Here is a 66,435-nt window from a genome sequence, read left to right on the forward strand (position 1 = left end):
TCAAAGTGCAAGGAATCTCTCAGATCAGGTATTAAATGGAAGAAGCAAAACCTCAGCACCAGCCATGCTGTCTGCAGGCAGAACCCCTCAGGTCCCACTTCTTCCTGCTCTTGAAGGAATCTTATGCCTTGAAAGAGCTCCAGTGGAGCACAGCTCCTCTGCCTAGCAGTACACTCACCATGAGCTCAGCAGAGGTGACTCTGCACCATTTCTCTTGTTCAAAATATCTGCTGAGATGTTTATATTTGGCTCTGCCTGTGTGTGAAACCTCTCCTCAGCCAGGACCCCGTAAAGAGCTTTGCTGCAAAGCATCGGTGAAGCTCCAAACTGATGAAATGAGTGGTGAGACAGGAGGCACAACCTCCACAGGAGGGAAATCATGACAACACAGCTTGTAAAGAGTAGTAGACACCACCATGCTCACCCAGAGCTTGCCAAAGAGCTTGTTTGAGTTGCCTCCATTGCCTTTTTCCATGTACGTGACTGCTCATGCACACAAAGCCAATGAGCGACTGCACGGGGATAAACACACACATGCTCAAACCCAACCACACTGTGCTCCTTCTGCCAGCTGAAAAAGGAGGGCTGGAGTGTTTCTTTCTTTCCCTGCTTCTTACCCCCACAGAAAAGTCTGGGATACCAAACAACAACCTGTATGGAGAAGATAGAGCTGTTTAAAATGGACAAAAATACATGAAACAATCTCATCTGCTTTGCCCAGGAGGAACTGCTATTTCACTTCCATGCCTGCTGAAGCTGTGGATGTCTCCCTTAGTCTCAGCAGTGATTTTCGTTCCTTAATTAATCAATTACACATGTAACTGTGGTCCATTAGCAAGGCAGATGACTGTCTTCAGATGCTGATTACTGGTTTCGGAAGAGCCCAAAAATATTTCAGTAAGATGAATAAATTTCCTCTATGAGGTTTTAATGAGACCATTTAGCTTTTTTTCTTTTTTTAAAAAAACAAGAACTGAAATGGGTGTAATAAACCAACTCCACCTACATGATGCACAGGGGAAAAACAACAGGCCCCAGTTTTAGACCCTGTCTGCACTTAATTGTACTTGGAAGAGTATATAATGGAGGGCTAATGGTACCTATGTGTTTAGCTCACTTAGCAGTGCAGAAGGGATGATTTCCTACAGACAGTATAGCACTCTGATTGGCTGTTTTATAAGATAATGATCAGGACACATACATTAGTAATAGACTGCCGTGGCTAGTATGTCCTGAGTTATAAACCCCAGCTGGTCATGATCATAATTATTAATAATAACAGTAATCTGCATTTCTAAATCATATCTGACCCCAAGAGCTACCGGAATCTGTTTACACAGATTATAATGTATTATAGTATACACATTGCAGTAAATCCAAGTTCATCTGTGTATAAATATAGGGGCATTTTTTTCAGTATGGGGACACATTTTCAAAGAAGCAAGAATTCAGTTCTTAAAGCAACTCAGTCTACTGTGCTGCACACAAAAATACAGCCAGGATTTCAGTACTTAGTTTTCTGACATCTTCCCATAGTGTGCACATTGTGTCTGTTCATTAATCCGTCATTGACAAGAAGAGCTCAGGACTTTGATTTTAAATCTCATCTGAGAGTCTGAAAGCCTCTCCTTTCCAGCAGCTGCTTGCCCCTGGGTCACTGCTACTCTTATATGATGATTTATATTTATATATTCTGCTCGGAGGTTGCATTGTATTTGCTTGCTCCGGTTTTTCTTCCTGACACTGAGGATAAAACCAGCAATCAACATGGGACATCGGCAAGGGCTTACAGCTGGCCCCATCCCCATTACCTTCAGCCTTTCTTAATGTTTCACTGATCATTTTCCAAAGCAAGAGGCTTAAGCTGTGAAATTCCTGAAAAATTAGTTCTGAGCTCAAGTGCTAAAAATACACATTTCATGTAATGCTGGAAAGAAGACAGGGTGATCCCTACTCTATGTTTGCCAAAGCATCTCTGAAATCCAAATAAATTAAACTTCTTATTCAATCAGTGTTGCCAAGTGGATGGGTACAAGCAGCTCCAGTGGCGAGCAAGTAATTTGGCCGTATTCTGGGATTTATTCCGGTAGGGTTTTAACCAGTAAGGGAGGCATCACAGTCTTTTATTCCTGCTGGACCAGTGTCCTACATCCCCCTGGACACATCTTCAGAGCTCCTGGTGCTGTCCAAAACTTTGGAGTCAACTGGGCTTTGACTCCTCTTTCCTTTAAGGATATTTAGATTCGACTCAGGAATCAGAAGTCAGGAATACACGGATAAAATATCCCCAAAGCTGGGATAAAGGCAGTAAGAAGCAATTTGCATTGTAAAGAAGTTTTATAAGTATGCAGCCTATTAATAATTGCCTCCACTTGTGACAAATGTCACTGGGCTGATTTGAGCTGCTTTGGAGGTGGAAGAGATAAAATTATCTATCACCCTGGAAGATACTCTCAAGAAATTATTCACATTTGAAGGGTGTTGGGATGGTGTTTTCTTTTCTTTTGTGTACCTGATGAGCAATTTCAACCCAAAGGTCCTGGTTTTTAAAGGCTTCAGACTCAGGGTCACTTCTGCAGGGCATTTGCATCTCCCCAACCCATCGGCTCTGTTGTGCTTTGTGTTGCACAAACTTGAAAGCAGAACATTAGAAGAATTATAAATCAATGGAGAAGATTAGGGCATTTACACAGCTTCAGAGCTGTGATGGCCAATGAAAAGGTTGATGTGGCACCTGGAAAGACAAGAGTCAGTGAGCCTTCTTCAAAGTGTTGCAATTACCTGGCCCTCATCATAGTTTGACACTTCTGAGCTATCTTCTATTGATGAAGTGTTCCTCCTGAACCCAAGGCATTTGGAGGAGAAAACAAACTCTCACACAGGCAGAAAAATCACTGTAATTCACCGGGTGAATTCACTCTCAGCACAAAGCCCATGAAACAGATCCCATTACCCATTATCCCTGAGCTGGGAACAGTGGGAACAGAATTGGTCACATCTCTGGATGTGACTGTACATGGGAACTGTCAGTCCTCAAGACTGCATGAATCATGAAAGTCAGACAGCAAAGTCATCAGTGAACATGTCAGCTCCCTCCATCTGTCCCTGCAGATGCACTGGAGATCCCCATCTCCTGCCAGCTCCCAGGGGCTGACTCTCCACATCCCCAGTCATGTCCTCAGCAAGCTGGGATCTTGTTGAAATCAATGAGCATGGTTGCAGGACTTGGCTTCCAGCAGAAACAGTCACACAAGGTGTTGTGACAAGTGACCTCACACCTATCCCAGTCCAAGCAGGCACTGAGTGCAGCCTTAGGCCACGGGAGTGGTTTTGTGCCCAGTTACAAAGGCACCAGTTCCTCACTGTCACCCAGCCTTCCACACCTTTCAGGCAGTTTAAGAGACAGTAATGGCACAGTTACCAACACCTTCACATTTTCTGTTTTGTTACCTCCAGTACAAATATCAATTACACTGTCTGACAAGGAGAAAATGAAATTGCAAAGTGTTAGGCTGCAGGTATTTAGCCCAATGATTGGGGCTCTCTTTAAAACACTGTAATGACACCATCCTGGATGGATAAGAGAGATCGGCATTATGTGCATTCCTACACTTTGAATTTAAATTAAAATTTGCTGTGATTTAAGATGTTATCTCCTTTGAAGGTCTATACTTTCCTCCGAGAGAATAATTATTCTCAGCTAATAATGTGAGTTGCTAGGCTAGTGATTAGTATATTTGCAACAGGGTAAATTTGCTTCCTATTGACAAAGACTCAGGTATATTATTTACTGTCTGATAATTTCAATCTGGAATTAATCTTTGGCTTCAAAGGACACCTATTCTTTAAAGCTCATCATCCCCTTGCCCTGCTTTTGCTTATGTCTTCAGTTTTGAAGGTACATTTTTCTTCATGATTTGCAGAAGTCATTACCAAATGCTTGGAAGTCCACCAGCCAGGTTACCTTGATAATTTCTTTTATGAATAGTAATAACAACAATGTCAATAAATAAAGGTAAATCATGCCCAGAGGAAAACAAAGTAGTCACTTGTGAGTTGTGCTTGCAAAGATTGGTAGTAAGAAAGTAGCAAGGACATAAAATAAGTAGGCAGCATTATCCCCCATGTCTCATTTTGAAACCAAATTAATCAGGCCACCACCCAAGGACTTTATTCATAAATGTAATGCCAAGCAACACGTTTTTGCTGCAGAGTCAAAGGGGAACACAAGAACTAATAGCTCAGGGCTCTGACCACTGAGCAGACATCAAACTAGACCAGGATCTCTACGTGGCAAACAGAAAGATGGAGATTGTCCTCCACACTGGCTTTAATGCCTTGTGCACTTATTCAAGAGGTTTATTGAGAGCAGGGTCATTGCACTGGGAATCTCTGTGGGACAAACATTTCACCTTGTGCTCATTCCTTGTCATGTACGAGGAAGCCCTGGCTGAGTAATGCCTGGTGGTTAGCTCAGCCCTCACTCCTTCCCTGCCATTATCTCACAGACTGGGGCAACTCATTCTCAATGATTATGTTGCTGATAAGGGAATTTCCAGGACTACAGTGGCTGAACATATTGGATTTACATAATCTTGCTTAAAAATCAGCATTTCATTTGCATCATGTCACCAGATTCCAACTGCATCAAGCAAGGGAGGGTGCCTGGGGAAGTCATACCTGACGAGAAAAAAGAAAACCCAGAGAGAAAAGGAGACAGAAGGCAATTTTCCCAGATTTTGCTGTGCTGTGAGCCACCTCAGAGACCTAGTTCAGAAAGTTTTCTCATAAAGTGAGAAGGAGCTGTCAGCTGTCCACTGAGCCACACCACCACCCTAATTTTCATTCAGAGAACTTGCCACCCACACCTCCACGAGCCTGGGGCTTGCACACACAGAAGAGATGTGGGCTGAAGCCTCTGCCTTTGCACCAGTGTGACCAGTGTGGCACTGGGAGAGGGCTGGATGGGGCTTTAAACAACCTGCTCTAGAGGGAGGTACCCCTGTTTAACATGAGATAGTGGTCAGAAAAGTGTTAGGGTTTGAATTTGGGGCATTTTGTTTGGTTGGATGTTAACATTTCCCTGCTTAATTTTCCCATCTAGATTTCTTCTTCTTTATGAAATCCTGTCTCTAAAGCCTATCAAGGCAATATTTCATTCCCAGTGGACACTGAAAGGTTGCAATAATCATGTGCATGATATAGGGATACACTTAACTTCAGCCTTGAACTCTTCTGTGGTTGATGTGGCATTCACTCAGTGTTAACTCTTTTTTTTTTCTCTTTAATGAGCTTTTCTTCCCACAAGTTTTATACTGAGGAGACAGGGAACTGGTTATTTAGAAGCAAATGTGTAGCATTTACAAGGAAAAGCTGCTTTAACTGACCTGGAGGAAGGGCATTCTGCAATACCAGAGATAAATGTCAGCAAGAATATGGAATAATAACTGTCACTCCAGACCCAAAACCTCAGAAAATCTGTCTGAGAAGGTCTCTTGAGCCCTAAAGTAGGGGTCATCCCACACAGAGCAAGAGATCTGTCCTGGAGACCAACACAAAGGTGACACTATTCCTGTCCTCTTCCAGGGGGAATGCAAAAGGGGACAAAGTAACTTAGCAGGGTCCCACAGCTGTGCCAAGCCAGGGCTGCTCAGAACTCTTGATGGCCTCTTTGGATAGGGTCAAAAGAGGGCTGTAAATAGTTGTTCTGAAATATTTATAGGCCTAAGGGCTCAGTACGGGGCTGGTTTCTTCAGAGCAGTTTGTTGTTCAGGGGTCTAAGGGAAGGAACAGGGCTGCTGGGAAGATTTCAAAGCTCTTATCCTAAATAAGAAAGGATAAAAGAGCTGAGTTTATCATTCAAAGGTGTGTTTTGGAGGGCTGAGTACAATATTCTTTTCCCATTCTGAAGCAGACAATTTCAAGGCTAAGAAAGGGCTCCCTCTGGAGAAATCTCACCAACTTCTTGTGAAACCCCAGGACAGGAGCGGATCCTGCTCCTGTCCTGCCCATGGCTCTCCACTGCTGGACAGGCTGCAGCCCTGGGAAGTCACGTCCTTCCAGGAGTGTCCCTTTACTGCGCCAGGGAAACGAGAGCAAGGAGTGAAGCCACTTGAGATCTGGCTTTGGTTTCCTTGTTATTAGCTCTGTTTGTATTTACTGAGTAGCTCTTTTGTTTGTTTTCTAGAGGGAAGGAAAAGCTTTCCAGGGAATTCTAAACTTGTGGTTCTCAGAGAGAAAACATCAACACAAAATCCATGGTGGACCTCAGCTGTATCCACGTGTGGTGAGAGTGAGCTCCTAAGGCTGGGGTAAAGCCCTACTTAAGAGGCTCACAGGCCTCAGGCTGGGCTCTGTAGGTTCTAGAAGCTGTGGGCAGGACAGCTGCAATGTTGATTTTAGTTGGTTAATTCCCAGCAGGACCAGAATTCTGATCTGAATCATCCATATAGGGAAAGCATCGAGGGTTTGTGGCCTCAGGCTGTTTTGAGGTGATAAGCAAAGCACTTAGAAATACCTGTGTTGTCCCCTGCCTTTACATTCCTCATACAGAGATTTGGGAGGGGCTCAGCAAACCACTCTGTGGTGAGACTTCTCCTTTTAATAGCCCACATTTGAACTGCAGAAGGTTCTTCCTTCTGGAGAAGGAGGAACTTGTGAGACAATGTTGGTGACATCTCGTCATGGTTAGTTGGGCTGGAGACCTTGTCTACAAAGCCCATCCCTACAGCATCTCAGCAGGCTGCTCCAGGAGGCACCACTGGTGCCGCCCCACTCTAAGGCACTGCCCAGCCCACAGCTTTTCTCCTCTAACTGCAGTCTCACCACATTACTACAAGGAATCTACATCTCCCCTGGAAAACACTCAGGTTGTGCAGGCTGAGAAAGCTTAAAAGCCATTGCACTAGCCTACTGAAGCAGAAATCCTTATTTTCTCCCCCATAATTACATTTGCTTTGCTTCAGGTTTGCACAACTTGCATTCCAAAAGCTTTGGCGTTAGTCAGCGCTGTTTGTTCCCTAAACTTTTGAGTCACTGCTTTTGTTGTGACCTCCTCTTCCCTGATTTCGCTGAGGGTTAAAGCCCTGTGAGCTGTATCTGATGGCACTGCTGCAGCACCTTGTCTGTCTGATGGGGGTCCTGGGCACAGCCTCCAGCAGTTACTGGCGAGCAGAGACCAGTCAATGTTGTGGGCAACTGCTGCCATCTCCTGGTCTTTCAAGCCCCCAAAAAGCTTGGGCAGCATCAGTAAGGTCAAGCTCAATAATTTAGTTTTACATATAAGGGCATACATGTGTATATATGTGTACGTAGGTATAGACACACACATATTTTTATAGGTGAAAAAAGAAGTGCTGAACAATAAATTTAAATCCGACTTTTATTGTTTTCAAATAGTACTGTGTGGGTTAGTGCAGTAATAACTCTGTACACTTAAAATGTTAAAAACTGTATATAATCCCATAAACCGTTCGCATTGGCCAGGGGAGCTGAAAGTTCTTCAGCTAATTCTCCTTGCTCACTGAGAATGGTGGAAAAATATTTTGATAGTTTTTTTCTGGTTTATAATCACCTGCTCACAAAACAAAACAAAACAAAACAAAACAAAACAAAAACAAACAACAAACAACAAACAACAAACAAACAAACCTTGTCTGAGAAGGACAGACTTACTTAGTGTCAGCCCCAAAATCATACCATGGTTTGTGCATTGGCAGGGTGCGCAGCCTCCAGCAATTTCTGCCCCAAGCTGGAAAACACAGAGCTCCATTTCCCATCCACAAGGACCTGGCCAAGTCTTGCCCTTCTCTTGTCTTTTCAACGAATGTGAACTCAGATTGCCAAGTTTGGTCTCTACATTTAAAGTCCCCACATTAGGATCTGAGGTACAGGAGCACTGGTGAAATGTTTTGCCATCTTACCGTAACCTGACTCATATCACATTGCTAACATGAAGCCACTTCACAGTTCAGAAGCATCACTCAGACCTATTGCTGGATTTTGTGGCTGCTAAGAATGCCATCATCCCCAGCCTTCTTCCTCCACCAGGTAACCTTCTGTGACAGCTTGGATGAACTTGCACATCCAGGGAATCTGGGTCATTTATTAGTAGTGAGAAGAATCTGTGCCAGAAAATCCACATGATGAAAACGAGATGGTCAAGGCAGGAACATCAATATGGAAAAGCAGGAATACAGATTTGCAAAGGTTTTCTTACCAACCAGTCCATGCTATGTGATCTCAGACAGACGTGTCACATAATCCTGCCTTTAAATTCCCTGTGCCCTACTTTAAAATTAGTCAGGGGTTTTCCTGCACTGTTTTCATCAGCAACCCTGCCTGAACATTCAAATATGTGATTTTTCTGCTTACTGAGACTTCAGCCTCATGCAGAATGTCATCTAGCCTAGAGTAAGAACGACTCAAAAACACCTGCAAGGCTTTCAGTGCAAATCTCTGACCTTTATCTAAAAACTCACTTGGTAGAAAATGCTTTCTGATGGTGTTTGCTGATGCACGTTTTCCTACAGGCCAAACACACAGAAGGGCTCAGGGAAGGTTGACTCCATAGCTCTGTACTCTGCAGCTGGACAGGAGCATGGCAAAATTCACAGCTGGCAATTCTCACCTGAGACCAGTTCTTACGGATTCCCACCTGAGACCAGTTCTTACGGATTCCCACCTGAGACCAGTCCTTACCAACCCCAGACTGCTGCTGGCTCTGATTCACCCAGTGGAACCCCAGCCCAGACAGGTCCTATGGGACCCAGCTGAACCCAAACTGAGGGAAAATGCTGGTTTAGTCCCCCGATGATGGAAATACCTTCACAGTTTCATTATTCAATTTCCTATCTCTCATTTTAATATTACCTTTGGCATGTTGCAGTGGATGTGATGTGTAATCAATGATTTACCCAACAACTTACAGCACTTAAATTTCTTAAAAACAAGCCTGAGCTGACTCAAATCAAAACCCTTTAGTGGGCCTAGGACAAGTGGGATTACTGAACTTTATGTTTCTACTTAAAGAAACTCTTGCAAAAGCCCTATAGTCTGGCATCCAGCCTCTACTGCTTGTGCCATGAGCTCTTTTCCTATACAGTTGGTGCTATCTGTATCATTGCTCTGAAAGCATGGCCTGGACAGTTATGAATAGAAAGAAAGAGCTCACATCCCTAGAAATGCATCCCTAGAGATGGGAGTATACTGTGGTCAAACGGTGTGCCAAGCCTCAAAAGCAATGCCTCTTTGGGGATGCATTCTTGTTACAAAGCAGAGTTTAGCTTTTTGGTCTTGCACAGCATTTGAAGATATTTTGTGCTTCTTCCTACCAGAAAATTTCTCAGGGTAAAGATTTTCTCATGTCCTGTGTTTGGAAGTCCACGGTGTGAAAGGATTGTGATAGAAGGCAGACTAAATTGAGTTGGGATTGTATGAAAGAAGGAGGATGAACAAGTAGCAAACATCAAAGAAAGCCCCTACAGTGTCAGGGTACAAAGTTACCCAGTAGAGCCCTTGTGAAAAGGCTCAAAAAGTTCATTAAACACAAACAGTACAAGAGCCATTCTTTTTCTTCCAGCCTTTTAATGTGACAGAGAGAACAAAAACAAAGTCCATTGGAACAGCTGCAATTTCCAGTGACGACCAGACACAGATCAAATAAAAAAATAAAAGAAGGTTTTAAATGAAGAAAAGGAACCAAGGGACTGGAATTGGCTATTTCACACACAGAATTGACAGAACATCTAAATGAAACTTTCCATTAAAGCACAACACCAGGTGTTATTTACAGTGGGACTTGTAGTGTGCGTACATTTATACAGCACTAGCATCACATACAGCAAAGAAATTAATTTAATTTTGTTTCCTTCACAGTTCCCAGGCTTGATTCTTCCTAAAAGCAGCATTTGCTAATATAAGGGTAAGAAACCAAGGGAGAAACTTAATGCAAAATAAGATACATAGGGCTCAAATCTATATAAACCTAAAAATATCCTCTCAGGTTTTGTGACTCCTTTGGAAAGTCAAAGGACATAAGCAGGGAATATAAAAGGACCTAGGGCCTCCTTAAGAGATCAGAGTATACTCTGCTGTTGGAGGTCTCAAAGCAGGACCTGGAAGGGACCTGGATTCTGCAGAAAGCTCAGCTCCATGCAGTCCTGCTCTGTGCCCTTGTGTGAAGGCAGCCTTGGGGCTGGACCACTCCCAGGCTCGGGAAACATCCCTCAGTGCCTCTCCAGTATCACTGAAGGACATCAGGATGTGCCTGAGCACTTCCCAGTGTGCAGAACCTCTGGCACTGGATATGGGTTTTCCAAGACTGACCCTCTTCATAGTCCAAAAGATCCCATACGCCTCCATTTGTAACTCCCAAAGCATTTCAAGGAATTTCGAAGAGTGATGTTGGTATGGGCAAGGAAGGGATCACCCCACCCAGCATAAGCTGCGGCCACCACCTCTAGGATGTCGCAGAGCCAAAGGCAGTAACAGGAGCTGTCCTGCACAACTGGAGTAAATAAATCGCAATAGCACAACCTGTTAAACCAATGGGGAATACAAGGAGGCAGAACTCTTATGTAATTCCTCTGGTCTTTAATAATAGTATAAACAGTGCTTGGTGTTCCTATAAAAGCCTGTGTCTGCATGCTCAGAAATTCAGCAATGGACTCCTCCCACTAGAGTGCTGTAGAGCTGAAAACACAGAGCCACAGCAGGCCAGTTTGGGATCCCTAGACTCACCTTTCCCATGCCACAATGTCCCTGGCTAAGTGGCTGTCCTGCTTTGCCACACGTGCATGAGGAGATCCAGGTGTCCTCTAGAAGAGATCTTTGGGATTTAAGGCAAGTCCCCTGCCTCGGTCCTCTGTGTTCCTGTTGCAGTGAAGTTCACAAATCCATGGAAATGGTGCTGTGCAGAGACCATCAGGGGACCTGTGGCCAGCAGATTTCTCCATGGATGGTCCAATGTATCCAAGACAGAGACAGTTCCCTGTGGCAGACGCAGGCAGGGGAACTGAGGGAGATGTGCTGGCCCTTGAACAGCAGGGGCAATGCTGATTTTACAGCAGAAGTTGAGCTGAGCCATCAGAGGAGGTGCCTGAGGAGAAATCTTCCCTTGCTTGAGGCTCAAGGATTCGTGACTGAGGCTAAGCCTAGCAGGTGGCCAAGGTTTGAAACTGAGCCTAAAACAAACCCCAGCCAATGAGGAGGAGTCTGCACGCAGCTGCTGTTTTGCTCTGGAGAGCAGCAGTGTGACACCTACACTGATTTACACCATGGAAAGGACAGCAAACAAACACATTGGGAATATTGACTAAGCCTGGCCTCACTGAATTGGGTGGGAGATATCAGCCCAGGTGGCACAAATGCAATGCCTGAGCTGGAGCTGTTGCCCTGGATCTCTCTGTCCCTGAAGAAGCAGGACTGTCCAGGGCAAGTCATCTCCAGCTCAGCACAGGGCCTGGGCAGGGTCCCACACATTCCCTCTGCCTTTCAGCTGGGAATAATGGCAATCCATTCAGTCCAAACCTAGGTGTCTCTGCTAGGTGATGGGAGCTCTCCTCAGCTTTTCCTTTCTTCCTGCTCTGCTCATTGCTGTCCTTTATCTCAGGCTCTCATATGCCAGCTGTGCTGTGTGTTTGCTCTCTCCTGTTAGGTCACAAACTCCCTGGTCAAGCCAGGGGTAGGAGCCTTGTCCCAACATGTGCACTCTCCCTTAGCTCTCAAGTGACTGACCCATGGATTTTAGGGGTGCAAAGAATTTCCAGGTGACATTGACAATGAGATCCCTTTACTCTTTACCTGTTCTCAGCTGGTCTGTGAGGTGAGGTTTAGCCATTTTGTAAGGAAGAAAGGTTTCTAAGATTGGATAATATTTCCTGATATTACCTTGCCATTTCTATCTCCTCATGATTTCAGTTTCTTCCTTCTCTGAAAATTACAGGGAAGTTTTGCAAAATAAATGACATCATTAATGTCACTGCAAAATGTCAATGGAGAACACAAATAGTCAGGTTTGCTGTGAGTGTTGGGTGATATGTAAATAGGAATATTATGCAAAATAAATATTTAGACAAATAGGTTCTAGCTCCTCAGAGCATAACAAGCAAATAGTCCAGAAAATGAAACAAAATTTCTCCCCCTCTGTCCAGTTGAAATGTGGTAACCAGCAAGTACAGCCCAACAAAATTAATGAAACCTAAAGGTCATGGTGACCTTTTGTGTTAAAATACATATTTAAACTGTTTCTCATCATGCAAAAAGACCAGATATTCCTAGAGAAAAAACCCACATTCTGGGCTGTGATTCTGAACAGAAGCTGTGAACTGCTGCCAAAGGACATAATTACATTTACTCCTACCTTAGAGAAGGAACCTTGCTGTTTAGAAAACAAATAAATAAAATAAATAATAATAATAAAAAGCCCTAAGCTACCCATAAAATGAAGAAATGAGGCATAATAAGCTCAGTTATTACAGCAGCTTGTGATTTCATCAATTTCATAAACCTCAGAATAAAGGTCAAAAATCTCAAACAGCCCATTGTAGCCTAGTTGATCCATGAGTGTTTATCCCTGATTGACACAATGATAAAAGTAATGCTCATTAGAGGCTTTTGCCTCATTGGCAAGGATTTGCTGCTTGTGATCCAACCCTGCTGTGTCCTTCAGCTGCCCCTGCAGCAGCACCACGCTGAATCCCTCAGCTGCAGCCTGGGCTGGCCCTGGTGCCAGCCAGCCTAAGTGCAAGGGGCTGTGCCTGTGCAGCCAAAGGCAGGGGTGTGAGACATCACTCCTGCAGGATTTCAGCCTAGCCTTGCTTGGTTTTCTTAAAAAAAAAAAAAAATCACCAAAAAAGCAAAAAACTAACAAAAACCAACAAAGGAGATCCAACAAAAGGTAAATGAGAAGGTCACCAGCAAAAGTACAAAAGAACATTTTTATGTCACAAAATATCCTGGTTTGACAAATTAGCTGCATTATGTGGTGGTTTCAGATCAATTCTGGTCTGTTGCTGAGCTTGTTGAAAGGGTATAATTAGTGTTATCTCATCCACTGTGAGCACTGGTGTGTTATTGAACAGGGTGCTTTTCGTTCTGGTTTCCCAAGAAAACACACCCCAAAATACACAACTCACTTTGCCTCTAGGTGCAACAGGACTTAACTCGTATGATAAAAAGGGCACACAAATTTCAGAAATGTTCTCCACAGGATATCAAACTTAACTATGCCACTTAATGGGGAATTTAATGTTCTGTACAGCGAAAGCTTGCTGTGTGCATTCCCTGTGTAACAAGTTAAATGGCTTTAAGTAACTGTGCTTACAGTGTTTCAATGAGACCCAAGTATATTATAAAATCAAGCATCATATTCTTCAAATAATATGGCTAAAATGCTGGTAAATTCACAGTTACCATTCTCTGGGTATTAGGCAAAAATCCCCTATTTACACTGCATAATATGTACACATTTGGTTTGTGGAATGCTCCAATATCATATCAATTTCTCCTCTGTGAAAGTTGTAGAGAAAAAACCCTCTTAATCATTATAGAAATATATATTCACAGCCACTAATACATTTAAATATTTGGTATCTGGATGTAAAGAACAAAGTGTCACTAAGTTGGTCATGACTCCTGATAAACTTGAACTACTGTGATTTGTTTCTAGTGCCACTCTTAAAATCCTCTTAAGGGTGCAGAAATTAGAAATCCTAAATTTTAATAGCTGATCACTTCAATGGGTGTATGTATGTTTGCAAGTAGGTGTAAATACATATATATATAATTATTTAGATATTTCTCTTCCACAGCAAGAAGGTGTCTAGTGATTCCCTGTGCCCAAGTGAAGACAGTAAAGGGCTTTGAAGCTTTGAGACAGCTGGGCACCCACCCTTACATCCTCAAGAAATCAGGACTCTCACTCTTCCAGGTGGGTGGAGTGGTAATCCCAAAATCAAGACAGCAGAGGCCTCTGGCCACATCTGCTACTCTTCCCGCTGTTGCTGGGGCTCAGCTACAGCAGGTTTGTTACCTGCCTCCCCCGGATGCTCTGCGTGTCTGAGCACAGCTGACGTGGCTGGCCAGGGAGTGCTGGGCAGGCAGGGCAGGGTGTCACAGCTGGGCAGAGGCAGGAGGGTCGGGTCTGTCCTCCCGTGTCACACCCACACGGGCACGGAGCCGCCGTCTGCGGCTGGCGTCCTGGCAGGGGGATGGACAGGGACAGGGGGCTCCCAGCATAGGCAGGGTGGAACCCAAGCTCTGCAAGGGGTGTGTGGGGGCTGCATGCACCAGTCTTGGCTGTAACAAAGTCAGGAACGATGGTTTTGTTTAAATCCCTGCGGGTTCTTCTTTCCCTCTGCCATCTCCCTTTGAGGTACCAACAGATCAGTATAGAATGAACGTTTGGGGTTTTTCCAGACACGGCTCTTTTCTGATCTTCTTCTACCATCTGCCCCCCCACAAGCCCCCACGGCCTCTGTTGCTCACATCAGGACCTGTTCTCGAGTCTCTGGCAGGCGCAGAGCGAGCAGGCCACCTCCAACCAGAGCGGAGGAGGCCAGAAGGATGGGAACCACCTTGGTTATCCCTACAAAGGAGGAGAAGATGGAGTTCCCCAGGATGGCACCAAACTTGCAAAGCCCATTGAGGATGCCAAAGGCTGTTGCCCTGTGGAAAGGAAAAGCAGAAAAGCAATGGTTAGGAGACAGGTTCTGGCACAACTACAGAAGGTTTGGATGGGTAATTTTGTGAATGCTCCTACGCTGCCCAGGCTACGCTTCTAGCAAGTAAAACCAGGTGGAATAAATAAGTAGATAAATAGATGCAGCTGATTTGCATGTCTGTGTGGATGAGGAGAATGTCTGTGTGCACTCATTTCTCCTTTTCATCTCACCTTCTCCTTAGAGTGACCCACTCTAGGGCCCTTGAGTGGCCCATTCTGTCAGCCTTTGCCCTCCCCAAAGACAGCAGGACAAAATCTGATCTAGATCTCCTCAAAGCCCTTCTGAGGGCTGCCTGGAGTGGGTTGTCACCAGAGAAGCAACACAGCTCTCCTCTAAATCCTGTTTAACCCAGCAGCTAAATGCTCACTATGTTCAACGTGCAGTCCCTCTCCTTCATTTCTGGCTTTCCCCAGCAGTCTGAAAAAGGCAAAAAGGGGCTTATAATGATGTAAGGAAAGATTTAATCTGCAGGACATTGTCCCAAAGTCTCCTGCTCTTCCCCATGTCCGAAATCACTCAGTGTACATGGTTTTCTCCTGGTTTTGGAGGGGACGGCTGCCCTAGTCATGAGCCATGACGAGAGGATGGGGATGCAGTGGGAAAGGCCAGACCTCCATGCACATCCATGGAAATTTAGAATTAGTTGATCTTTAAGGTCCCTTCCAACACACACTATTCTATGATATCATGATTCTATGATTCTTTGATTTATCAGCCCATAATTTCCATATGTCCACGTGATCCCTGTGTTCAACCTGCCACGCATGCAGAATTATGCTTGCAAATGTCTGTTCTGACCAAGGATTACACAGCCCTGAAGCACTGGTGAAAGTAAAATAAATAAAAACATACAGCTCCCCCACCTACATGTCTCTAGGGTGGCTTTTTCCATTGGGAACCAAGAGGACTAGGTAGAGGGTGGAGATTAAAGGAGAAATGTTCTGAGCACCTTTTGTCCGTGGGGTAGAGCTCCACGGTGATGACATCTAGGGCGTTCCAGGTGGCGATGCTGGCCCCACAGAAGAGGCACTGCCAGCCGATCATCGCCGACTCGCTGTTCCCGAAGAACAGGAAGAAGCAGCACACGGCTGAGATCAGCATCGAGCCACCTGCAGGGGGAAACCAACAGAGAAACGCTGGCACCAGCTTCCCCTGTCCACAGCTGAGCAAATACATTTGTTAAAGACGGCTTTCAAGTGAGGGCGTTTCATCCCAATAAGAATTAAATCTGTGAGAATCCAAAAACACCTTGATGCTGCCTATCTGTCGTTCTCTGATGCTGGAAGCCAGCCTGGAAATGTTCTTAATGTCCACCTGATCTTGCTGATAGTCCTGCTCTACAAAGACTATGAAGACAGGCTTTTCCAGGCAGCCTTCCAGCATCTCAGACTTCCAGATGGACCCAGGAAGAACAGAGGCAAGTAAACATGAAAGTCAATAAGGAGGAAGCATCACTGTGAAGGTTTTTCAACTCGAGTTTCAAGTGATAAGCTTGTGCATTTCATATTGTATTGAAGTCACTTGACACATTTCTAGTCCCAATTAGTTTAATTTACAGTCACTTGTATGAAGCACTTGAGGTCTCTTTTAATTATAAGAACATCATTAAATTTCATGGCACATTTGCACAGGAGCCATAATTTTATGAACATCACCAAGGGAGAAAGTGAGAGCATTCATGCTCAGTTAGGCACTGTTCAGATTCAGAAATATTAATAGCTACATCACTGCTTTCTACCCCATTGGGAATTTTCAACTGAAAGGTGAAATTTGGGAAAAATCAAACTATTTTTCACGAGAATGTTCTGTTATCAATGAAATATCTCCATTTATTGCCAGAAAAGCAAACAATTTTCTCTGTTCTTTGGTGGTTTTGGAGTCAATTTAGCGCCATCCAAAATAATTTGGATGCTGAAGTGTAACTAAAATGCTTAATTTTGGACATTATGTTGCATCTTGCCACTGCAATGGCCTGCCTATCAAAAGCTGCTGTGCAGGACTCCATGTCCACCACTTCTCCATGGTACAAGGCCACACAGTGTGGTGTGGATATTCCCCCTGCAGCAAAAGCCCAGCCCAGCACTGGTCACTGTGAGGGCACCAGGAGATCTGCTGTTTTGTTCAAGAAAAGGTTTGGCAGGACGTGAAAAAAAGGAATTGAAGCCCCAGCAAGGCACGTAACACAAAGGAGAAATTAAGTTTTCCAGTTAAGCTGACCAGAAATAATATGTTCGACAGAGTGATACAGGTGGGACGCCAGAAGGCTCTTTCAATTGGAAATTCCATAGTGAAACGTTTCAGCATGTCATTACTAATTTTTGTCCTGTTCTCTTCTTTTTGCAGGAGAAATAAGCATTTAGGGCTTCAGCTGTCATCTCAATTCCAGATGAAAATGCTGAAATGCTGACATATTTGCAGGATGCACAATCTGATTCTCATTCAGCTTCCTCTAACTTATTTCTCACAGACCCTCTGGTTTGTTTGGGTCTTTTTCAAATTCACCACATGAATGCTCATTTTCCCTCAGTGTAAATTCATGAGCCAGTCATTTTGTTCTACTTTATCCTGTCTGAAGGTGAGGCTGAGCTAAACCTTCCCTCTGTTCTCAGAGGAGAGAGAAGAGCTCAAGAGAGTTATTCATCCCTTACCCCTGAGCCACATCCCTGATTTTATTACCTTCCTTTGGCTGTCCCTCAGGGCATGATTCCCATATCATGGGATGAGAGCAAGGTCTGAACCTGGAGGCTGCAACATCAGCAATTCCCAAAGTATTCATAAAGCTGATAAGGTGATAACTTGGTAACTTATTCTCATGATGCTAAAGGGTGGCTCCTTTCTTGGCCGTGACATGGTCAGTTAATTTACCATATGGTCTCTGAAGCTGCTTGTGCAATCATTTGAAAATCAGATAAAAACCAAAAGAGGGAACTCCTGGGCTGTCAAGCTGCCACATCAAATAACCTTTGGGAATATTCATTGCTACAAGCAAAATGTTCATTTATTTATACAGAGGCTTTGGACTTCAGCAGCAACTCAACAGGACCAAGAGGTCCTTTTTTAGCTCTGACCCTGATTTGCTGAACACTGCAAAAACGTGCAGGATTTGACACAAATGGCAAAATTAAAAAATAATAAAAAACGATGTTACACAGAAAAGCAGGGTGAGGAGGAGGGGAGTAGGTCAGTTGCTCACTGCCATGGATCACCTGCCTCACCCTCTAGTCTTTATCCTTCTGCTCCTTTTGCTTTGGGTTCCCACCAGAGCCATGCCAGTGAGCAGGGCTCTTTGCAGGTGTGTGCTCCACCCTGTCCTGCCCCATCGCCCACCATCCCCACTCACCAATCATCTTTATCCTCCCAATTTTGTCCATGAGCAGAGCAGAGATGATGTTGCCTGGCAGCACAGACAGGCTGCCCAGGAAGCTGACCAGGTAGATCAGAAAATCATTGTCCTCCTCAAAGTCGATGTGGCAGCCTTCCTTCTCCTTCATGAACGTGCTGTTGATGAGCCTGCAGTTGATGAATTTGTGTTCATAGAGATCTGTAAGGGAAAAAGGCAAAGGCTTGACCCTGCTTGGCTGAGCTCTCCTCATACAACAGCAAGGATGAAACCAAGGACCCAGGAGAAGTTTCTCATCCAATGGAAATGGCCAGGGAGTATTTATTTCAGTGGAAATTTATTAGAGTGGCAAACTCTAGCTGAGTCTTTGGCTCCTGGCAGATGCAAGCTCATACACTCCTTTTATTTGTGGAGCATACTCAGTATACTGAAACACTATCCCCATGCCACAAGTACAGGGCAGTGCAGGCTTTGGTTTTCATAGCATAATAATTTGTTCTTTATTTCAGTAGAAGTTAAGAGCTTTTTTTGATATTAATTAGTGACTATTTTACTGCTGGTCATCTTCAACTGCCGGTGGCTTGAAATTATATTTTAAGCCAGTTTTACTGAGTACAGCTGTAAAGTGCTGAGAATTTTGCCATTACTTTAACCTGTCAAGGCCTGAGCACAGAATTTTGCATTTCCCATGCAGCACCCAGAGACACCAGAAGCCATAGGGTTAAAATCACTGATGGAGCCACCTTAGGTCTCCCTCCAAATGCATCACACTCCTTTCCTCCAGCATCACTCTCATTACCTAGCACACACTCAAACACACAGATCCCTACTATCTTTTCTCCCAGAAAGCAGATTTAATAGTTCTAATAAAATAGTTTTCTGATAAAAAAAAGTTCCTAGTTACAGAGATGACACCGCAGCAGGAATCCCATTACCGGTGTTATAAAAGACAGTAGAGATGATGGTGCAGTTTTCAAAGAAGGTCTCACTGGATCTCACATCTTCAAAGTAGCAATCCTCAAATAATGAATCCTCAAATCTCACTTCCTTGAATTTCATGCCAATAAATCTGTGGGGCAGGAAACAGAACTTCACTCTGTGTTTTAAGATATTTTCTACACTGTATAGTGTGCAGAGGCTGTTTCAAGAGACAGAGCACTAATTCTAATTTCTAATGTCATTTACAGAAAAGGTGTTGCTTGAATGCCTAACTCCCTCCCGGTCCTTCTGTGTTTTGTTAGGAGGGAAGGGTCTGAAGAGTATTTTTTTAGAAGAGACATGGATCTTTTAGAATTTGTGCAGTTTTTCTATTCCTCAAAATAATCGCATCTAAGAAAATGTGCTTCTAAAGCTGTGGAGACACAAATCCTCTCATGTTCAGTCCTAGTCTGTCTGAAGAAGACAGGATTCCACTCAATGCAGGACATTTTCTTCATGAGCTGACCTTGCTGCCTTCCTTAGTCTCTCCCTTCCTCCATCATAAATAAAACCAGACATTATCAGGAGCCTATTGAGCCATTTGGTGAAAGGTTTCTGACAGTTGTTTAAACTCAAAGTGATTTTTTAAGTGAAAAAGCAGTAGGGATTCTGGAGAGAGTGGGGAGATTATCTGAGTCCTGCTTGTAACCATCTCTGTTTGAGGTTTATTATGAATCATGTAATGAAAACAGATTTCACTAAAAATAATAAACTGTGTCAGGTGATTGATTTCTCCCCTGATGGGAAGCGTGGCATGTCTGACCTGGCTGCCTGAAGGATGACACAATATTGATTTACCTGTGAGATTTTGCAGGAACACTGAGAAGACGTATTAGGTAATGCACAGACACGTTTAGAAGATGTAAGGAGCTATTAAGAACAAGCATTATTGCTCCAGTTAAAGAGGCCATGACTGTCACCAGATGAGAAAAAGCCTTCTAACATATACTCTGCAGCTTAATTGAATTGAGCACTTTTAACACAGAATAACATGATGGTTGTTTACACCTTTAAATGAGCACTGCAGGGCTTCTTGACTGAGCCTACTAACTGAAATTATCAATGCACAAAATACCACAATATTATTCAAGTGTTTTGCTCCATGCAGAGCGTCTTACAGGTTACAGCAAAACTTAAGTTGTTCTGTATTTACTCAGTGATGTATTTGCCTGTGATGTATTTACTCCTAAAGACTGTTAAAACCCATTTTCCCCCTGCAGTTTGCTTTCTTAACACCCAGCTTTAGACGAGTCAGATAGCAATGGCATGGTGATCCACGGAGTTTTAGCTCACAGCCAAGGGCTGCAGAGAAAACACAGCTGTAAACCAAACTGAGATAATATCTGGGCATTACTGCAGTTTAGCTTGATGAGGTTTTGAGTATTTGAAATGGAGAGGGCCAAGGTAGGAGAATAGTGATTTACATCAAGTTTTATGTCTTCATCCAGCAAGGTGCTGAGTATCCTTAATTCTCAATGAAGTTAGTGAAAATTCAGCACCTCCTGTAGGCATAAGAAAAATGTCCCCAATCCCTAAATTTGACCAACATCCACTTCTCATCACTTTCTCTTGGGGAACAGGAATTGTGGGGCTAGGTTTGCATCATCAAGCTCAGCTCCTTGCTGCAGGGAAGGTGTATGGAAGGACATAAGGACACATGTTGGGGTCCCTCACCAATTCATATCAAATATATAACAAGGAAATGGCTTCTGAGGGGATTGGAACAACCTGGCTGGGCAATGAGATGTAGTTTCAGCTGTGAAGATTAAAACAATGAGTGTTTTGTGTAACATTGGACATGGGGAGGAGCTCCCTCCAGCAAGGCAGCTGGAGCAGCATCCTGTTAGGGAATGAGATCACAGAAATTACACAGGAATATTTTTCCTTTCTATTGAGATTTTGAAAAGCAGTAATGGAATGACTAGGATTTACATTGCTGTGGAACATAGAATGATTGGGGTCCAGGCTGGACGCAGACAAAAAAAAAGTCCAGCCCAAATGGGAGGAAAAGGGGAAGGAAAGCAATGATGTTCTGCTGGAGCAAATGCACTGACTTCAAAACACTAAAAGAGAAGGTGACTCATTCATCTGTGGGGAGATAGTGACTGCAGTGGGAGAAGCACCCCAGTATGGCCATGGCCCAGCTTGCCATGGGCTGCAGGATGGAAACTGGGGTAATTCATATAGAGGACTTCAAGAAGAAACAGCTTTTTCTTTTGGAAATACAGCACCAATTTCATTACCAGTGGCTGCCCAAGCCCAGTAGATGTCAGTGTTGGCTAAGGAAAAAGAAGCCACCTCTGCATCCGGGGCTGCCCAGCACAGCCAGGTGGGCACTTGCTGCCCTGATCCCAACACAGGGCTGCTGGAAGAAGGACTCCTCACAGGCATCCCCTAGGTTCTGCAGAAGTCAGTGACAGAGGCAAAGTAGGTGGAAAAAAAGGATTAAAATGATATTTTGTCTTTCAAAAACTGCCTCTGGGACTTGAGAGATTTAGATTGAGTGTCCAAAAGAACAACAGAGAAATTCAAGTTGATGGAAAACGGAAAAGAAAGAGTGAGCTTTCTAGAAATTTATTTCAGTTTGAATACATCAAAGCAAATTCTGTTCACTTACTTGTCATTCCTGTATTCCCCATTTCTATGGATCTGGTTTTCCAGGGTGAAATTAAAGGTGAAATGGGACACTTCTTCCTCATCAAAGATCTTCACTCGGGATTCATATGCCTCATCTTGGAAATAGCGGATCATGTCAGGGAACCAGACAATAAGGCCATAGTAACTGCAGCAGGATTGGGAGACACATCAGGGACACAAGATTCTTCCAGAGATCTACTCCACAGCTCGTAAACTTGTTAAACTCCAAATGTGAATGCATGTCTGACACAAATTCTTACTCAGTTCTGACACGGGACTGAGGAAAGTGTCTCTGCACTCTGAGTACCCTGCTGATCTCAGAAGTATGTTGGTCCATTCCCTTTCACTTGAAGCAGGACAATTCATTTCAGTTCCCCTTGGCTGGGGAATAAAGAAATGTGCTAACCTTGCTAGCCATTAAATTAGTAGAGAAGAAACAAATTGGGCAGATTTCTGTAAGTGTTCAGTTCAAGTGAGAATTAGAAAAAATTTACCTGTAGTTTAGATTTAGACTCCCCAGAGTGGTTTTGATCCAGACTAAGGAACAGCTGAGAGTCTGGTAGGGCTGTGTCTTTTTTTGTGTTTGTCTGTGTGTGGACAAGATCAAATGAAAGATCTAAAGGTGAGAAAGTCAATCTATTACTGTGCTACCAGCCACTTCTCAAGTCCTGATTTGTTCAAAGCATCTTGTCCTTCATATAAAGCAATCAGGTTGATCAATATTTGTAGCAGAGCAAGGATTAGTTCACAAAGACTCTTTAAAATAAGACCAGGATTAGTTTATTTACATGTGTAAATAACTATTCAGACTCTGAATAATGCTTTAGTTTCCTGAAAAATATAAAGAAGTATCTTCCTTACCTTAAGGCCATTGTAAACCAAACCACAGCCAGCATCAGTGTGTTCATCCTGTACTGGGCTGTTAAACAATATAGCACGTTGTCCCAGACCTACAAATCCACAAGAAGGAATTAGCTGCCAGGACACCCCAGCAGACACTTGACAGCCTAATTTCTGAGTGCATCATAAGCCTACTGTCAGAAAAATGGGTTCATTAGGGGAAGGTCAGATGCGTGGCTTATATTCAGTGTTTCTTCAAAATTATACTTATCGAGTAAATGGCTTACATAAAATCACTTATTCAGCTCAGTGCCAGGGCACTTGATCTGAGCCCTCTGTAATGAGCTGGAGTGCATGATTAGGGATGGGTATGAGGCAGTGTCCCTCTCAGGCTATATCAGCAAATGTGGATGTGAGATTCTTCTCAGACCTCTGACAACTTTATCTTTTCAAATATATGTATGGTGTCAGGAGTGCTTTCAAACGGATATCGAAAGCTCTCCGAAGAGCAAAAGCCCAAACACAGCTGGCACTTTAGGAGGTATAAGATGAAATCAGGTAGGGATGAAGCCAAGCAGGAGGCAAACCAAGATCTGCTCTTGACTCATTGCAGAAAATGCTGCCAAGAACATGAGGGGATGTAGCTCCTCAAGCTCTTGTCTTGCCACATAAGTATAGTAATAGTATAGCACCTGCATTGCTATTAATTAAGAAGAACTTTATTTTCAGCTCATCCATCAAGACAGAAGTTCTAGCAAGGTTTTCCACAGTCCTACATGGGCATTAGGCGAGCAGCATAGCAGGTGTGAAAGTTTAAATTAATCGAGGAAACATTATAACATTCTTAGAAACTTGGTCTCAGCAGGAACAAAGAGCAAACACCTCCTGCCTCCACTGCAGATGGTAATTTTACTTAGGCTTGGGGAGAGAGAATCAATATTTATCTGCTCAGGAGGAGAGCCAAGTGCTTGGGGCTGTGGCTGCTCCTGGAAGCTCTGCACTGCTGGATGACAGTGATGCTCACTGGGGCATTCTGGGGCCTGGCTGGCAGCTTGGCAGCTTGCAGGTGCACACACCTGCACTGAAAGTGCAGTCAGATTACAGATCTTTGCAAAAATCAGACTTTCTGAGGTGGAGTCAGGATTTTAAGGTACAATGACCTGAAGTAAAGAGGCACTGGAGCACTGCGTGAAGTTTTCCTCTTCTCCTTACCTGTTTTAAAGTAGTTGTGATTCTGACCAGCCACCGCTGGTACCAGGTCCCTGTTGAGCTCTGGATTTCAATAAATTCATCTACTTGCTTTGGAGTTTTGATATAGGAAACCTGGAGGAAAAAAAAAAAAGAAAAAACATTGGACTGCTGTTTTTAGAATTGATCTTGGGTGGATTTAAATTCCACTGTCTTCTGGGCAATGTTTCTACCTAATAGCATCTATTATTTTTTCCTTGAAAGTTAGCATTAGCAACTGAACTCATTGATTTAATTACATCAAGAGACTATTAACAGAAATAAGCCTTGCTTCCTTCTTTTCATCCATCCCTTCATCCTCTCTCTCTCTCTTCTTCCATGAAATATTTTAAGTACATCATGTCCACTTCAATCTTTCATTTGCTGACTAATGTACCTGTATACTACCTTATTTCTCTATCTTCACACTCCTACTACAAATTAGGACTCAGAAAGTACAGTAAAAATTATCTCCAAGATCAGCCACTTGTATCCAAACTGTATCCTCAGGATTTCATTCTTCTAAGACAACTAGCAAGAATATTTCTCATTCAACATCTTTTAAATACCACTGACAGAACTTCTATGACAAATAAATGTGTAGATGCGAATCTTTGCAGCTGAAAATGTATCCTGCCATCAAGTGAGCCCACACAATGCAATCAGTTTGTTTCACCAAAATAATCTGAATTTTCACTGCTGAATACCTGGAAAACTTACTCAGGAAAACTTACTTGAGAAAACTTACAAATGTATACCAATAAATATTTGCTTAGTAAATTTAATTAAAGGACATATTCAAGGAACACAGAACTGTTTGTAAACACATGGAGGAGGTGAAAATCTGCTGAATAAATTTCTGAGTGTGAACAAGTGCCTTGGCTCAGCTGTGGAGTCTCCACATTCCTCTCCCTGGCACCAATTAAATGTCAGATCTGGGAACTGTCCCGTACAGGCTGACTCACCACAAACTGACAACTTCTGCCTGTCAGAAAAGCACAAACGCTGGCAGTTTGTGCACACCAGGAGCACTGGTCACCCTCCTGTGCCAGCGGGTGTCAGTACATCTCGGCTCAGCCGGTGCCTCGACGTGCCATGCCGAGCTCAGCTCCTCCACTGCAGTCATTACTCTGTTGCATGGAGTAACGAGCACTAGTGGAGGCTGTACAGCTGCTCCTTCATTCTTCTACTCAGCTCAGACTCTCACTGTGCCCTACTTTGTGAGATATATATATATATATATATATATTTATATATTTATATTTGAGCTTCATTTTCCAGCTCAGCATTACAGCAAAGCCAGTGATGGATTTGAAGAAAACATCTCTGTCACCTTTGCTATCAGGGCTTGCATTACTCAAATGGTTGGTATCCTAAAAATAACACATGCTCATTAAGATCCTACATGAACCTGCATGCAATTATCATGCTCAGATATGAAATTTTATTTTCCTCAAAGGATCACTCCCAAGGGCCACAGTCTCCTGACAGCCCTTCTGAACACGGAGTGTTGCTCTCCTTCTTGATCAAAAATACATGTTTCACACACAAGTGTATTTCCTTTTTTTCCATCCTTTAAAAGCATTTGTGCTCTCATCTTTAAAAGAATAAATCAAGAGTTCTTCCCTGGCTGGCTCACCAGGATTGTAACACTGAATTATAGTAATTTGCAGCTAACCCCAGCATAAGCCTTTCCTCTGATTTCAATGTTAACGACTCCTCTGGTGTGACCTTTTTCACAACAAGCAGCAGACCAATGAGTAATAGCCACTCACTCATCCCACTTTCCCTTGGAGAGATTAAAGACTGGATATGAGGCAGGTGGACTTTGGAAAGCTCATTAGAAAGTATATGAAGTTTAATTAGACTTTGATTAGAAGCCAGAATGGAGAGTGACTCAGGTCTCCCACACGGCTAATATGTCTCTTATTTTGTTTTAGTCTCTTAGAGCAAGCCAATTAAACACGTGTATAATTGAGAAATCACTGGTCTAAAGGATGTGGAGTAACACCAGGAATGAAGAGTACTCGCTGCAATTGACAGACTTGACTAATTCTTGGAAAAACAGAGTGGCATCTAAGTTTAAACACACAAAATGTTTCTCACAGTCCTTTTCCTGGTTGCTGGGGGAGAGATTACATTGAAAGAGTCCCAAGGAGAAACAAAGTCGTGCTGTGCTGCACTAAGGAGAGTATGTCCAGCTTTTCTTAACCAATGGCTTTGCTCAACTCACCGTAAACACCCTCTCTGGCTCGCCCTTGGCCCGCATGTTGGTGTCATGAACTTGCTTGAGTATCATCCAAGCTTCATCATGTTTACCAATCTGAAAACACCAAAGAGAAGGAAAGCAAGTGTTCAAGCTCCCAGCTCTGTAATTTGTCAAAGCACAGAGAGAAAGCAATTCTAGAGGTCCAGCATAGCAGAGAATCACACAGGCAGCCTGGGCTGAATGAAACCCAAAGAGCTGAAAGCATGGTTGGTATTCACAGAGTGAAGCACCTCTGTGCTGGAGAAAGGAATTGTCCTAAAACTGCCTGAGGCAGAAAAGGGGTCAGGGATAGAGCTTTAAAAACAGATGAAAGAAGAGGAGATAGGAGATGGATGAGGAGAACTGGACTCTCATCCCAACTCTGCTAAAGACTTGCAGGCTTGAACTATGTATTGCTACATTTCCCATCTGTGGAGATACAGAATACTTGCTTAAGATTTCTGAGGTTTAAGTACTTTACTCAGTGAAATGTATTTTACCCTTTGCTCTACCACCAGGATTCAGTAGTTCCATACCCAAACTCTGTGAGATGTATTCAAAGTGCCTTTGTGGGACATATAAAATTCCCATCTCTCACTACCTTCCTTCTGTACCCCATCTGGCAGTGACACACTAATCATCAGTGATTGACCCCACAGTCTGCAGTCTTCGGGGTTCAAGCAGTCTGTGGAGCTGCTGTAGACACATAGGAGTGGCTTTGCCTCTGAGCTTGTGCTCTGTGTGTTTGATGGGACAAAGACAGACAGACAGTGACACATTGGGGACCTGCCATCCTCTGCAGGTATCAGAGATGAATCATCTTACCTCCAGCAAAAACCGTGGGCTTTCAGGCATGAATTTCAGCGCCACCAGGGAGGCGATACAGGGCAGAGCACACACGAGTACAAAGACTCTCCAGCTGTGGAAGTGGTACTTGGTTCCCATACTGAACCCCCAGCCTGGAAACAGCAAGAGCCAACACGTAAAAATACTGACCAGGAATTCCGAGGTTTTCTCAGCTGGTGCAGCTCAGAACTTTGCAGCTCTGTATGACATGAGGACAGGTTGAAAGTTTGCTATTCTTAGTACTGATGGCTCTTGGAGGCTCGGTAGCATGCTCAGTAGATAGCAGCAAGTTCATGTTCATTACAGAAACTGGAGCGTGCTCTGGCTCTGCCTTTTAAAAACCTCCTTTTATCTTTGAGTTTAGAAATCACCTAGTGATAGGAACTGCTCAGAGCAGCTGTAGGCGAGTAAGGCTGGAAAATGGTGCAGGAATAAGGGCCACAATTGATCACTTCTCATTAAATCTCTGATCTGAGAGGCACAGTAGAGACGACTTCTTTCCATCTCCTACATCACATATGTATTTCACATCTCATGGAAGTGAGCAAGAAAAGCAAGTTTATTTTTTCCAGACCTACAAAACCTGAACTGGGGTTCAAACTTAAAAACATCAAAATCCTAATCCTGCATTTGAGATGCCCCCTCTCCTGCTTTTTTCCTGGTATTTAACCAAGTTAGGTATTCCCTTGCTAAGAACTGGAAAGTACAGCCTCATTCTCTTACATTGCTCCATTCACTCTCCCTAGGCTCAAATTTCATAAGGAGTGTTTAAATTTTTTTTTCTTAAAAAAAATGTATTCACATAATAAGGAAATCATCAAGAAATGGGTTTTGCAGAGGTCTCATCTAAGCCAGTCATGGTGTTCTAATGATTTCACAAAGTTCCAAAAGAGTAGGTGGAACACTGGAAATCAAAAAGAAGCTACAAAAACACAATATTAAAAAGTCATCTGAAAAATAATTGTAATGAAAATATCTAAGGGCTTCTAAAAGCAAATATTGTTGCAAGTAATATAATTATTTCTAGCTGAAACCACTGCAGTAAGTTTGCCTATTTCTTCCAACAGTGTCTGTCATGTCAATCAAAAGAATGAATATTTCTTTATACTGAACGTGCTTTCAATGTGCTAAAAATTAAATGATGGATAGGTAAATGTTAGTGGTTTCCTTTGTGGGTTTTGTGAACTGTCCAACTTTCCTCAAACAGGATTTTGCAAACAGCTGGTGTCACTGAACACTGGGGCAATTAATCTTTTCCAGTAGATATTTGCTTCTGGTGTTTTCTTAGGTTATATACAAAAGTTACAAGGAATTCCATGTGACATGCAGACTTTTACTTCTCAGAGCACAAGTAAATTTCAGTTTATAGCCATCTATTCTTTTCATTCCCACTTCCAATTGAGGGCAAGGAACCCATTCCACTCCTGCACCCATTTAGGTGAAGTCAGATGTGACTTCAGCCCATCACATGCTGGGCAGATGTATTACCAGGTACACAGCCCTGACAGTGTGGACACTTGGCTAAGGGAAAGCACATGTGCTATCCTCGCTGCTATCATTCACAGCATCCAGTAATTTCATAATTAAATTTGCTTATTTTTGATAACGGGATCCATTTTTGCAATATAATCTCTCTCTGAAGCTCAGGCTCCAGCAGTGTAATTCAAGGGATGCGTTTGAGGCTCTAGATGGAAAGCAGCCCCATCCAGTCCTGTTTTCAGCCTTAGTATCTATCAGTCAATCGTGCAGTCAGTTTATGAGACCTTCTGTGAGCACTTCAGGTATCTATTATTTTCAGTGATATTTATGCTAGGATGTGTAAGAACTGTCACTACCTGTGCAAGGGTTTGGGGACGTGTAGTGGTGTAGGAGTGTGGTGGTGTAGAAATTCAAAAGTATAAATTACCGTAATGTGGGATGATGCTCCAGGCCATTGCTGAAGCATAAATGCCACCAATCATCCAGAACATGCAAAGCCAGCTCAGGTGTTCCCCCCTCTTCTCACGAGACAGGAATTCAGAGAAATAGGCAAACACGATGGGGAGGGTGCCCCCAATACTGAAGAGAAAAAATAGCACATGGGAAAAATGAGAGTCTGCTTCAATGTCTTTGTGGTTAGGATTGCATGTTTAATGAGGGAAGGTCACACTCACAGATGGGCTGCTCAGAAGTGAGACTTGAAGGAAAAATGCAAATCTCTCTTTGGCTGCATTGGTCTTAGACATCAAAGATGAGCGAGATCCTTCTCATGCTCTAAAAGCTGAATTTTCTGTAGTTTGTACAAACCCAGAGTAATACCCTGCTCTTCGCTTAAACATCTTCTCTTGTTATTTCATAATCATTCATTTTAGGGAGGCAAAATACCTGACAGGCAGCCAGTGGGAACTGCTGAGGTTCTCATTGGAGGCCTTGGAGGTGGGCATTTTTCAGTCTCACCTGCATTTCTGCACAATTTGGGCAGTACCAGAAGAACACCAATGACCAAACTTTCCCACCATCACAGCTCTGAGGGTCAAGAGTGAGGTAACACAGCCGCACGTCCCAAATGGCAATGCCATCCCGGCTGGGTACCAGGGATGCATCTCCTGAGCACCTTTCCTTGCCCCACCCCACACACCCACACTGCCCAGCTGTGATGGGGCTCCTCCAGGCCAGGGGCCAGAGGTATTCACCAGGTACCCACCCGAGGCCTGAGATAAGGCGGCAGAAGAGGAAGAATCCGTATCCCTGGACGAAGGAGGAGAGGAACGCGAAGGCAGCATTGATTGCAAGTGATATGATGAGGCATTGCTTTCTTCCCAGTTTGTCAGCGAGGCCACCCAGCAAGACAGCCCCCACCATCATTCCTAAGTAGACTATCAAGCCTGGAAGTGAGAGAAGACAGTCAGGTGGTTAACAGGCTGGAAATAGTACACAGTAGAAGCAGATTTGAGAGTGCCCCTGTGGCAGCTGATGTCATCCTGGCATACTGTACAATAAAGTAGAGATACTATTAAGCACCCCAAATCTCAGATGCCAGAAACTCTGCCCATTGGCAGTAATTTTCCCATCTCGTGCCTGAGAGCTTGCATCACTTCAGGCAATATGGACATACCCTCATTTGACCAGACCCACATCTTCCCTTCCCAACCTCGCTGCTCACATATTCCCTGCACGTAAGCAATGGCCAGGCATAAGCAGCTTAGGATGCACGTGTCCCCGCTATGTGCCACCAACAATGCAACAGAAGTCTGATGTCTTAACTCCTCTGACCCCCCTGAGTGCAGTGGGATGGAGGATGTATAGGGAGAGGCTCTGTCAGGCTGCTGTTTATGCTCAGAAAGCTGTGAGAGCAGAGAGACTGATGAAGCACGGCTAAATCTCTTTGCAGTGTTTCATCTCTTTCACTCTCTGCTTTTCCCAGCTGTATTTGAAAGGATCAGTCTGTTACCCAGACTTACCTCATGTAGCTCAGCTACTTCCTTTCTTACTGAGCCAAGATCTGGTGTCTAACTAAAGGACAGCTTACTCAAGAGTGCAGTCTTCATCTGAAAATTTCAGGAGAAGGGAGAATCTAAGGCCTGTCTGGACAGTTTGCTCTACAGTTATCTCTCCAACATTCTTAAGAAAGATGGATTCTTCTTTTTAACCTGACTTCACTAGATTGTCTGCTATGGGATCCTCAAAGACAGTCTCAATGACTCATTTAGTGCCAGGCTGAATAGCAGAGAATGAGTTTCCACCCTAGGTAGTCTCCTTGTTCCCTGCTCAGTTTTTGCTTGCCACTCTCCTGGAGAACATGGCAGTTGTCCTTTGCTCTTCTACTGCCACTGCTGCAGAAGGGCCACAGATTTTATTGCCTTTTGCTTTATGCAGGTACCAGTGTAAATAACACTGGTTCATAATGGTCAAAGTTTCAGGAATATATTTTTTTCATTTATGTTATCTCCTTTCCAGATGTAGTTCAGAAGAAAATGGTTGCAACGTCATCTTTTCCTGGGGAGCACAGAGGTACAAGAGGCTGCTCCCAAGAATACCTTGTGCATCATATCAAACCCCATTGACAGGACTGTAGCCTGTGTCTATAGGCTGCACAGTCCTGCTGTGGAGATCCTGACCACAGCTGGATGTGATCCAGATGGGCTGAACTATTTCAGGATGGAGAACATCTGCTTGCTGGAAAGCAGAACTTGCGGTGCAGGGTGCTCTTGAAGGAAAGGGATGATGCTTGAGGATGTCTGGAGAGTGGGGACAAGTCAGGTTCAAGACCCAGTTGAGCAGGGGTTGAAGGAAAGTAGCAGTGCTCCCTGCATCCCTGGCCCCAAGTGAAGGCATTGGATGCTGAGCAAGTAAATGCACTGCCTTAATAGAAAACATTCCTATTCACTGATTGAAGAAATACAGCTAAAAGAAACATTTTTCAGGCATGGTTGACTCTTTGGAAGTTCATTCCTCACCTTGAACCAAGCTTAGCTTCTCTTGAGAGCCAACACCTTCCCCTGCTCCTGTTCTGTCAAATACACTTGAAAAACAAGGTGGCAATGAATGTTTTTGTAATTTATTAATGTTTAAATAAAACAATCAGTCTGGTGGCTGAAGGCAGCTCTGTGCCATCCAGCAAAGCCAGCTAAGGGCTAATGCAGAGTTATCTGGCAGCTGATCCTTTCTTCCTTTTGATTGCAAATGCCTGCACTTGATTTAAAATGCATTACTAAATTAAAAGCTATGCAGCAGAGATCCATTGCAGTGTTTGAAGGTCACTTGCGTCGCATTGATCAGATGTGGAAAAGTTTGGATTTCTAAAATCTCTCTATTCCACAGTGAGGTCACCTATATGTGAGTGATTCTTTTCAATCCACACAATGTTTGACAGGCAGGATTTGTATGTCAAAGGCAAAAAAAATCTGTTCTTGTCTATTGAAAGCCTTTGTACCAGAACTGTGGAGCTTGATTTGGTCAATTGTACCTCCACCACGAGCATGTGGTCCTGTGCAACCAATCTTTGCACTCCCTGCCCTACCCTCCTGATCCAAGCTGTCCTGGTGAGGAGATCTGAAGGTGTGTAAAGTTTTCAGGTACTGATCACAAGAGAAGATACAGACACATCTCAGAGTGTGGGATCTCTATTTCTATTAACTTTGACCTCCAGCTTGTTCACTGAAGTGCAAATTACAAGGGTGAGCCAAAGCAAAAACAGTTTCAGTCAAAAACTTCCAGAAGGAAGGCTCTTAATGCTGTGCTGGATGGCTTAATGCTTTTACCCTGTCTCCTAAGCCACATTTAATGGAGCAACTCTGATGGCAGGCGGCAGAAGGAAGCGATGATGAGCCCTGTATCTACTCACTGGTGCATCACAGCCACCCATCTGACAGTGAGCCCTGCCAGCACTGCCAGACCCTGGTGAGGAAGAAAAAATGATCTGCCAAACTTTTTTTTTTTTTTCTGGAGAAAATCCCTGGATGGCAGATGTTCATCCAAATCCTCTTAGTAACAGAAAATGTCCCAGGTCAGGAGGAGGCGGAGGAGATTGTTACTGTCTTCTAGCTGGTGTTTTACTGCAGTCACTGGTGAGGGTCAGCCTGTTTTCTGGCCAGAAGAGTGGGCTGGGTATGGGATGTGGCAGTGCTTGAAACTTGAAGCTCAAGTGGAGCTGCTTTTGTAAGCAAACCCCTGCAGATTCTGACTAAGGAGCCCAAATCTGGGATAGAAGGGAAGATTGGATCTTTGCAACACAGCATCCATCACACAGTGAGCAGACAAATCACAGCAGAGCTGTTAATGTCACAAACTCATCTAGAGGATGTTGCTTTAATTAGTTATTGTATCTGATAAATCAATTGATGTATGGTCCCCCAGAAATTTAAAACAATAAAAATCTGTAGAAAAAGAAAGGGACAACCAAAAATTTCAGGGTCCCCCAGAAATTTAAAACAATAAAAATCTGTAGAAAAAGAAAGGGACAACCAGAGACTGTCTGCTTAACCAGGTTTTGAGGGAAGTATCCTGGTTATGGATGGTTTTGTTTCAGAGTTGAAACACAAATCAGTAGAACACTTCCTTATCATGGAGAAGTCTTTTTTTGGTGAAGATTGCATGTTCTGGCCAATGTAATTAAAATTTTGGGGTAGCTGCTATAGAACACTCTGTCAGCTGATGGATCTCGGGACCCAGGGTGCAGAACAACGTCTGCTTTGCAGATTGCTGTGTCCTGGATTGACAACAAGGTGGCAGGGACCGAGGGAAGAGTGGAATAGTTACTCAAACAGCCTCTTTGCAGGGAGACAATCTTCTAGAGAACACAGTGATGGCTGCTACCTCTGAAGAAGATCCAGCTCATGTCAAGGAAACTAAAATTTTAAGGAGAGTTGGACCAAGAAAAGTGATCACAAAATGATATTTGTTTTGCTGGGCTAATTCTGTCCATCAGATATTCTGCAGTACAACATTACAATGGTCTGCACCAGAATCTTGCTTCTAAACTTGGCTTCAAACCACACAGACTTAGACTGTGCTAGGAGGGATCACCTTCCCAACTGACACATAAGGTGCTCAGATGAAATGTTAAGGGCAACTCTGAATAAGCCATTATTTGCAGGCTAATATATATACTATACTCCACAAGTCCTGGAGTATAATGAATGCCTGTGGGAAAGTCTGCAACATCCTCTCATAAAAGTGGTGGAAAACCAAAGAGCTGAAATTCTATGAACAAATTTTGGGTTATGACTCATCCATTGCTGAAGTTATAAGGAAAATATGTGACCACTGACTGGGCCTATTCCCACTAGAAAAGGGGTAACATATTTAGCATTTTCACACTAAGAAATTTATTAGCCTTTACTGAAGTTGTGTGCTCTGTATTAGACGGGAATTGGAAGTTAAAAGCTGAAGTTCTAGGAATAAGGAAAGGAATATACTGCAGATACAGTATATGGTTCTTGGTGTGCTAAACTGTATTTTTACTACTTCAATATAGCTAAAAGTAGACTTCTAAGGGTTTCAGAAAAAATCCCCAAAAATTCCAAGGTTTACCTAAATCTGCATCACAAGTGTGAATTTTTCTTATTGTCAGTTAATGGGATTAAAGTCCTTTAAAAAAGAGGCACATCTAAAAATAATCCCTTTAAGGAGAGGACAAAGACTTGTGGAATAAACAGAAAATTTGAGCTATTTGAGCCAAATAGCTCACTGAGAAGAATTAGTCCCAGAGTCCTTGGGGCTGTCATGGAGGTACGGAAGCTGCCTGGGCCCAGGGTTGTCTCTGCTTTGCGTGGAGCCGGTAACCACAGGAAGGTGAAAGCTCCCACCTGCCTTCCAATCCCAGGCCACTACCAGTATGGTAAAAGAAAAAGATGCTTTTGAAGAGGGAAAGCATTTGGAAAACAGAAAATTATTAGGCCCTTATACATCTTGTAGTTCAAATTGTAATAAAAACAAAATTAAAATACTGTTACTGGTGTAGAATCTGTTAGGGATGCACCTTATGGACACAAAGAAAACTTTGTGAGTCAGGTCTGGACAATTTGGGAGATGGATGTGGCAAGGCAGAAGATCCAAGTAAGTAATTGCAAGAGAGGAATAAAGTAATGATAGTGCTGACTCTCTTGTACCATAGTGATGGGGTGGTCTTGACAGAGAATGAGCTAAAGGCTAGTGGCCTTTTTTTCCATTCTTCCTGCAATTTTCAATCTGCTCTTCCTTGTAGGTTTATTAATGCCTTCCCCATGAATCAACTTGACCTTTTAAATGGAACTCAGAGGAAAGGCTTGTCCCATTGCACTCTCCTTGTTGGCTAATACAAGCAGTGAGACTCCTTCCACAGCCAGCGCCTCCGGCACTGAGAAGGGAATCTCCCATGGGAAAGGCAGTGCCGTGTTTTGGGAGATCTGTGTGTGGATATCGGGCAAATCTGGCTGCTGGGATGGAGGGGGTTGTGCAGCTGGAGCCAGGGTGGGTGGGTGAGCCCGTGGGGCTGTGGCACAGCACGGGTGAGGTGAGGCATAGCCGGGCTCGGCGCTGCCAGCGGGGCGTGGGTGGTGTTTACGCTCAGCCGGCTGCGCATCTCCCCACGGGACTTGTCCAGCACCACAATACTCCTGGGACCATCTGGTTCTCCCCACCCAACCCCTCTGCCAAAGCAAAGATTTTAACAGAGCAGGCCAAACAAATCCTTTTCTGTCCAGAAAAAAGGTCCTCACGCTGGAACTCATCAGATGAAATTCCCACAGTGTTTACAGATGGGGCCACAGACATTCATCCTCATATCAGATCTACACAAAATGTGGGGTGTTCTCAAACCACAAAAACATCTTTCTTTTTTCCCTACTGCTCAAGGTGATGATGCTCCTTGGGCCGCATCTTGGGCTGGGCATTTCTAACCTAGAGCAAATTTGCAGCCAGGAATCTGTGCCTGCCATGGGCAGGTCTCATCAGGGTGTAGTGGCTGCTGAGCTGGGAGTCCATGGCCATGGAGGAGCAAAAGAGGCAGCAAATACCCATGGCAGAGCAAGGGAGCCATGGCTGGGCTTGTCTGTGCTCAGCCAGAGAAAAAAAAAAGAAGTAGAGACAAGCCATTGAGCTCTGCAGAGGGGATTAGGATTTACTGTCATATCAGGTGAATTCAGGTCAATGAGAAGCTGCGACCAGATTTTATCTCAGCTGATAATAAAATATCCTCTTCACACAACTAAAAGCAGGCACGTTGCACACATTCTGTTTAACCTGGCTCACACAGCCAAGCTTGAGTTGCTACATAAAAGCATAATTACTTATAGGATCTTTTTTACTAGGTTTTTTAATCTGGCATTGTGAGGTTAAGAGTCTGTAATATGATATTCTCCTTAAAAAATTATTAATAAATCATAAAAAGGAAAAGGGAGCCTGAAAAAGCAATTTTATTCTCAGCCTTGGTGTAGCTGTTTCACAGTTATGGGCAAAGCCCTTAAAAATTTCCTTGTTTCACTTTAGTGAACTGTGAAATGACAATAACACAACTGCAGCTCTGGGATCTGAGAGAGCTGATGCTTTAACTGTGCCTCGAGTTTTTTATATGCAGGATGTGAAGAAGTTTAAAAATTACTATGTCATTATCTTTTATGCTTGTGTACTTACTGCTCTGTGCTTGCAAACATTATATTTAGTCCTCTAAGAAGTGATTTATAGCATGTAAAAATATATATTTATATTTCTCCAAATAATGATACTGTGTGCCTTTCAGCAAATTTAAAAATACAGATTTTATTACTCTTTTGATTATCCTTAGTACATTAAAAAAAATGTTTCCAATAGGCTGTATCATACTGAGAGGGAATATTCTGTTTCAGTAAATTTAAGAACTGAATTATTATTTTGACTACTGCTGATGAAAGCTCAGCAAAGCTGATCTCTCAAATGAATATGTAAAAATGAAGTTGCTACATGTTACCAAACTTATTCTCAACAACTTGTATTATAAGTTGATTAAATCAAACTGCTTAAATATGTATACTGTTTTTTTTTTTTTTTTGTTAGGTTTTATTTTTGTAATACCCCTGAAATCATCTTTAAAATAGCATTTCTCATAACTGAAAAACTCCAAATACGTGTTTTGTCCCACTCGGGATATTTAGGGCTAAAATAGCTGTTAATTTGCATCTGATGGTGAGATGTTTATTTTCAGAATGAAATGTAAACGTTTTCGAAGATGTGTCATATCCATTTCACACATTTCATGAAACACTGTGGGCATCTGTTTATTTGCAATTTTTGCATAATTTGGCCATAGTTTGCTTGATGTTTTCCCATGACTGCTTTCCAAGGGAGAAAAAATATGCAATATGCAGAGTGTTTAATGCAAAATGTCCTTTTAACAGAAGCTGAACTTCACTAAATTGGTCTTTAGGAGGCATCTGCTTTATCGCTCTTATTTGTCCCTTCCTATTTCTGATGGAGCTTGATAATTCACCTGACTTATTTCCTTTTTTTCCCTCCTGGCCTCTCTTCTTATGGCTGAGCCCTTGTGTGTTTAAATGTTAGCAGCTGCCTGGAAGTGACCTTAACTGCTCCTGGGAAAACCTGGTTATGTTTCCTTAGCAAAAACTGGGGAGATAATCATTTCCTTGGGAATAAACACGAGCTTATCTGTAGATGTTTATTGGTACATGGGGATAAGGCAGGGGGCAGTAGCTTATGTGTGGATAATATCCCTGCTTCCCTAAAACCGTGTGATAACTTGAAGGAAAGCTGTGCCTGCTCTAATCACCCCTCTGTTCATCCAGTGCAGACACTCTCGCGCAAGACTGTCACTGCACATTAGAAATTGAGGTGAAGGCTTTTTGATTGCCACCAAATCAATCTCCAAATGTAACTGAACCCTGATTAATGTGCACTGCCATAGACCATTAAGGGAATGGATTCACAGGGGGACATGAGCTTGTCTTGGACACTGAGCTTTGTGGGAGATACATTTTTTTCTAGCTGCAGGTGGATGGGAGCTGAAGATATCCTAAGAAAGATTTTGATGATTTTGTTCTTGTCTCCATCAATAGCACTTCCTCAGCCTTCCCCTTGAGAAGCTGATATCTGCTGTCCTTATGCCCCAGCTGCTGAGAAAAGAGAAGAAAACTTCTTGCAGGGGCACTATTTTGGACATGAGGCTGTGCTGGAGGCAGGGCTGCACCCACACCTCATGTCCCTGCACTGCCCTGCTGCCTGTCAAACCTCCAGCACCATCTTCCCTGCTGCTGCCACCCTTCATTTGGTAGAAGGGTCTCCTTCCCCTCTCCAGACCCAGAGATCTGCACTGTTCCCTTCCTATGCCCTCCAGCAGCCCCCTACCAACCCCAGGCTCATCACACTCTCTTCTTCATGCCTTGGGTACTCATTACTCACGTCAGAGCACTGCTGGGCAATGTAAGGCTTTCCAAGCCATGCTTAATTCATTTTCTTAAAGCTATTCCTCAAATCTCAGATCCAGCAGCAGAGAAATGTCCAGCAGTCAAGAAAGGGGGTTTAACAAATAAGATGGACTGAATCAGAGACCTGCCCCATGCACACCACCAGTCAATGAAAACTGCATGCTACCATAACCACCCACTCTCCTCCCTGCCCCAAATTAAGATGAACCAGCTTTTATTGTTTTAAGAAAAATTACTTTTTTTTCCTCTCATAATGAAGTAATGAAATCATTTGAATACAAGCAGATTGACAGCAGATCCCCCAAACAAACAAGCTAGGGACAGGATAAATTGTCCTGCAAAATCAGGTTCTCACAAGCTATGTTGGAAAGTGGGCAGGAAAGGCAGCAAGAAGAGTTCTCTTCCCCTCATTAGCAGTCCCAGATTAGCTCTGTTAGTGCGCAGGAGCTGGGATTGGATACGGACCCAAATGTCTCCTTGCTAATTCAGAGCTTATCAGAACACCCTGAACTTTCAGCCTTGCAAATACAGAGCTGGAAAAAGCAGAACAAGCTCTCTGGGGAGATTCTGTGTTCATTTTTACCTGTGGTTGGGCCAGAAATACTTCAAAGATAGATCTCCTTGTGACATTTGAAGTTTTCTCATTCAGGAGCCTGCCAGAGCTTGAGCTATACAGAGGTAGATATTTATGGGGTCAGAGTTTCAGAAAATCTCAGCTTTCATAGAGTCACCAAAATAAATTACCTGCTTTTCAAAAAAGGTTTCATCACTAAAAAGACACCAAGCCTTGTGTCCCACAGGGAGCTGAGGAATTCCAAAGTCCCTTTGAAATCAGGATCTAATTGTGAGAGGTTTGCTTTTAGATATCTGACCAGAGATATTTCGAGATAGAAGTTTTAATGGGTTTGTGAAGCAAAAAAAGTTACTAAATTCTTTATGGCACGAAAGTCAGTACAAACCTGGCTAACTATAGAAAGAAATATCCCAATCCTCAAGTTCAAAGAAAAAAGGGAGAACCAGAAAAGTGAGTATGACCTCAGTACACAAAGAGGAGAGGCTTATATAGGGATAATTATCTATTACCTTTGTCACATGAAAATAATGTCAATAGAATGAAGTTAATGGCTGCGGTCTAGTCCCAAATCTGCATTTTCCTTGCATCAGGCAGGGCTTCTGGGCCAGCATGTATGACCTAGAGTCCCTGATGGTTCCCTGCAATCCCAGCACATGTCCATCAAGACACACTGTCTCCCTCCTCAAGTTATTCCAAGAACTATTTTATTTCCCTTCCAGATACTCTGTCCTATTGCGTGGCTGGCTCTCACTATAGACCGTGCTGGATCCTGTCCTGATTCTTGGAGATCTGGGAGGCTTTGCTGTTTTGACTGATGGAATTTGGCTTGCCTATTGTTCAGGGGAAAAAATTGTTCATCCAAACCTTTCCAACAAGTCTCACTTCCAATAAATAATTAAGCCTTGTATTTTGACCTCAGGGAGATGTCGGTAGTGATGCAAAAGGGATGTTGCCAATAGCCTCAGCTTTAATCTTCATGCTGCACTTTAATTGCATTCCACAGACCTAAAAAAAAACCTCTATTGACTACATCTGATCCAAGACATATGAGCACACTGAGAAGTTAGCAGACAGAAGGAACTGACTGGACAGTTGATTTGCCTGTTGGGACTTTGGGCTGAAGTAAAGGGAAACCTGTAGTTTCTAACAGCTTTGAATTTTGAGTCACTAGATTCACCTTTAACTGTTCACTTATTTATCCTTGAACACCGCTTGGAGTTTTGCCCTGTGGACCTGCAGACTGTGAGCTGCCTTGCCCAGATCCAGCGCACACTGACCAGACTGGATATGGGGCCACAGCACATTCTGGTACAATTCTGCTGCTCGTCAGCATTGAACCCCTCCTGAGTCAGATCGACCCAGGCATGACTATGCATGACATACAATACAAGAAGAAAGTCATCAGAAGATCCTGAAATCGGCTGGTGACTAGAAAAACGTGTCCCAGCTGCTTCCTGCTGCATTAGAAGAGCTGTTTGCCAGTGGCACTTACCCAGCATCCCTTTATTGGAACTGGACAAGCACATATCCTTCTCAGCACTGGGAAGAACAAATCCAACCACAAACACCTCCACCCCATCTGCCATCAGTGCCAACCCTAAAACAAAGAAGAGAGTCCACTGGAAGCGTCCGTGGCCACACTCCTCAATGATGTTCTCATACTGGTGGGCAAGTTGCTCCTCATCCTCCATCCTCTCGGCCATAAGGTCAGCACGGTCTCTGTACTCATCATCCATGGCAGGGGCTCGCTTCTTCTGCTTCTCTTTAATGTCATCTGGGTGTGGGATCCCTTGGTACTCCCCCTCATAGACCTCATCATCCTCATCGTGGCCTTCTGTGACATCACTCTGGGCATCCTCGTCCTGCGCGGGCTCATCCCCGCCCCGGTAGTAGCCATCATTGGGTGCGTCGTAGTTGCCATCGTGGTACCTGTAGTCATCTGAGACCTGGTTTGTGTTTCTATATCCATCATCCATTCTGAATGGAGAGTTCTAAATGCTGGAGGTCGCGGTGTAGATATTCTAAAATGGGTATGGATTTACACAATTTCTGGTGTTGGTTACTTGAACATATCTTCTCCCCGTTCTTTGGAACTGATGGGATGCACAGCTTCCCAGGCTCAGAAGGAGAATTATATATAAAGGTTCTCTTTGACAGAGTCTCACGCAGCTTTTGGTAATGCTTCACTTTTCAGCTGTCATTTGTGACTTGCTGGCTTCTGTACTTTGGGTGAGAAAAGCTGCTGTCTGGGGAACAGCGAGGGAACAGCAAATTGCACAGCTGGGGAGCTAGGAGGACTTGACAGGTTTTTCCTGATTCATTGTGGTGCTGAAGGTCATGTCCTGAGAAAGAGAAAACAATAGCAATGAGACAGCAGTAAGCTTGCAAGCACACATACACTGTTTAATGCCCAACATTTTGAATACGTGCTTTTCCTTTGAAAAAATATGGCAACAGAGGAATGTTTTTGCATCATCAAAACCCAAAGCCTCAGAAAAAAACAGAGTATTAAAATGTACCAAGTTCAGTGGGAACCCAAATTAGAATGTAAAGTACCATGTGGTCCCAATTTCTGTCATTCCTGGAAGTCCTGCCTCCTATATGTGGTCCTCCTTTCCACAGAGAGCAGAACAGCACTGGGTTGGATTGCTGGAACAGAGCTCTCAGGTTGCTAAAAATGTTTCCATCTATCTCCTCAGAGTACACTCATCCTTGGTCCCTACAACTGGCTAGCATCATAATGAGACAAAATATGATCTTGGTTTTCTTTTTCATCCAGATCCCCACATTAATTTTATTTATTGGTTTCTTCTTTTCCCTAGTGTCTCTCCATCTGTATCCCAGGTGCACAACTGGCATACAGAGTCTGCCAAGTCACCAAAAGTCACACCAAGCTCTTTTCTCCCCATATCTAAACATCAACAGGGGATGATTTTCACAGAGAGCAAAAAAGCAAAGCTAATACAGAATCACTGCTGTCTGCAGGGAAAACCAAGGGAAGTCAAGACACATCTAAACACATACTCCTTCTGGACACCTGATTTCCATTATTTTCCAGGCGGTTTCCAGCCAGCTGGCTCTGCAGTGTTCCCCTGCCTCACACAGCTGTAGACACAGAGCTTGGAAGGAGAAGCACATGGGAAAGGGAGTGGAGTCACACCAGAGCAGCCAGCACAGCGTAGGCATGCACAGAACGTGGACTTTGCTTTAAGCTTTGAGCTACTTGCCTAAATAAAGTGTAAATGAGGTACGGATTGACATGGGCAGGCACAAGCCTGAGGATGTGTGGGTGTTGTTACCTACACAGTCAGTTGACCTATAGAAGCGCACGCAAACGCACACACTGTAAATAACAGTGCTAAATGCAGCTAAAATGACTTCAGAGGAGAAATTCAGTCGCAATCTCTATAATAAAATGCTCAGAGGGGCATCACTCCTGCTGCTAATGCTGTGATTTTCTGGCAGCCCAAATGCTCAGGGTAAGGAAGGAGCAGAGGCCTGACTTCTCTGCATGGATTAACGGCCATGCCTTGCCTGTGCTGTTCATGGAACTGCTCCAAGGAACTTCATAAAAGCTTCCTCTGCCCTTCTGTTTATCTACCTCTATATTTGTGGCCCATAATTACAACCCAGCCTCTGCAGAACCTGCCAGAACCTCTTCCTTTTCTCTGCTGTTTGTCACTACATTCAACATGTTTCCTCTTCCCTTTCTTTGTGCTGAATCACACCGCACATTTTGCATCAAGTGAAAAAGGCAACATGGCGTTCCTCCAGGGCTCAAGAAGAGTGATCAATAAAGGAACAGGAAAAAAAGTTTTAAAAATGCCAAATGCATTCTGATCAGGTTATAATGATCAGGAGTCTACAGTGCAGGGAGGGGTAAAGAGAAGTATTTGCATAGGCACCAGAGCTGTTAATGTTCAGGGGAGTTAATACATCTGACACCCATTAGAAGCACTTAAGTGAGTTCTACAGCTCTTGTTTCAGTGCTGGAGTGTTATCTTTAATGGTTAAAGAAGTCCAAAATTACTTTTGAGTCTCAGAACTCTCTCCCAGTCCTGAAGTAACTTTCCTGATTACACAAAGATTTGTGTCATGACTGAACATCGTGTTCTCCAAGGCGGTAAAATGTAGTTCCACAGAGACATATTTTCTTTTGAAAAGTAGGGGAAGGAGCCTTTTATTTAAAGAGAAAAAACAAAAGAACAATATGTGCAAAAGAACATTAGGCCTTGCTTTGGAAGTCTTTAAGAATCATCTGCTGGCAGGTCATGCTTCAAAGCAACCTCAAATTTTGGAGCAGGAAGCGCAGTGACCTCACTGTGTTTGTCCCTTTCTGGTTGCCACAGAACTGAATTGAAAACTTGTTTTAGAAAACGAAGTAACAATAACACTAATGATCAATAGCAGAAGTGATCAGACTCTGAGTCTCCACAGACCTTATCTCTCTTTTCAAAAGGTAAAAGTATGTTCTTAAAGACCAAGTGCTGGAAATCTTTTTGTTCTCTATTTAAAAGCTGCTGAGGCTTAAAGCTGGGCTCTTTACCTCCCACAACAACAGGACCAAAGATCACAAACTTAGAAAAGACCTATTGAAGCATCCGTGCTTTTTCACTGACACACAAAGTCTGGCATTTACCAGATGGAATCACATCTTGGGCAGCCTAAGAAATAATGGCATGAGCTGATGAGTCTCACAGATCAGTGAGAGTCACCTGTATGGGGAAGAACAAGGAATTCAGAGAAAAGGTCATGGCAAAAAATAGTGACTGGTTTCCCATTCAGTTTGCAGGATGGATATTTTCTGGGATCACCCCAGTAGAAGGGGCAGTGCAGAGAAGCAGGCTATAACTTCAGAATGCTACACTTTCTATATTTCACACGACTTGTTTTCTTTCTTTGCCACATATGCACAGGCTGATTCACTCCAGACCTGATTCTTTAACACCCTTTCACTCAAGCTGAGCTGCTCTCACTCATTAACAGCCCCATTTAGCATTCAGATGCGAAATCATGATGTGTCATAAAGATGGCAGGCTTGGGTTGCTATAATTACCCTTCACAGTGATGCATGAGGCTTGAGACAAATATACACATCTCACCAAGCCTATTGTAGCAGGGTGGGTGTCAGTCTCTTCTCCCAGATAACAGCACAACAGGAAACGGCCTCAAGTTGTGCCAGGGAAGTTTCAGACAGGATATTAGGAAAATTGCATCATCACAAGGGTTGTCAGGCATTGGAACACTCTGCCCAGGGCAGTGGTGGAGTCACCACCCCTGGAGGTATTTAGCAGACACGTAGATGTGGCACCTGGGGACATGCTTTAGTGGTTGGCTTGGCACTGCTGGGTCAATGGTTGGACTTAATGATCTTAAGTCCAGTTCTTTTCCAATCTAAGTGATTCTAATTACAACCCTTGGCCCTTTTAAACTGCCAGTTCCCTTTCTGAGACATACAAGTGAGGTTTAAAGACACAACAAATGTCAGGCTCCATAAGGCAGAGTCTGCAGGGGCAGGAAGGCAGAGGCAGGAAAGCCTCATTCTGGGTCTCCCCAGAACAGCCCATTAAACTGTGTTGGACACAGAAACCTGGAACAGATCAGAATTCAGATCCTTTCCTCATTTCTTTATATGCACCTTGCAGATTTCTTGTACTCTTTAACTCTTTTGTTAGCTCAGATGTTGCATACTTAGCCAGGAATTCAGTCATTTGAGCTCTGCATATTAAAATAGGAACTTAAAGTCTTGGATATCCTCATAATAGAAACAGTATCTACTCTAGGGGAAGGGATGTTTAAAAAAAGCAGATCAACACCTGCATTTGCCTCCCTGAGAGGGTCTATAGGTAAGTCTGGCATGCTGAGGTGATAAACTGGGGGCTGGAGGGCAGCAGAGCTTGAAGGGGATACAGAGAAGGGTGATTTTCTCGTGCCTGGTACTAAATGAAGAGAGCTCAGGGCTTGTCAGAGAGCTGAGCTCTATCAGAGGACAGAAATCATGTCAAATTAGTGAACAGGGTAGATATGAGAAGGATTTTCTTATGAAATATTGCACCTTGGGGCATAATGGAGTTTCTGGAAAAGCAAAGAGAGTGAGGATGTTGCTTTGTGGGAGCACAAGCCGTGAGTGCACACACATAAACACATAATGCACATCCATGGTGTGGATCCAGCAGGGACAGAGAGCCAAGGCTGGGAGCTGCCACCCAGAGCCTTTCTGCATGCTCAGAAAGGGAGAACACTCAAAATCAACAGCAGGAGGGAGAGGTTATTTGAACACAGAGGAGAAGGAGCATGACAGGGACACCATAGAAATGCTTTCAGGGGATTTTTAGCATTCACCAGAATAATCCCTGTAAAACAGATGGCAGAGCAGTTTAATATTCTGCCTGAAGGACGACTCCTCCTGCAGAACATCCTCACCCCCAGAGCTGCTTTCTGCTGACAGCAATGGGAAGGTGCCCAGATCCTACAGTGACCATAAGGACATTCTGCAGTCACAAAGCTGACTGTAATAAATTCCTGAGAAGGAATTTTCCTCACAGAGAGGAGAAAGATGATTATGTAGATAGGTTTCTGTGAAGTTCCAATCTCAGATTCCAAGTGAGGTTGCAATTAATGGATCTGCTTGTACACATGAAGGGACGGATTTTTGAGGTGCCTAACAAATGCCAGCTCCCAGGAGAGCAGCATCCTGGATTTCAGGCAGTGACACCAATGTTATCAGGCAGGCTGAGCACTGTAGCAATGAGTGATCACTGAGCTGCTGGATGAAGTGCTGCAGGCTGAGCATCCTGGGCTCTGTCCCTTGGCTCCTTGGCATCTCTGTGTCCCCCCAGGCCCCACATCAGGACAGCACAGCTTTCCTCTGGTGGGAATTGCAGATCCCTCACAGCTGTGGTTATATGAATATGTGAGTACACGGGCAACTTGTGTCCCCAGAACCTTAAACCTTAAATAAACCAGAATTTGAGGCAAAGAGGTCTCTGTGCTCCCAGCTTCACAGCTGAGGATCTGTCAGGAAAAGTGCTCCCAGGTCTTTGTCAGGTTTTCAATGAAGTCTTGCAGTCTAGCATTTTAATTTTCTTTTGAAACTAAGAAAAATGCTATTTTACCTCAGGAGAACTTGGAAAATTTCCATATTTCTTAATAATAATAATAATAATAATAATAATAATAATAATAATAATAATATCTAAAAATTAGATTTGAACCCCATAATTCACAACAAAAATGCTTTCAGATCAGGTGCATTATGAATTATTCTTCTTATACTGTAGAAAGTTGCCCTTTTTGTTGGCATAAAATAAGAGAAAAAAGAGGTGCATGGAAATTTGTTTCAAACTGAAAAAAAATTCCTTAAAGAAATGCCATCCTGTCAACTGCTTGATCCATTTTTTATTAGAAACATTCATTGAAACTGATTTTTTTTTCCCTAAATAATTCAGGTTTGGAAAAATGGCATGTTTTTACCAACAAAAATTGTAACAGAAGCTCTGATTATGCTCTCATGGATGTAAAATTATCTCAGGTGCACCTTTAAGAAGACAATATAGAGAAAAATGATATAGGAAAAGTAATCCTGCTATTTATATGCATATGACTAAAAGTGTCTGACCTCTGTGAGGCAGAAAAGTGTTTTTCTTCTACAGGGTTCTGATTATTGGTTTATTGGGTTTTGTTTTGTTTTGGTTTTTTTTTTAGGGGGGTCTTTTTTTAATTTTTTTTTTTTTTTTTTTTGCTAACATTAAAATTGCTGCTGCAGCCACACAATTCAACATCCAGAAGAGAGCTGAGCAATATCATCACCATCATTCTCTTGGACAGATGGCAAGGCTGGGTTCTTGGCAAGGATCCTGCAGAGGGAAAAGCAGCAGGATCTGAAGAGAATTTACATGTGAGAGAAGGTAGAAAAAGGAAACGAGAGGGTTTTGGATACAAAAAGGGAGAAACCAAGTGAAATTGGAAGTCAAGGAGCAAGAACAGGGATTAATGGTGCAAACTATGCTCAGAATAAAGGAGGAAATGCCAGGGAAAGATGGAAGCCCCGACATATCACTGATCCACAAACTGTAGAAAAAAATGTGTTGTAATAACAGCAGCTCTTGCCTTCATATCCAAGGATTATAAATGCATCTGGTGCCATCTCTGTTAGAGATCAGCCCTAAGCCTTATTAATTCTTGCTTGACTTTTGGCATTTCTCTTTCACTGCCAAGACAAAAGGAGAAAAGTCTCAGAGCACAGGACTCTGAAACACTTTGGGAGGAAGTTGGCTGTGGAAGACATCACTCAGTCAAAACAACCCAACCCAAACCTCACCAGTGACTGAGCATTATTTTAGGGGGTGATTGTATCAAAATAGATCACATCTCTTGCAGGTCTTCAGCAGTCATTTTCCTTCCTTTGCCTTTCCATCAAATACCCTAATCAATGGTGGTGAACAGCAGTGTGTCCCTGGGGAATTTCCAGGAGGATGTTCTCAGATCTGAACACTGGCCAGCGAACCAGTGTGATTTAATCAGCTGATGACCTGGTCCCTTTTTTTCAAAATACAGATCAGCCCTTGGGATGCAAGTTTCTACAGGATTTTAGACAGGTAAAGGAGCACTATATGTATCACTAGGAAAAATATTCCATTCTGATTCCTCTCCAGTCCCACAAGATTGCAAGTAAAATTTGTCTGCAATTAATGTCCAAAAGAAACCATGGTCATCAAGCATTCTTGTAGGAGGACTGTATCACAGACCCAGGGTGAAAGCCCATTGCAATGGGAGCAATATAAGATCCAATATAATTTCTGAGGTCTCTTTTCTGCTCTTGTTCCAGAGGGACAAGATAATCAAGGAAGGTATATGGGTTTAGACATAATCAAGGAGAGTATCTGAAGTTAGTTTTCTTACTCAGTGACATGGTAGCTGCAAGCAAAAAGGAGGTGCTTTGCCATCAAAGAACAAAATTACATGGAAAGGCATGTCAATATATGTTTTTCAGGTGTAAAATTATGTGTTAATGGCTACAACAATCAACTGTGGCTGCAAGCACAGGAGGCTAACTGGGTCTGGGCAGCAAGAGATTAAAAAATCAAAGTCTGTAGCAGAGCCTACCTTTTAAAAGAATTTGCTTTGAACTGTGGAAAAAGAGGTGTCTTTTGTTGTAGCTTCAGAGGAGGGCACTGTATTAAGTGAAAACTAAGGAGAAAACTAGTTTCTCCTGAAACTTTTTTTATTATTAAGAAATTGTTTGATAGATATGTAACACAGGTTCAAAAACTCTCCACGGAGCTTGTTAAGCAAGCTATCTGTGCCACAGATTCTGTAAAGAAGAGCAAAATATTTGAAAGTCATTGACTTGAAATCATCTGGTTCAAAGAACTGGCTTTCAGTAGCACAGATGGCACCTGCTGATTGCTCCCCTTACAGCACAGGTAGGACAGGTAGGGTAAAAGTCCTCTGTGTAAAATGCATTGATTTGCTCAAAGATGCTGCCAGAGTCTCTGGGACAGGACTCATTTATTTGCTGCTCCCACACTGTAGGTTGGAAAAGATTGGTGCAGATGCAGTCCTGGTATATCAAGAAATGCAGGGAAACCAGAGCTGGAGTATTTAGTGTGTTACCAGCAGCCCTGATTAATTATTTAGAAAAAGCATTTTAGTTCAAAATTCTCTGCTACTGAGTTTATTGAAGTTCTCCTACAGTTTCTGGATAATCTCTATTGATCTGTGGTGGGTTTTACACATTCCTGAGCAGGTGCATACTGTGTATGTTTGTTCCACCAGGAGAAAATACTTATTGCATTATTTGATCCTACAGTCCTGCGTTACACAATGTTATGTGAGGAGAAACTATTATCTTTGAAGCTGAAGCATTTACAGTAGTAGCCCTTGGATTTGGAAGCAGAGAGGGATGGGGTATGAACACAAATAGTTCAGTAGTTTGATTGAACTGACCTGATTTATGCTGAGTAAGAATCTGGCTGCACTGCTCCAATGCCTTAACATTTTTTCCTTCTCACCCATCCCACTGGAGGAGATTTCTGGTTTCCAGCACATTGCACACTAAAATGCCATTGCCTTATGTGGTGGTGGTGGTGGTGACTCACAGCAAAGTGGCTGTGGGCTGAATTCAGCTTGTAATCCACTATGTTATGTTATGAACTAAGGGACAGAAAGTCCCCCAGACTGTTAGAAGGAGATTATACCCTAAAGTCTGATACTGTGTTGGTGCAGATGCTTTAAAGGTCATATCTAAGACAGTATGTGCTACAGCAAGCTGGCACAGCAAACATGCAGCAGATGAAAAAAGGAACAAGCATCAGTCAAGCAGAATAAACAGCTTTTCTGAAGTTAGGGGCACAGACTAGCAAGTTGGGTATTCATGAGATAGATACAGAGAGGAGTGTTTAACAGTTGGAGTTGGAAAGCAATGGCTTAGCAACACATATCTATATAAGGAGGGACAGACTACACATTAGGATTCCAGAGAAAGGCCATAAAAGGTCAATTTGACAAGCTGAATATGGATAATGAGTTGAGACAGATGGTGTAAGAGTATGGGAGCTAATAAATAATGAACAGACTTGCTTCAAGGAGCAAACAAGGGAGAAGTCACAGCCGAGAGCTTAGTCAGAAGGGAGGTGGTGAAGGGGAAAGGAACAAAACCATGGAGGATGGAGGAGAATCACAGCAGGAGGGCTGGTGGGAGAGGAGTGCCTGCTTTTATGTGCCAGAATCTTGTAGAAATGACAATTTACCCAAAGAAAACAGAAATGCATATGCCTGAGGTGGAATTTGGCCATTTTACTGAGTTTAACAATTTTTTAGCTGAGAAATTACTCATGATCTCTAAACTTCTTCTAGATATCTATTTCCTCTTCTCCTCCTCTCCCATTACCACAGCACCTAAGCAGCCTACAGTGCTCCCAGGTCCTATCAAAGGCTGGGAAAAATTCTCAGGTTTGTTTTGCACATCATGACTTGAGGCAGAGAGAGACTAAAACAGTGTCTGAGCATGGAAGTGGAAATGCTGTGTGCTGTCCCCCATATTCCAGGGAACCTGTGGACAAGCAATGTAAGGATTTATTCTCATCTTCAAACCCAGCTATCCTCCACATGATGAACAAGACAAAGGCGAGCTTTGCTGCCCCACAAACATTTTCCTTCATGTGGAGCTGAGGCACAAACCCCAACCTGGACATCAAGTAATACTTAGAGGTGTCCCAATGTAGATGCAAATAAAGGAGCTTCCCCAGTATCACCTGGGGGAGCCATATCAGAGCCAAACAAACAGCACATGCTTCTATTTCCTTGTCTTTCTAAATATCATAACAAGCTAGAATCTTTGAGGTTTTACTGCTTATTAATAAACCAGCCTCTCTATCAGCATTGCACCTGGCAGAGTAAACCAATAGCAAATTGGATGTTTATTCAGAAACAACAGTGCCCTGGTGCCCTTTCATGAATTTGAGCATTTCTACGTGTGTTTGCCCTTGGACAGCTTATTAGGTTTAACCTGACTGGGCTTGGAGGCCCTGACAAGCTCCCAGAGAGGACTGTAAGCAATAACCTTGGAAGGAAACTGCTTGCAATTCAGCAGATTCTGCCTGTGTCAGACAGCAAACATCCCTGATTAACTATAAACTGCTTAGCTTATTGGCAAAGATGTGCCTCTGGCTACAAAGGGGATTTTTATTTCATCACACTTGCAACCTGAGTTATTAAATAATGAGCTGCTTAATTAAGTAATTCATTAATACACGGCTGTGATGAATAGATTTGCTCCAGTGACAGAGGCATGAAAGCAGAAAAACTCTGAGTGATTTCTAAGTACTGCTTTCTTTCAGGAGGGATTTTATTTGAGCAAGTATGCTTATTAAATATCACTTTCCTTCTTTTCCTGCCTCTACATAACAGAGCAGCCTTGAGGTCTGCTGTGTCTGTTTGCCCCCAGCACTCCATGCTCTTGTCCTTTCCTCCTTTCTGCCTTGCTTCCCCTTTCCTTTGGATCCATGCAGAATGTTGTGCCACAAAATGACCCTTTGCCCAGTGCTCCCACACTGCTGTGGCCAGGGTGCCTCAGCATCCCCAGTCTCAGATGGGAGGTGACTTTGGTGTTTCAGGTTCTGATAAAAACCCATCAATTATTGCCCATGATCACCTTCCCATTGCTGGGGAACCAACTAACCTCCCCGCTCCTGGGGACAAAATAATTTATTGCACCTCACAGCAGCCTTTGCAGGGTTGTTATCTCCTGTTTTCTGTGGTATTGGAGTGTGTTGAGAAAGAGCTCTAGCAGAGACATTTCCACAGGCTGGAAACCACTCCTGCCATCAGGAACAGCTCTTTCCCAGCCCAGGATGCTCAGGCATCAGTCCCTCAGACAGCTGCTTGCCAGCCCCAGTGAAGTGTACAAATGCAGTGGCCATGCCAGAATTCTCTCCCGTTCCCAGAAATCCCCTGTAGCCTGTCACAGACACAGCCAACCTTATGCTTCCATCATGCCCTTTTAATAGGTTTGATCCCTGTGTTTCCCTTCGGGGCTGCCCAATGATCAAGGCTAAAGGGGCTCAGTTATTATGAGATCAGATAAAAAGGGTGGTTCTCAAGCCAAATCCAGCCTCTTTCTTTTCTGCATAAGACCTCCAAAACAATTGTATTGTGGCCTCAAGGGCTTTGAAAATTGCAAATGTACTGTTCATTATGCACCTTGCCTGTGGACAAATACAAGTGCAAGCAGAAGCAGATTTAAAGAGACACCTTTCAAGGTTAAGTGGCAGGGAAAATACTGGAGCAATTGCTTCGCTCCATTCATGTTCATGCCATTTTGATTAGTTTAACCTTTTTTTTTTTTTTTTTTTTTTTTAATATGAGACACTACTGAGGGGATCTGAACCTTGTAGCAGCCATGATCATTCAACAGATTTGATTATCTAGCTATCAAATTCACTATGTGCCCCACATATACCACTGCAGCACAAACAAAAACATACCCACAGAGTGATGTCTTCTTCTGTAAGGAGACAATTTGCAAAGCCTGTCTGAGTTGTACCTTGAATATCTCAGATTCTCAGATCTTTGAAGAACCTGCTTTTGAAATCAGCATCTTGAAGAAAGTCATAAAAAATTGCCATAGGGCCTGAAATATGTTGGCATTGACTTACCAGCAACCTTACACATAGCAACTCCACATTTATACTTATGTTTTTATACTCATGAAGGATTTTGACTCAAAGGAACACCCAGCAGTATTTTTTTTCATTTGCAGAAGAGGAGAATTGATAATTTGAGCACGTGTAATGGGCCTCTTAATATTTTGGAAAATTGGATTGCCTGGCAGTGGTTTTTCCTAAGCCTGTCTCATTCGTTTCTTGTTCCTGCAGGAGCCTTTAGGACAGGTCTTTGCAAGAGGAGCTCATTTACACAGAGCCTTAAGCTTGGCCAATATTCTGACAACCCAAAGTCATGTGGCTTTCAGCTGTGCCATGGGCATTTGCTGTCTCACAGTCTTCTGAAATGATGTTTGTGCCTCTGTGCAATAGAGAAGGAAAGGAGGAAAAAACTGAAACAAGAAGATACTGCAGGAGCCAAAGAATGAGAGAAAGCAAAAGAAGAGCATGACATATAGGAAAGGAGGCAGGACAAGGCTGGGGATGCTGAAGGCCAGAAAGGTAGGGAGAGAAAAAGGCATAACAGTATCAGTCTCAGAAACTAATGCTGCCTTGAGCCAGTAAAAAGAAGAAAAACAAACCAAAAAAAAAAAAAAAAAAAAAAACCTGTTAGGCTCAGCATTTCATGGCAGTGAGAAGGCTCTGCATGTGCTTCCCAAACACAAATAAATTCCTGAATTCAGGTTGGACATTAATGATGAAAAAGCTTCATCTCCCCAAATTAATAGCCCCAATACATCATCAGGCTGTAGCACTATGCCCTGTGTGTACGCAGAGAGAAAATCCTCAGCATCACCTGTCGAGGCAGAAGAAGGATTTAGCTGTTATTTATTGCTCAGTGTGACTCATGCCTGTGGGTAGGGGCGCGACAGTACAGATGGGAGTTAAAATCAGACTGCCATCAGGGGAATTTATGCCAGGAGAGTTGAATTCAGGCAACTTCTGCCTACGTTCTACCTGGAATTTCTCTATAAACATGAAAAGAGTAAAAAAAAAAAAAAAAAAAGAAAAATACATGCCTCTGCAGATATTTGTTAGGACTCAGGTTTGATTAGAAGAGAGATGGCTTAGTGACTTGGGCAACATCAAGAACTCTGTACAGTTCTCTCTAATGCCACAAATGGCTCGATCAACCTAAAGCAAGGTATTTAGTTACCCTTAGGTTTAGTTCATTGTCTGCAGAATAGCTGTAATAACTTGTTTTCTCTACCTGTCAGAGATTGTGCAGGGAAAACACAGACATAATTGCAAAGAGAATCTTGTAGCCACTGGTTAAAGCTCAAAAGTTCACCCTTCTGGACTTCAGATTTTCCTTGCCAAGACCACTGTGATGTTGAAATTATGCTCACAAGGACACAGTCTCCTGTGAATGACCTTCAATGTGCAGTTTCTGATCAGAATAAAGAATATTTGCAGCATGTTTCATAGCTCTCCTTCTGTTCCTCTCATTTCAGCCCTAGCCAGAGAAGACATGTAAGGACTCTAAGAGTCATCAGAGTCCCTAAAATGAGAAGGCAACTGAGAGAGATCCTGAAGCTCGAGCATCCCATGCAAAGGAGACACTCTGGCTTTCAGAGGTGGGGGGCAGGTAGATTTTGACCTGTCCCCATTGTCCCTGGTCTAAGTGTGCTCCTTCCTGCAGATACTGAAGTGAGGGGCATCCCTCTACCTGCTCCCAAAACCCAGACTCTTTGACCCAGCTCAAGGAGCTGTACAGCAGAAATGGCAGCTCTGGACTCCCTGGAAGTGAGTTTAGTGGAGGAATATGGCTTTCAGCAAAATTTAAGCAGCAAGGACCATCATCATCTTCCTTCCTGCTGGGAGTCTGGGACTGGCCTCATGTACATATTGGCTGGTCTCCACTTGCCCTGAGCCTGCTTGCAAAATCTCCTTTGCTATGCAGGCAGCCTTTCCCTCAGCCCTCTCCACACCTCAGCTGGAGCACAGCTCTTCGTGTCAGCAGGAGAATGGAGGGACTGAGGTGGGCAGCTGCATTTGGCCCCATCTGAGCATTTCATCTGTCACTGTGTCATTACCCAGCTTCCAGTCCACATCCTGACACGCTGAGACCAAACCTCGCCAGGCTCCTCGGGGGTGGTTTGGCTGCCTGTCCTTTTGACTGACATTTTGATAGTCCAGAGCTCCAGGAGAGCTGGCCATGCTCTGTGTGCTGCAGAGCCAGGCACAACAGGCCTCAAGGAGCTGCTCTTGAAAAGCATGTCAGGGACTGGCTGCCAGGATTTGGGCTCCAAGTGCCCCCTATTGCCAACCCTCCCCAGCAGTGTTCCTCCAGCTGGCCTCTGAGGAGCAGATGCATGGCATCAGGGAATATGGGCTTTCCTCTAGCCCCTGCCTTCCCAGGCCTCACAGGGGAGCTCCTGAATTTGGCAGCACCTGCAGGGGGTGCACCCTGAAATGTGTTGCTCCTAGTGCTGATGCTGTTCCTCCCTGCCAGGCTGCCGAGCTCATGTCCTGGGCCCCAGCACAGAGCTCTGGTTTCTCTCCTCCCTTCAGCCCAAAGTCAGCTGGCAAGGCTTCTGCAAGGCTCCTTGTCAGGACTGAGAGAAGTCACTCACTGGCAGATGGGTCTGGTGGCCAAGTGGCTGCCAGATTAGCACACACCCAAGACCTGTGCTGGCTGGAAGGGAAGGCACAACAAGGCAGCAGCTTCTGAGGGGCCTCCATGCAGTGTCTGCCTTCCTTACCCTCTGGGTGGGCTCTGTTTCCAAGCATGTTTTGGGACAGAGAAAATGTCCCTTGCAATGGGGAAGAAAAAAAAAATTCAGTCTCTTTGTCCTCAAAATGTAAATGAGATGGACTTGCAGTCTCATAATAGGAGACAAAGTGACATTAAAGACTTTTCAAAGGCAAGAAATTAAAATCTTGCACAAGGAAATTCGTATTTACACATTAACCCATAGGGCTCCTGGTAATAAAAGGCAAGGTCTTGGAAGCATTAAAAAGCAGGGATTGGATGTATTTGAGGGAAAGAAGGTCAGTTTCATCTGAGTTTCTTTTTCTACAACTTTTTTTTTTTTTCCTACTGGGAGAAATAAGATCTTAAAGGCATGAGGCAAACATCAAGAGAACTTCATTCTGGTCTAGGCTGATTTGTAAGTATCTACCAAGAAGTTTTCTTGGACATATTTGCTGGTGCCAGCTGTCAGAGAGGGCATCCCAAGCTAGATATTTTCCTGGGCTGCCAGTCCTGGGTAGCAGTAATAGGAAGGCTGTGGAATGTTTTTCCCTTTACCTGATCCACTGGGACTACTGACACAGAAATGACACCAGAAGATATCTCAGCAAATGGCTTCTGCTCCCCATGGGGAATAGAGAATTACAGTCTATCACACCTGGAGTAAAGACAAAACAGATTCAAAACTTTGGCTGGAAGCAGGAATCCTGGATGATATATGGGAGAAGGCAGGAAGAAGTGGAGTGTGAGAGCAGGTGTCCTCCAGATGACAAGCCTGGGGGGATTGGCTGGCAAATTTCAAGGGGATAACAAATACTTCAAGGCAGATAATGTTAGTGCCTCTTCAGGGGTAAAAGGATAGAATATCCCAGGTGAAGAAAGTGGCAAGGAGGTGATGATCAGAAGTTATTTATCAAAGTGTAACCTCACACTTCTCTGTCAAGGAGCCAAGGAATGGCTAAGAGACAGCAGGGGGATATCGAGCCTTGCAGCTAACAGAGACTGGATAGGCAAAAAGCTGCTTTGTGATGGCATTTTAGTGATGAATGTAAAGTCTGGTGGCTACAAAATCTTTCTGGTTGCCCAGGAATAAGCAACCAGAGCACAGAAACCCACAGTGCCAAGCCTGCAGGAACAGATCCTGTCACTACAAGCCAGGCAGGAGGGGCAAGAGATGACCAGTCCCCCTCTGGCTTGCATGAGATCCCTGCAGGGAAGTGATGGTAGGAGACCATCCTGGACCCATGATTAGCATATCAATTTTGGACATTTTATACAGAAAGATATTTCTCTGAAACAGAATTTTTGTTGGGCTCTATCTATGTAACTGCCATCTCTATTTCCCATTTTGGGAATGGGATTCAGTACTTTCTACTTTCCAAATATGCTGTGAGATACTTGGGAACAGAGGTAGATAATGCTGCATCTCCACTGGACAAGGGCATCCAAATGCTGTTGCTTGGTAAAAGTGGTGTGTTTGTGCTGTTGATGAGGTGTATTTATGCTGCAGATGAGGTGTGTTGGTGTGTTTGTGCTGTAGATCAGGTGTGTTGGTGCATTTGTGCTGTAGATCAGGTGTGTTTCTGCTGTAGATCAGGTGTGTTTCTGCTGTAGATCAGGTGTGTTTCTGCTGCAGATGAGGCCTGTGGAGTTGGTGCTTTGCCTGAGCACTGAATTCCCTCATCAGCTTTTCCAGATATGAGGAATCCAGGAAATGAATATGGAATGAGGACAGTTCTGAGTCTCTACAGCCCCTGCACCCATGAAAACCTCAAACAGATCTAGAGATGGGCACAGAGCTGAGAGCTGAAGGCATTGATGTGCTTGTTGTGTTTTAAGCTCCGTGCTGGAAGAGGGCCAAGCACCACCTGCCTCTTTTCCACAGTAAATGGGTTTACTGCTGGGATTAGGATGAGATGGGTTGTCAAACTGCTCTGTGGAAGGGTCTGTTCTTTCCAAATAAAACAAGTTTCTCAATTCCCTGTAGAGAAGCTGAGGGCTGGATGTAGTGGCAGCTTCCACAGTTACCAATAACCCATGACTAGGGCGGGGTCCTGTCCAGACCTCCAAGCTTTGAGGTGCTGGTGCCCAGACTTTTCTCCAGGACTGATGTGACACATGGATATTCCCTGCTCACTGCTTCCCATGGCCATGTGCTGGTGTGCAGAGCTGCTCATGCCTGTAGGATCCAGGTAAAACCTTTTTTCCACACAATTAGACAGCAATAAAAAGCCACACTATACCTCCAAACTAATCTGAGTCAGGTACAACAGCCTCCAGGTGAGGCATTTGGTCCCTCATTTTTAAAAAAAAAATTAGTAAGTCCTTATCTCATAAAATTTGGTGTCTAAAAGGTCTGTCTGTCCTCTACAGAGTGTAGGTGACAGCTTTACCTGTTTCCTAAGGGTCCCCTGTGCAGCTGTGCTCATCTAGGCTCACATTCCAAGGTTCTGCAGGAGGTCTCTGTTCAACACCAGCTGCACCAGGTGCTTGAATTTGTAAAGTATGAATTTGGGGTACCAGAATTTGGAGCAGCGATGAGAAGATAGCAGAGGTTTGCTGCCTGCAAGCAATGTACCGTGGAAATTTACTGTGAGATGGGCAGGATTTTCTCTGGGAAATAACTCCCCCTAATTGTTTTGAAATAACTCTTCTCCCTTGCTGAAAACAAAGAAAATGTCTCTCCCTGAGGGTTCCCAACCTGTTGCTGTCTTTGAATATTGCAAATTGTGGGGAACTCCCCTGTGGTCAGAGCTGGGTGACAGCACAGTGGTGCCACTCACTGCAGTGGATTGCAAACATAGCAGGGCTTTGTGAGCCCAGGTTCACCCCTGGTATTTGCCCATACAACCCCAAGGCTGCCTCAGTGCTGTTCCTAAAAACCAGCAGCCACTTCTACTCTGCTCATTTAGGGCTCCCACCTCTCCCAGCCAGACTAAAAGCCAGTCTGAGCTTGCAGAGCCCTTGGTACAGGCAGGGAAGTTTTGCCTTTTTTTCCCTGCTTCTCCCATTTGTGCTTTGCAGGAGGGAAGCACTGACTGTGGTCTCTGCAGCAAGGGGTTCCCCTGCAGCATGACATCATGCACAGAGCTCCCTTGGCTCATGGACAGGGCTCATTTCTTCTGGTAGAGTAACCCTGGCTGCCAAGTGAAGGCAAAACTGCTGATCCTTCTGCACAGCACCCTCAGCACCTGCCCCCAGCCACAGAGCAGCTCCTTCTCAGACTGCTTTCCACTCTAACCTGACAAACCTGCGCTGCCACAGATGGCTGAGCACTGCTGACTTTCTCTGCTCAAACGTGGCCACGCTCTCCAGCTTTCCTGCCCTCCCTGGCTCCTTTCTAGCTCAGCTTTTTAATACATTCCATGTACTTTTTAGGAACTTACCAGCGACATTGGCTCATGCTGCTGGTCTGTTGGCCCCTGAGCTCTGGGATGCTGGAGCAGTGTCTCTATTCAAAGGGTGCTAAAAATCACCTGTGCTTTGCTGTAAGAGACCATGTGAAGAGAAAGCTGGAGAATCTGAATCAGCCCCCTGAGCTGTTTGACTCTGAGAAGGGTAAGATCAGAGGATATTTAATTAGGTTCCTAATTACAGCAGGTATTAACTGCAATAAAATCACCTGTGTTGGGATCCCAGAGCAATGTGAGGTGGAGATTTTAAAGATATGCATTGCATAGATACACATAATTATTCCTTTGGCTTGATCCCAGCTGCAAGAAAAGTGAACTGCACTATCATGGACTGAAGATTTAACTCTAATGTGTCATTTATTCTTTCCACGATAAAAGCAATGTAAAGAAATTCACATGGACACAGATGAGTTCAAATACCATCAAGACCCACTGTATTTCAATCCTAAAGTAAAATCAAAATAATCAAAAAATGGGATCACTATTGGAAAGCCCATATGTTACTTGAAGAATAACCACCTTACCTCTCTTTTTCACCTTACCTCTTCTCTTCTAAAAATACAGCCCTGCTGAGAGGAACAGACACTGTTTCTTCCACATGATTCTGACTAAGAGCCCAGAAATTGGGGAATCTACTAGAAATCAGGGGAATAACTTTGAATGTTAAGAAAATCAATCTGTTTTCTAGTCCTTGCTTGTTTGTTTCATCAGGCTGATAAAGTAGGAAAATGCATAAAAAATAGACTGGCTTTCTATGAAAAAAGAGGTGCTAATAATTCTTTTTCTTTACATAAATAATATTTTTCTTGAAAATTTGTCTGTATTTTCCTCATTCAGAGTTCTGCAGTGGCTTCAGTAATTTTCAGTGTAAAAGGACAAAGGGAAACATTTGCTTCTCAAACATTTCTAATTTGTCCAGAACAGATCCCTTTTCTTTTGAGAATAAAATTTTTGGATGAACATTCTTTGACCAGAGGGAAGGAATATGTTCTTCAAAGAGAGATGGGGAGTTTCTCTTTTCCATGAACCCATTGGCTTCAGTGGGTAGTACAAAGGGACTTTCCAGCTGGACTCAGCTCTGCTGGGACATTGGCAGCAGATGCCAAAACCTGAAATTCAAACTGATGCTGAAGTTTAGACAAAGCTTTCTGACAGCAACATTTCTGGGGCTGAAGGACAGCATCTTGAGGGGACAGACAGAAGCCTCATCAGCAGGGTTGCTGAAAATCAAATTGCTGGCAGTAACCCGTAAGTGTGAGCCTGCACTGGCTGTACCACTGAGCCAGAATTTAAGAGACCTTTCTTCAACCCTTCTATGAATTAAAGATGGAAAAGACACCACAGCATGGCAGGAGGGGGTCAGTGCTGCTGTTGGCTCCCAACTTGCACAGTGTGTGAGGAGCAGCTTGTTCTCTACATCAGCCCAGTGGCAGGTAGATGAAACATCAGGTGGTACCTGGCTGAAAAGAGCATCCAAATGCCACCCAGCATTAAGGGGATAATGCCAAGGCTGCCAGGAGATGTTAAATCCAGGGAACTTCATCTGTCTCTGTGTTTCTCTTGAGTCATTGTTGCTTTTGCAGTGGAGGAGCCCTTCACTGCAGGCAGAGCAAAGTGCTGCAAGCCTCGGGGAGGGTTGAGGCTGATGAAATATAGATGGGAGCCTGGCAGGCTCCTTGAGCTGGGTAAATACATGCACAGTAATTGACTCCATCTTCAAGCAAGAAATGCTCTGCATAAGTGTGCAGAACAGGCTTGTTTGGTAAAGTGTGCCATGCACTTTTGACTCAGCAATCACTCAGGAACAAAGTAAGAAAACTCCTCTGTGATGAGTAACTGAGTAGTAACTAACAGGTAACTCCATTTTCAACCTTTCTCCCTTTTTACTCCACTTATTTTCCATCATCCACTCAGAAGATGCTATCTCTGATGCCCTATAGAAGAAGAATGTGATGAAAGCAGATGCAGCACAGGCACAATATCCCAATCCAAACCACTTACAGTCTCCAGAACACTCCCAAAGAAAACATTTGCCTACCTGGAACGGGCAGGAAATGGAGTTGCTGATGCACAGATCATGCCATGGCCACTGTTGTAATGACCATTTGGTTACAGCTCTTTTCCAGCTTCAAGGACAGGAATTCTCACTGGGATGGCCCGAACTCATGCAAACCTGTGAAATTACTAAAGGCTTTGACTGAGGGTCCTGCCTTCCTTTCTATATCAGCTGGATCTTGGGAGATCTCTGCCTTTATGTGTTTTAGCCACACATGACTGGTCAGAACAAGCCACTGCTTCTGCAACCACAGTAAATGAATTATTTCTAGGCACCTCTCAGTAGCCTCTCATGTTTAACTGGATCTCCCTCACTTGGAACCAACAAAATTTCCCCTTCCTAGTGAGAAGATGAAATCTGAATGACCATGCCTGTCAAGGGCAAGGCACAAGTCCAGACATGAGCAAGCAGGGCAATATGGATGTGAAATGCAGCCATGTGGGAAGATTCTGTACTGAAATCTCGTGTAGATTGAACCTCACGATGGAGTCTCACAGTGGAAACAGCAGAAGCATCTCCTGCTCAAACAGGAATCTGAAACATTTCAAAACAGATATTGAAAATTATTTTTGCTAACAGCAGGGATGAAATTCATCCCAAACCCACTCAGCTCCAAGCTGCATCTGTGGACAAATTAGTAATGCCTAGTATCCTATATCTGCCTGCTAATTAACTCAGCAGCCGCTGCCAGAGTTAATCAGGGAAGCAGCTCCATTATCCCCAGTACCCCCACAGGGCAGGGATCCACCAGCTGCCACCTCCCACGTGCTGGAAAGGCAGGGCAAGGAGCTGCTGGTTTTGCTGCTGTTGAAAGGCCACTGAAGCCCCTGCCAGCTCCCGGGGGAAAGGGGGTGGCTGTGGATATCCCTGGGTGGCTGTGGATATCCCTGGGTGGCTGTGGGTGTCTGTCCCTGAGCTCCACTGCACCACCACTCCTGCAGCCAAAGAGCTTTTCTCATCCAGGGGAGATCCCTCCACAGAGAGTTCCTCCCACACACTTTACTCTGATAGAAAGGAGGGATTAAAGGAAGAAACTGAATGAGAGCTACACTTATTAATTGGAAAAAGACAAAGGTTGTGTCCTATAATTCAGGTGCCACAAACTCTGATGGAGTCCTGAGCCCCCATCCCACAGCCCTCAAAGCACCTCAAGGAGAAAATCCTCTCATTCAGGGAGATGTACAGGAGATCAAGGCCCCTGGGAAGGGTCTGTTCTGAGCTGACCTATTTACCTGGGGGGCTTAATTCCAACTAGGGGGGTTGGCAGGCTGGGCATTCCTTCCCATTTGAGGGAAAAGTTGTATAGTACAGGTGTAACAGACTTCATTTGCTTCCTTACTTGCCGTGCATTTCTGCTGAGCCACATGGGCTCAGATGCTGTAAGCGTGCCAAAATCATGGTATTATTTCATAGCACATAGGAGGGAAAAAAAACCCTCAGCAACAGTTAATCGAATAATTGAGGTCCTGCATTTTTCAGTACACTGCTGGGAGATGGAAATTCTGGATGCTTTTTTTTAATCAAACAGCTTATCTAAATCTAGTAGGAATTCAAAGCTATTTCAGAATTTGATTTTTAAATGTCAAAAGAAATATTTTCTTTTGGAAACCTTCCAGATGGAATATTTCCCAGTACAAAAACTTTTCTTATAATAATGAAAAAATAATTGAAATTGAAGAGCTACACTAGATGCTCTGAAAGAATGAAAAAGATGCCAAAATGACAGCAAACGACTTTCACTATGAACACACATCCCATTTTAATAGCAGTCTCGATTTTTAATTTGATTTCAATTACATTATGGACCACAACCTTAGGGCTATAGATTAATCCAGATTTGCTCAGATGAGAAGCCATGCTTCAGCCCTGCTGTGACTATGTTCTTCTAATCAAATACAATTAACAACTGTCATGAAACACTAAAAAAAACCCACTTACAAACTGCTAAATTACTCCCATAAACTGAACTGATTCATGTAATTTTGAAAATCAAGTTTCAATTAGGTCCAAAGAATAATGAAAATGCAGATTCTGCTGCTGCATTCAGACACCTCATTTTGATCAAGGAAGATAAATATCTCTTTTTTCCTTATCATTGGAAAAAAATTAGCTGCTAAATGCCTTGTTTGTGTAGCAAATGTTGGCCAGTTCACTCAGGCTGTGAGTAAGCAAAGCTTTGTTTGCATGTTTACTCACAGCATTTCTAGACTTCTCTCCCATAGGATGCAACCATCAAACTCTAGAAATATTTCATAAAATTATGACAAAATTTGACTTAATTTATAGATTAAAAAACCAGAAATCAATTCTCAGTGATGATTATGTATTAAAATAAATTCAGTCCAGTGCAAGGGCTAAATTCCCCTTGCAGGAAGGATGGAAAGCCTGTGTCTCCTTCCTCTGTCTGAACCTCTTCATGACCCAGAGGGACCAGCAGGTTTTTACCCATCCTGTCCTGTTCCTCCAGGCTGGATGTCCTCCCTGCCTGCTGGTGGCCTGGTGCTTTCAGGACAGATTATCCCACATCTCTGCAGATTGCAGCAGCATTTTAATTAAGTTGATATCTTTTTTCTGTTTATACTTACACTAACGAGATCAGGGACATTTCCCCAAGTTTTCCATTGATCACAGGATAGATTTGCATGCCTGTTTTGGACACTCAGACAATGAAGGTAGTTTTCCTGCTGAAATGTGTCTTTTCTGACAGCATAAAGTGACAAAATGTCTCAGGCCAAGCTGTGCTGCTGTGACACTCCCTGCAGTCACAGCCCACAGATCAACCCTCTCAATCTCTCACACTTTTGGCCCCTACCTTTAATTCTCCTCCTGCCTCTGCCTTTATCCTATAACTCATCACAAATCCCTCCCCTCTCTCTGCCTGCACTTCCCCCATCACTGTCTCTCCCAGGGTTTTGGGGGTGTGTGGGAGCTGAGCCTGGAGTTGTGTGAACACACAGAGCTCAGGTGTTGGCTCCCATCCCAACCAGCCTTGGAGCACCTGCAACAGCTTCTGAATGCCACAAGGTCTCTGACAGCTCAGCCTGACCCCCATGTGCAATCCCCACCTCCCTGAGCACTCCCACACCTTGGCTCTGAAAATGAGGAACCCAAACCCACGTCCTGATGGTGCCTTTTTGTTAAAACCCACAAATCTATTTTGGGTCTGTTTGTATGGTACGGCCAGATGTATTCAAACAGAGACTAATTTCACCAGCACAAACTTGTCCTCACATAACTTCATTTTCATCCAGACAGAAGCTTTTCAAGCAACAGCAACAAAACCTTTTCAATATTTAATCAGCTGCATGGCCTGGAACAGCAGGAACCAGCAGCAGCTGCCTGGCACAGAGCGGGCGAGGGGGGATGAGGGCTCTCATCCTCACCAAGCCTCTCTCCATCCTGAGAGCAGGATGCCTCCTCTACAGATTTGCTCTGGAGAAAGGCAAATGTGAGTCTTGTTTCAGCCTTCTGCTTTAGCTGTGACAGCTTTCAAACAGCATGGCTTTGAAGCACCTTATTTTTCATTCCTCCCTTCCAAATTCCCTGACTCTTCCCAGGTGTAACTCTTACTTCCTTTCCTACTGATGGCTGGGAAATTGCTGTGCTCAGCACCCTGTAATTGTGAGTCAGCAGGATTTGAGCTCTCTCCCATTTCTTTCTGGTTTTAAAGCAGGCAGGGTGTAAGCTTTGGCTCCAGATGAGGCTTTGCAGAATTTGCAGGGTGTGTGGGGGGGCTAAATTAGGCTTTTCCTACTCTTTCCTCATTCCCTTAGTGCCTGTCCTGTGTGTGTCAGAGGGATTACAGGAGTTAAAAAGACATTATCTGTCATGGGTTGGCTCTGCAGCATTCAGCACAGACTCTGTTGGTGGCCACCATGCTTTAGGAGGATAGCTTGGAAACAAAGCCTTAAGGGGAGACCCCAAAGTGACCTGCTTTAGTCGTGCCTGACTTTCCAAAATCATGTCAAAACACCAAATGCTTTCTGGTCAGAAATGGTCTATGAATGTTTCCTACCAGAGCCCCTGATCTCTGCAAGATCCCCAGTACCCAGCAGCCCAGCAAGGCTCTGGCTTGTCCCTCCCCTGCTGCTGGGCACCCTGGGCTGGAGGTGTCTGTGCTGCCAGCACCCCCAGGCACTAATCCAGGCACGGCCACAGCACAGGCAGCATTCTCTGATGGTTTGCACTGTCTTAGCTCCTAAGAACAAAGGATCCTCTCCTGCTAAAAGTATGAAATAGATACTAATAACCAAACCGAAACACCCTTATCTAAAAGAAGAAGGGGAAAAAAAGCACCAAAAGCATATCCAATTAGTGATAAATAATAAGTACAAGATTAATTAAAATTACTCTTAATTCCCATCCTCTGGCTCTGAGAATGCAAAAGGCATTCCCCGTCTTCCCAAGGGTATCCCAACGTCAGGACACCACCACAGGCCCCAGAGGGCCAGTGACTGGCAGTGCTGACAGCAGGATTTGTCCTGCACGTGCTGGCCCCACTGGAGATGGGCTCCCTGCTCCCTTCACGCTGCTCACAGCCTGCCTTGGCTCAGCAGGGAGGCTCAGCCTGCACCAAGCCCAGAAATTTTGGGGCTGAATTGAAAGTGAGCACTCCTCATCTCCTCCTCAATGCCAGGAAGTCTGACTTTTTCAAGAGCAGCTACACATCAGGAGAAGAAACCACTGGGATTTCTCAATCTGGGTCTACGAATAAATCATTTAACGCCTCATTTACACATGCTTATAATTAATGCACACTGGATTGCTGCAATGAAACAGTCCTGATAAAACATCTGAAATGCACTGGGCTGCAAGTGCATTGGTTTAGGGGTGTAGAAGGACAAATGAACTCCCCCAAGAAATGGTTGATCCCACTGGCTCCCACTCTCACTTTCAGTGGAAGCAGATGAGAGGAATTTGGGTCAGATATCCTCCTTTGTAGTGTGCTGAAAGCATTTGAGAACCAGTTGCCATTTTGCAAAAAGCCCACACCTCTTGTGGCCACAAATCTTCTCCTACTTCCCATCTATCAGGTCAGAGAGAGCCCTGAATTTTGTGTACAGAGCAGAATTACCACTTTTTGTTTTATTGCATTATGAGGTGCTGTAGCTCTCATAGTAGCCCATCTATCTCTTATTCTGGTATAACACCAAAGAAATTTAACTTATTTTACTGGATTTACAGCCCTGAGAATGACATCAAGATCCACCCACACAGGGTAGTTTATAAATCTAAAAGAACTTTTATCCATCAGTAGGAACTTTTATCCATCTGTGCAACACACCCTCTGTGCCAAGTACAGCTGGAGAAGAATTTTGCATGCTTCCATTCTTGTCCCCCAAACCCTCAATCATCCCCTTGGAGGCATCAAATCTAATCTGCCTCTAACCTGATTCCCCAGATGTGCTACTCCCCCGGGGAGTGTGACTCACAGGAGCTGCAGAACAAGGTGTAACTGGGCTTGATGGAGGACCATTACTGCTTAAAGAACTGCAACAAAAATGAGATTCCTCAAAAAAGTCACCACCATCTCCTCTATGGGGGTCTCCTCTGAGTGTCAAGGCAGAGAGGAAACACCAGGAGAGTCCTGCATGCCTGAGAAGGGCTTGGATATAAGTTCAGGCGGTCAGGAGCCTGTAAGCTGCAATAATTACAGCAGTTAATCTGCAGCAGCCTGACCACCTGCCACAGAGGGCAAGAGAAGGGTCCCTTGGAGGAGACAGGTTTTCCCTGCTGCCAGGAGGGACATGGTGGGAGCAATCCCTGAGACACCACTTGTGTGCTGACAGAGGACCTGTCTTCAGTTTACCACTGCAGTACCTCGAGAGCAGGAGGGGTGTGAAGCCTATCAAGTGCACAAGCAGATTGGCTCCCACAGCACTTTCTCCAGGGTGAAAGATATCCTGCAGGGATTTATTCACCTCTCACATTTTACAGAACACCCCACAGGGATTATCTCCAGGCCAGGACTGGGAAAGTCTCCACGTTGCAGTGCTGCTCAGAGGACACCATGCCTAACTCCCAGCCTGGGAAGGTGGGAGGCCAAGGAGGCAGCTGCTGTGCTGGGAACCAGGGTTTGGACAAATCCATCCATCATCCAGTTGGGAGCTGCTGAATTCCAGCTTCCTGCAAACTCATCTTCCACAAGAGCTGCTGTGAAGCTCAGCAATCCACAGAGTTTGACTGGAAACACTGAATCAGTGTTTCATTGAGCCCTCACAGTCCTGCAGCATCTCCAGGAGGAGCCTGCCCAGCATCAAACCTGACTCAGTCTTCATGCCAAGAGGCATCTTGGAGCTGTACTTGGCTTCTCTTAGTCAATTCTGATGTTGCCTGGGTCTTGGATTTGAGAAGAGAAGTCAGCAGCCCTGCTGTCTCCTCCACATCACAACTTTGTAGATCCTGATTGCATCCCTCTCTATCTGCAGTCATATCTCCAGGTCTGACACATGAAGGTGAGCAGAAAATGTCTCGAAGACCTGTGGTCCTTCCAACTTTAATGAGGGAGATTAGAATACTTACAGTGCTCTCAAATTTCAATCACCTCCAAGCAAGAGAAGCTGTAATTTCTTCTCCCTCCCTGGCATTAGGGCAGTCAAGAACATGCCCAGGGGAGTTGCCACCTTAGATATTGGAAACTCTCTGACGTCTGTTTGTAAAGATTCCCTGGGACAGTACTAGAAAAGAGAAGATCCTCAAAGTGGCTGAGATCCCCAGCTCCCTTTCTCTGACTAAAATCTCATTCATAAGAGGTTCTTCCCTCAGTTTTAACCCAGCTCCTCTTTCAAACTCAGCACAGCCGAGGGAATCTGCCAGGCCAC

At 43.9% G+C, this 66,435-nt stretch overlaps 1 protein-coding gene across 1 annotated transcript; it reads right to left on the minus strand.

The window, feature by feature from the left end:
- Window positions 1-14,132: 14,132 nt before the first annotated feature.
- Window positions 14,133-40,263, minus strand: SV2B (synaptic vesicle glycoprotein 2B). The gene is made up of 12 exons (XM_068203692.1): window positions 39,780-40,263; window positions 29,523-29,703; window positions 28,746-28,897; window positions 26,819-26,952; window positions 25,979-26,068; window positions 23,731-23,841; window positions 22,540-22,628; window positions 21,659-21,823; window positions 18,999-19,132; window positions 18,064-18,264; window positions 15,673-15,832; window positions 14,133-14,667 (listed from the first exon to the last, which is right to left on the minus strand). The coding sequence occupies exons 1-12, from the start codon at window positions 40,261-40,263 to the stop codon at window positions 14,484-14,486; spliced, it is 2,085 nt and encodes a 694-aa protein (XP_068059793.1). The 3' UTR covers window positions 14,133-14,483.
- Window positions 40,264-66,435: the final 26,172 nt, after the last annotated feature.

Source organism: Anomalospiza imberbis, chromosome 13, assembly GCF_031753505.1.
Source record: "Anomalospiza imberbis isolate Cuckoo-Finch-1a 21T00152 chromosome 13, ASM3175350v1, whole genome shotgun sequence".
Lineage (NCBI taxonomy): Eukaryota > Metazoa > Chordata > Aves > Passeriformes > Viduidae > Anomalospiza > Anomalospiza imberbis.

Coding starts and splice junctions, on each gene's coding strand:
- SV2B (XM_068203692.1), bottom strand. CDS start 40,263: ATGGATGATGGATATAGAAACACAAACCAGGTCTCAGATGACTACAGG. Junction 21,824..22,539: donor TGGTTTACAATGGCCTTAAG/GTAAGGAAGATA, acceptor ATCCTGCTGCAG/TTACTATGGCCTTATTGTCT. Junction 19,133..21,658: donor GGGGAATACAGGAATGACAA/GTAAGTGAACAG, acceptor CCTGCCCCACAG/ATTTATTGGCATGAAATTCA.